Genomic DNA, 72,089 nt, shown 5'->3' with positions numbered 1-72,089 from the left:
TGTTCACAGGGATACTAGGAGCTTTGAAACTGAGGCTGAAAAGGGTTTCAGGGTCAGGCCTCTTTTTATACCTTCTATAAATAGGCATAAAGAGTCTCAGGCCAGTCATTGTTAGCTTTCAAAGTTATGTTTATATGATTTCATAATGAATTACTCTCTAAAAAGCGAGAAGTGGTACCCGCCCAGAGACCACCACCTCCTGTAGCGCAGTTCCTCCAGGGTATTACAACAGAAATTAAATTATCAGGAACAAGGGAACAGGATCAAATTGGTGACAGTGATCCCAACAAAGTATCATGCTCCTTTTGTTCCCCCCAACCAATGATATTTCCCTTTGATGGAATCACTTACTGAAAGTTCTGGTCCTCAAACACCTGATACAGACTTAAGGCACATGGGAACTCTGTATATGATGAAGCTGGCATCTCAGAAACAGTAGGGGAAAAGTACTACTTTACAAATGACAATTAAGTAGTTAGTTGGGACAAAAATATTGGGTCTATGCCTTAAACACACACTCACATAAGTTCTGCATAAACCCAATATTAAACTGTAAGAAACAAATTCACTAAAGGACTAGAGGAAAGCATTGGAAAATTATTTTTGGGTCTTTGGAGTGAAAAGTCTTTTTAAGCATAACTCAAATCAATAAGACACCAAAGGTTGATAAGTTGGACTTTGTAAAAGTTTAGAAAACTGTGTATGATAAAGTATATACAAGCATATGCCATCTACTGTGCTGAGTCACTCAGTCATGTCTCTTTGCTGCTCCATGGACGTAGCCTGTCAGGCTCCTCTGTCCAAGGGATTCTCCAGGCAAGAATACTGGAGTGGGTTGCCATTCCCTCCTCCAAGGGATCTCCCCGGCCTAGGGATTGAACCCAGGTCTCTGGCATTGTAGGTGGATTCTTTACCATCTGAGCCACCAGGGAAGCTCAAGAATACTGGAGTGGGTAGCTTAACCCTTCTTCAGGTGAACTTCTCAACCCAGGGGTTTCCTGCATTGCAGGCGGATTCTTTACCAGTTGATCTACCAGGGAAGCCTCACTTATGCCATAGACAATTTCAAAAGACAAATGACAAATTGAGAAAAAATACTTCTCAAATCATATCACAGACAGAAGGTTAATCTCCCTAACACATAAAGAAACCTCTAAAATTAATAAGAAAAAAGATAATGACTTAAAATGAGACAATTTTTTAAAAAAGAAATAATAAATAGCTCCTATTAGTCCATTTAGGAACTAAATTGTTAAACACACATACACAACTTGAGATTGTACTGAGACAGCATTTTCACCTCTCAAGTTGGCAAAACCTTCAAGATTTAATAACACCCTCTGTTGGCGAACACACAGTAGAGATAATGGCACTTTCAAAGAAATGAGAAGGCTTTCAATGTACTGATACGGAAGTTTCTCTAAGGAAAAAAGCAAAATACAGAACCATAGATGTAGTGTATTATCACTTATGGTTAAAAAGGGGGAGGGCAGAGAATGCATTTTGAGAAAAATTTTCAATTAGCAGTAATCACAGCTCGGATAAAGCTCATTGACTGTGATACTGCCACTGTGCAAAGCTTTGTTTTGAAATGTATAAATGTCTTTGCCTGTGTATGTACCCATGAGCTCTGAGAGCTCACACACACACACACACACAACAAACCTAGTAACAGGATGTGGTTGGAATTTGGGGCTGGGGAAGGAAGATCTTTCACTGTCATACCTTTTTGTGTGTTTTCTTTTTTTAAAATGCTTGTTGAGGTACTTGAATGTATTGCTTAAGAGTGATAACTAAAAAAATAACATCAAAGAACCAAGAATAAAAATAAAATGAAGTTCATATCTTTTAAGGAAGACTCAGGAATTTGAGGTTTTTCCATGTGCTGAAGTTCTAAGGAAATTAATTATATGATGAACATTTGTAGAGCCTGTATACTTTACAAAGTACTTGTTTCCTTGTTCTGTCTACATTGTACCATTGCTCCTTCAATTTTTAAGGCAAACAACAAAGTCAGTTTTGTTATCGACATTTAATAATAGGTGAGAAATTTCCTGGTGGCACAGGGGATAAGAATCCTCCTGTTAATGTGGGGGATGCATGTTTGATCCCTGGTCAAGGAAGATCTCACATGCCACAGAAGAACTAAGCCCGTGGGCCACAACTACTGAGCCCACATGCCTAAAACCTGTGTTCCACAACAAGAAAAGCCATCCCAATGAGAAACCTGCTTACCACAACTAGAGAAAGCCCCCACAGTAGCAACAAAGATCCAGCACAGCCAGGAAAAAAAATAGCACCTGAGAAAATTGAGCCTTGGCTATCCACAAATCGCCAGATCTCACGTGCATTAACACAAAGCTGGAACATAACCTGAGTTTCCTCTTGCAAGCCTGACTTCTTTGTACCATGCTATGCTGCCTTGGGGCACTTTACTTTGGCTGTTGGTCTGAGTGGCTACATTCTACATGTTCCCATTGTCCTGTGGAATGTGCAATGTTGTTAAGTCACTTCAGTTGTGTCTGACTCTTTGTGACCCTATGCATGATAGCTTGCCAGATTCCTCATCCATGGTATTCTTCAGGCAAGAATATTGGAATGGGTTGCCATTTCCTCCTCCAGGGCATCTTCCTGACCCAGGGATCGAACCTGCGTCTCTTATGTCTCCTGCTTTGGCAGGGCTCTTTACCACTAGCACCTCCTGGGATGTACAGTCATGCTTATTCTCTGGAGTGATGATACAGATGGATGCTTGTGCTGAATCTGTCTCGAATCAAGGTCCCTAGAGTCTCCCTCCTGGGTGGGAACATGTATTATGGGTATAATCATACTGTGACATGCAGAGTTCCAAAGAATAGCAAGGAGGGATAAGAAAGCCTTCCTCAGTGTTCAATGCAAAGAAATAGAGGAAAACAACAGAATGGGAAAGCCTAGAGATCTCTTCAAGAAAATTAGAGATACCAAGGGAACATTTCATGCAAAGATGGGCTCAATAAAGGACAGAAATGGTAGAGACCTAACAGAAGCAGAAGGTATTAAGAAGAGGTGGCAAGAATACACAGAAGAACTGTACAAAAAAGATCTTCATGACCCAAATAATTACAATGGTGTGATCACTCACCTGGAGCCAGACATCGGAATGTGAAGTCAAGTGGGCCTTAGAAGGCATCACTATGAACAAAGCTAGTGGAGGTGATGGAATTCCAGTTGAGCTATTTCAAGTTCTAAAAGATGATGCTATGAAAGTGCTGCACTCAGTATGCCAGCAAGTTTGGAAAACTCAGCAGTGGCCACGGGACTGGAAAAGGTCAGTTTTCATTCCAATCCCAAAGAAAGGCAATGCCAGAGAATGCTCAAACTACTGCACAATTGCACTCATCTCACATGCTAGTAAAGTAATGCTCAAAATTCTTCAAGCCAGGCTTCAGCAATAAGTGAACCATGAACTTCCAGATGTTCAAGCTGGTTTTTAGAAAAGGCAAAGGTACCAGAGATCAAATTGCCAACATCCACTGGATCATCGAAAAACCAAGAAGGTTACAGAAAAATATCTATTTCTGCTTTATTGACTATGCCAAAGCCTTTGACTGTGTGGATCACAATAAACTGTGGAAAATTCTGAAAGAGATGGGAATACTAGACCACCTGACCTGCCTCTTGAGAAATTTGTATGCAGGTCAGGAAGCAACAGTTAGAACTGGACATGGAACAACAGACTGGTTCCAAATAGGAAAAGGAGTACGTCAAGGCTGTATATTGTCATCCTGCTTATTTAACTTATGCACAGAGTATATCATGAGAAACGCTGGACTGGAAGAAGCACAAGCTGGAATCAAGATTGCCGGGAGAAATATCAGTAACCTCAGATATGCAGATGACACCACCCTTATGGCAGAAAGTGAAGAGCAACTAAAGAGCCTCTTGATGAAAGTGAAAGAGGAGAGTGAAAAAGTTGGCTTAAAGCTCAACATTCAGAAAACGAAGATCATGGCATCCGGTCCCATCACTTCATGGAAAATAGATGGAGAAACTGTGGAAACTTTATTTTTTGGGGCTCCAAAATCACTGCAGATGGTGATTGCAGCCATGAAATTAAAAGACGCTTACTCCTTGGAAGAAAAGTTATGACCATCCTAGACAGCATATTAAAAAGCAGAGACATTACTTTGTCAACAAAGGTCCGTCTAGTCAAGGCTATGGTTTTTCCAGTAGTCATGTATGGATGTAAGAGTTGGACTATAAAGAAAGCTAAACACCAAAGAATTGATGCTTTTGATCTGTGGTGTTGAAGAAGACTCTTGAGAGTCCCTTGGACTGCAAGGAGATCCAACCAGTCCATCCTAAAGGAGATCAGTCCTGGTGTTCATTGGAAGGACTGATGTTGAAGCTGAAACTCCAGTACTTTGGCCACCTGATGTGAAGAGCTGACTCATTTGAAAAGACCCTGATTCTGGGAAAGACTGAGGGCAGGAGGAGAAGGGGACGACAGAGTATGAGATGGTTGGATGGCATCACCGACTCAATGGACATGAGTTTGGGTAAACTCTGGGAGTTGGTGATGGACAGGGAGGCCTGGCGTGTTGTGGTTCATGGAGTCACAAAGAGTTGGACATGACTGAGTGGCTGAACTGAACTGAACTGAACTCATATAGTGGAAACATTCACATCCTATCATTGCTGTATTCACCAGTTTGAGAAAATAAGCTACGAGTATGTATTTTCAGATGGTGAAGACATGTCCTCTTTTCTAGACACTCTCCTGTTCCCAGCAGGTCGGAAAATTTCTTTAACCACCTTACAGTAAGGTAATTGTGTCCTTACATAAAAAGTTGAGCCAGAAGCAAGTCATTTAAGAATAATTTTGCACCAGGTTCTAGGCCAAGAGATAATAACTCCGAATGAGAACATAACCCCCAAGGGGAAATAGATATCTTGCTGGCAGAGCTCTATATGTGCTTTGTAGTTCTACGGCAATAGCAGATTTCTCTAGTTAGTGAGTTAAGACAATAGTTAAAAAAATATATTTATTTATTTATTTGGCTACACTGGGTGTTAGTTGTGGCATTCTAACTCTTAGTTGCGGCGTGTGGGACCTGATTCCTGGGCTCCCTGTGTTGCAAGCTCAGATTCTTAGCCATTGGACCACCAGGGAAGTCCCAAAACAACGTGTTTTATAAGAAAAACCCAAAGCATGAGCGATAAGTCAGTGGACTTCATTTTTTTTTTTTTTGCTTTTACAATAACCAACACATGTTTCTTAAATGTCTGGTAAACATTCCATTCTGTGGTGTGATGCTACCTGTTTTCACTCCCTTGTGAGACTCTTACCACACATTCTTATTTACTACCATAAACTTATATGTCTCAATTCATTCATCAGCAAATGTGGTGAATAACTGAGCATACATTTTTAAAATTTTCTTTCCTGGGCAATAACCAATGGGGATAAGTTAAAATTCTAATGAAATGTTTTGTAGCATTAAAAGGAATCAGAGCAAAAGTCAAGTGGACAGATAACAAAGTGCTGACACAAACATTTGCTTGGGTGGAGTCAATTCAATTAAGGGCGGGATGGGAGGTGGGAGGAAGGTTCAAGATGGAGTGGATATATGTATACTTATGGCTGATTCACATTGTTGTATGGCAGAAATCAATACAGCATTGTAAAGCAATTATCCTCCAATAAAAAATTTTTAAATAATGCAGAAAAAAGCTGAAGGGCAAAAGCCATCCTGTTATGAGTGAGAATTTGTGTCTTTGAATGACTTTTTTCCCTTTCATGCATCCAGTATTTTCTTTTAATATATATATTTTATTGAAGTATAGTTGACTTACAATGTTTCAGGTGCACAGCAAGGTGATTCAGTTATAGATATACACATATATTATTTTTCAGATTATTTTCCATTATAGATTATTATGACTATTATTAATAAAAATAATTACTAATTATTAGTCTAACAATTACTATTATTAAACTATTATTAGAGTCTTAGAGTATAGTTCCCTGTGATATTCAGTAAACCTTTGTTACTTGTTGCATATCTATGTTTTTAAAATTAGAATAGCATTCTATTCATGCTTAGTCAAACAAATGGAATCAAAATGTCATAAATTTTTTAGCCAGGCAAAAATTTATAAGTTTTCTAAAATATGTATATTATACATACTATGGACAGAAGAGCTAGGTGGGCTACAGTCCATGGGGTCACAGAGAGTCAGATACAACCTGAGTGACTAACACACACACACATGTATACAAAAGTTTTTATACTATCCTTGATAAAGGCTTGAGAAAGAACATCAGAAAAAAGGAAGAGATGGAGAAATTGGAAAACAAACTAAATGAAATGGGAGCACTGAATATGAAACAGAAAAAATGAAACAAACTAAAATAAAAGTAAATGGTCATCATATAGTCCAGTTGTTTTTAAATGTGGCTGCTCATTAGAAACATATCTGGAGCTTTCAAGAAAAAAAAAAAAAAGCAATACCTGGCCATTTGTATCTTTCAAAAAATTCCAAGATGATTCTCATATGCATTTGGATGTTAACTAAATGATAGTTTGGGTGATATAGATTTCTATTACTCTCTGCTGATCAATCATGATACAATAGTATTAAGTGAATAATAGCTACATAATCACTTAAAACATGTTTATAAGTTTTGACAATCAATAGCCAGATGAAAAACAAAAGATAATTACAACTGCAAGCCATAATGGAAACATGATTAACCTAACAATATAAATTAATTACATACAATTTGGGAGGTCAAGCAGAGTGATGTGAGTGAAAGTGCATACATGCGCATGTTTTCACCCTCCCAGCCAGTCTATGTCTTTTGGTTGGTGCATTTAATCTATTTATATTTAAGGTAATTATCGATATATTCATTGGAAGGACTGATGTTGAAGCTGAAACTCCAATACTTTGGCCACTTGATGAGAAGAGCTGACTCATTTGAAAAGACCCTGATGCTGGGAAAGATTGAGGGCAGGAGGAGAAGGGGATGACAGAGTATGAGATGGCTGGATGGCATCACCGACTCAATAGACATGAGTTTGAGTAAACTCTGGGAGTTGGTGATGGACAGGGAGGCCTGTCATGCTGCTGTTCATGGGGTTGCAAAGAGTTGGACAAGACTGAGCGACTGAACTGAACTGAATGATCCTATTACCATTTTCTTAATTGTTTGGGTTTATTTTGTGTAGGTCTTTTCCTTCTCTTGTGTTTCCTGCCTAGAGAAGTTTCTTCAGCATTTGTTGTAAAGCTGGTTTGGCGCATCCAGTATTTTTTGAGTGCCTACCAACTTTCTAGACTTTATTTTTGGCTTAGGATACTATATATATATATATATATATATATATATATATAAAAATATATAAAATCCCTGATTTCCAGGTGAGAAAAGATAGAATATACACACAATAGCCAGACTTCCGTGGTAATCCAGTGGTTAAGATTTTGCACTCCCAATGCAGGGTGCCAGGGTTCTATCCCTGGTCAGGGAACTAGATCCCACTTGCTGAAACTTAAGACCCCACATGCCTCAATGAAGATCTTGTGTGCCACAGCTAAGACCCAGCACAGACAAATAAATAAATGAATAAGTAAGAATATACTCAAAATAGCAAGTAAACTAAATTGTGTATTAAAGAGTGATGTGTTTTGGAGAAAATATGAAATAGGGGATGGTGTTAGGGAGTGCTAGGATATGAGCAGCTTCAAATAGTGTGTCTTTGGGGGAAACTTCACTGGAAAGTTGACATTTCGGGCAAACCTAAAGGAGATGAGGGAGAAAGGCAAGCTGATCCAGGAGATGAGCCTTCCAAGCCGAAGGAAGAGTAATCTGTAATCCCTGGAGAGATGTGAGGAGTGGGCACTAAGGGAATGGTGAAGGGGTCAGAGTGCTTACAGCAGAGAGAAGGATGTGAGAGTGTAAGGAGGTGAGATCAGAGAAGTGGAGGAGACATGCACTGTGGGACTTTGTAGGTCATTAAAAGTTCTTGGCATCCTGTTTAACCATGACCAGGGCATCATTTGTAACCTCATCCTTGGTAAAGCATTACTTACTTATTTATCATTGATCAAATTTGAGCTGATCTTGCAAGACCGAGAAACACGACAGGTATTATTGAACCCCTTTGAGAGATGAAGAGTCAGACTCAGAAAATACTGAATGAATTACCAGCTACTCAGAGAGTGATTTGACCTTATGTCTCCTCATTTCTGGGGCTTCCCAATTGGCTCAGTGGGTAAAGAATCTACCTGCAATGCAGGAGATGCAGGAGACGCTGGTTTCATCCCTGGGTTAAGAAGATCCCCTGGAAGAGTGCATGACAACCCACACCAGTATTCTTGCCTGAGAATCCCATGAACAGAGGAGCCTGGTGGGCTATAGTCCATAGGATTGCAGAGTCTGAAGCAACTGAGCACGCAGGCACTCCTCATTTCTGGACCATTTTTTCTTTCTGTTAGTACCTTATCTTGATTCTATCCCAGAATATCTATGCTTTTAAAATAGCAGAAAATAATGCAGAACTTCCATTCTTAGCAGCAGCAGCTCCCTGTTTTGTTCCCTGGTCCATTTCACTATCTACAGATGCAAAGGACTGAAGGTTACACACAAACTAACCACGTGGGACACAATTCATATCGACTGCAGTGTGAACGGTGCCCCCTGGAGCTGAGCCAAGCACTGACCCTGCTATTATCTAGCAGCTTTTCTCATCTTGACTTTGTCTTTTCTTTCTAGGCCTGCACTTGCCCTCTGAACTCAATGGCAGAATTCCATATACTTAATTTTGATGCTTGACATCCCCTAGTTTATGGTTTGTACTGATATTTTGGCAAGTAATTTGCCTAAATCTAAGCCAACCTTGAGACTTCATCCGGCATTTTTCTCCTCATAGGCCTGTCAGCTCTTCCTGCCTTCCTGTCCCAGCCATGCTGATGAGAAATGAGGCAGCGCCCTTCTATATCCATCTATGCAGCCTTGAGAAAATCAGTTCATCCTCTCAGTTGCTATTTATCTTTGATTCTTGTGTTTATTCCAAACTTCCCGAAGCTCTAGACTATAATTTTTGCTTTTACTTTCTGTATGCTGGCTTTGCAGGGTCTTTGACAGTCTTTTTTGCTGATCAGTAAGCCCGAGCCACTTTGATGAGTGGGATTCTTCAGAAATGGATACTGATTAAACAAACGGATCTGCTAAGCTAATGCACTTTGTTACGGGCTGAGCAAGTTTCCTCTTATGGAATCTTCTCTCATGAGAGTGGGCTGTGCTTGGGAAGAAAGCAGCTGCTTTCTTAAGGGTCTTTGTGTCCCTAGTCACTGCTTCAATTCATAGTGGGGTGACCACAGCCTTGTACTTTCCCACACTCCGTCTCCTGACTCCTGGGTTTGCGAGTGAATGTTACACTCCTTGAAGCTGCAGAACTGAGACCTCCAGCAGCAGATTGCCTCTGTGTTCCTAGCCACTGTGAGAGCTGGTTTCTGGCATTGTGTTCTGTTTCTCTGCTGAGGATGCTCTGTTCTCTCTCAATGAAACCTCTTTTTCTTCCTCTAACCCTTCACTCCTGGATCTCTTTCGATCACATTGTTCTCTTAACATAGAACAATAAGCAGCTTCCTTTGGAGGAAAAAGAGGCATCCTTTGTTTATCTTTTAGCATATGAATAGAAATATAAGGTAATCACATGCCATACCAGTATAGCACAGCACAGGTCAGGAGCAGACACCCCCTCAGTGGGGCAGGCCAGATTTTCTTTCTCTCCATACCTGCTTTCTATTTTCATGTTTCTTCCTGGCAACTATTTTCTCCCATTTTCCCAAAGAGATGTGAGTCTATGCAGTCAGACATAGGGCAAACTCATCTCCATGTGGCTTGATACAACCCCAGGAGAAAGGGGCTATATCCAGGAGTTGGAATTGTTTGACTTCACTTTTTATTTAATTAATTAATTTAGTTTTGGCTGCACTGGGCCTTTGTAGCTGCATGTGGGCTTTCTCTAGTTGTAGCGAGCAGGGGCTACTTTCTAGTTGAGTTACCTGGCTTCTCATTGCTGTGGCTCCTCTTTCTTGTGGAGCACAGACTATAGGTCTCCGGCTCAGTAGTTATGGCACCTGGGCTTAGTTATCCTGAAGCATGTTGGATCTTCCTGGACTAGGGCTCAAACCTGCATCTCATGCACTGGCAGGTGGATTCTTAACCACTGAACTAGCAGGGAAGTCCTGAATTCACTTCTTAATATTACTTCAAAGGTCCCGTTAAAGAATATCCTGGTGCTGAGGCAATGATAGCAGCATCACCTGTTGTTAAGGAAGGAGCATAGAGGGCCTCATCAGTGCTTTTGGTTCTCACTGTCCAGCTGCTCTCGCTGAGCACAGCTGCCTTCCACTAGTTACACCCATAGATCCTCTGCTGTGCTCCAGTGCTGCCCCTCCCAGGACCCTGAGAAGTCAAAGCCAGTTGATAGGAAAACTCTCTGTATTTGTTTCCTGAGGTTCCCATAACCAATTACCACACACATGCTGGCTAAACCAACAGAAATATATTCTCTCAAAGTTCTGGAAACCAGAAGTCTGAAATCCTGCAGGGCTGAACTTCTTCCAGGGGATCTAGTGGAGAATTTTCTCTGTTTCTTCTAGCTTCTGGTGACTGCAAGCTTTCCTGGGCTTGTGGCCCCATCACTCCAATATCTGCCTTGGTCTTCATATCTCTGTGTGACTGTTCTCTGTGTGTTTCTTATAGGGACATTTGCTCTTGGATTTAAAATCCACCCAGGTAAGCCCAGATAAACTAATCTTGAGATCTTTAACTTAACTGCATCTGCAAGGACCCTTTTCTCAACAAAGTCACATTATAGGTTTCAGGAATTGACATGGACATGGCTTTTGGGGAGGGGCATCCCACATGCCCATAGCATATGGGATCTTAGTTCCCAGGGATTGCACCCGTGTTCCCTGTGCTAGAAGCAAATTCTTACCCACTGGACCACCAGGGAGGTCAGTCATATATGATTTTTTTAACCTGGGCACTAAGGTGGTCTCTTGGCCTTAAATGGAAACCAGTCAAACAAGCAACCCTCCCTGTCCCAAGCACTGTTAGTTTTAGTCCAAAGATCTTTATTTCCCAGGGACCAGATAAGTCCTATGATGGAGTAAAAGATCAGTCCCTAAGACTGATATCTCACCAGTCTCCCCATTCGCCTCTCCGATGGCTCCCTAACATCATTTGCCAAAACCCTCAGGAAGCTAGGAAGGTAGAAGCTCTAGTGTTTTCCCACAGGCAGCCACCTGCCTAGATGGATGGTTTTGCCAGAATCAACACAACCAAGACAAAGCCAGGACCTCTTCTCCAGCCATAAGCAATAAGGATATATTATATAACACTGGAAATTCCAGCCATTATCTTGAAATAACTTAGACTATAATATGAAACTGAAAATGAAACTGTTAATTGTTCAATCATGTCTGACTCTTCATGACCCCATGGACTATAGCCCATCAGCTTCCTCTGTCCATGGAATTCTCCAGGTAAGAATACTGGAGTGGGTTGCCATTTCTTCTCCAGAGGATCTTCCTGACCCAGGGATCAAATGTGACTCTTCTGCATTGCAGGCAGATTCTTTACCATCTGAACCACACAAAAATACTGAATCACTATGCTGTATACCTGAAAACAATATAGTTCTGTAAATCAACTAAACTTCCATAAAAAAAGTCTTGATAACTGTTTCTCTCCAGAATTAAACCATACCAAGAGGCTTTCACAAAATTAATACTCAATAAATTTTCTTGAATGGAGAAATGAATAAACCATAACATATTGCTTCCACAATTCAGTTCAGTTCAGTTCAGTTCAGTCGCTCAGTCGTGTCCGACTCTTTGTGACCCCATGAATCACAGCACGCCAGGCCTCCCTGTCCATCACCATCTCCTGGAGTTCACTCAAACTCACGTCCATCAAGTCAGTGATGCCATCCAGCCATCTCATCCTCTGTCGTCCCCTTTTACTCCTGCCCCCAATCCCTCCCAGCAAATCTTTATAATTCCTCTTACTGAAATATAGTCTACTGAAACTACTGATTAAGTGAAACATTTGGTGAATTGAATTGAACCAAATCTGAAAATAAAAATGAAATAAACACATGAAATGAAATGAAATGAAATAAACGCATTGTGAGGGTTCATTTTGTGTGTCAACTCGGCTAGGTCATGGTACGCTTTGGCCAAACTTTATTCTAGGTGTTTGTATGAGGGTGTGCTGAGTGACATGTATGTGTAAACTGGTGGCCTTTTTTCTTTTTTTAAAAATTAATTTATTTTAGTTGGAGGCTAATTACTTTACAATATTGTAGTGGTTTTTGCCATACATTGATATGAATCAGCTATGGGTTTACATGTGTTCCCCATCCTGAAGCCCCTCCCCCTCCCTCCCCATCCCATCCCTCTTGGTCATCCCAGTGCACCAGCCCTGAGCACCCTGTCTCATGCATCGAACCTGGACTGGCAATCTGTTTCACATATGATAATATACATGTTTCAATGTTGTTCTCTCAGATCATCCCACCCTCTCCCTCTCCCACAGAGTCCAAAAGACTGTTCTATACATCTGTGTATCTTTTTCTGTCTCACATATAGGGTTATCATTACCATCTTTCTAAATTCCCTATATATGTATTAGTATACTGTATTGGCCACCTCATGAGAAGAGTTGACTCATTGGAAAAGACCCTGATGCTGGGAGGGATTGGGGGCAGGAGGAGAAGGGGACAACAGAGGATGAGATGGCTGGATGGCATCACTGACTCGATGGACATGAGTCTGAGTGAACTCTGGGAGTTGGTGATGGACAGGGAGGCCTGGTGTGCTGCGATTCATGGGGTCGCAAAGAGTCGGACATGACTGAGCGACTGAACTGAACTGAACTGAACTGATATTGTATTGATGTTTTTCTTTCTGGCTTACTTCACTCTGTATAATAAGCTCCAGTTTCATCCACCTCATTAGAACTGATTCAAATGTATCCTTTTTAATGGCTGAGTAATATTCCACTGTGTATATGTACCACAGTTTTCTTATCCATTCTTCTGCTGATGGACATCTAGGTTGCTTCCATGTCCTGTCTATTATAAACAGTGCTGTGATGAACATTGGGGTACATGGGTCTTTTTCAATTCTGGTTTCTTATGTGTGTATGCTCCGCAGTGGGATTGCTGAGTCATATGGCAGTTCTATTTCCAGTTTTTTAAAGTATCTCCACACTGTTCTCCATAGTGGCTATACTAGTTTGCATTCCCACTGAGAGGGTTCCCTTTTCTCCACACCCTCTCCAGCATTTTATATTGGTAGATTCTTGGATAGCAGCCATTCTGACTGGCATGAGATGGTATCTCATTGTGGTTTTGATTTGCATTTCTCTGATAATGAGTGATGTTGAGCATCTTTTCATGTGTTTGTTAGTCATTTTTATATCTTCTTTAGAGAAATGTCCATTTAATTCTTTGGCCCATTTCTTGATTGGGTCATTTATTTTTCTGGAATTGAGCTTCAGGAGTTGCTTATATATTTTTGAGATTAATTCTTTGTCAGTTGCTTCATTTTCTATTAGTTTCTCCCATTCTGAAGGCTGTCTTTTCACCTTGCTTATAGTATCCTTCATTGTGCAAAAGCTTTTAAGTTTAATTAGGTCCCATTTGTTTATTTTTGCTTTTATTTCCATTACTCTGGGAGGTGGGTCATAGAGGATCCTGCTGTGATTTATATCAGAGAGTGTTTTGCCTATGTTTTCCTCTAGGAATTTTAGAGTTTCTGGTCTTACATTTAGATCTTTAATCCATTTTGAGTTTATTTTTGTGTATGGTGTTAGAAAGTGGTCTAGTTTCATTCTTTTACAAGTGGTTGACCAGTTTTCCCAGCACCATCTGTTAAAGAGATTGTCTTTTCTCCATTGTATATTCTTGCCTCCTTTGTCAAAGATAAGGTGTCCATAGGTGCGTGGATTTATCTCTGGGCTTCCTATTTTGTTCCATTGATCTCTATTTCTGTCTTTGTGCCAGTACCATACTGTTTTGATGACTGTGGCTTTGTAGTAGAGCCTGAAGTCAGGCAGGTTGATTTCTCCAGTTCCATTCTTCTTTCTCAAGATTGCTTTGGCTATTCGGGGTTTTGTATTTCCATAAAAATTGTGAAATTATTTGTTCTAGTTCTCTGAAAAATACTGTTGGTAGCTTGATAGGGATTGCATTGAATCTATAGATTGCTTTGGGTAGTATACTCATTTTCACTATATTGATTCTTCCGATCCTTAAACACGGTATATTTCTCCATCTATTTGTGTCCTCTTTGATTTCTTTCATCAGTGTTTTATAGTTTTCTATATATAGGTCTTTTGTTTCTTTAGGTAGATATATTCCTAAGTGTTTTATTCTTTTCATTGCAATGGTGAATGGAATTGTTTCCTTAATTTCTCTTTCTGTTTTCTCATTGTTGGTGTATAGGAATGCAAGGGATTTCTGTGGTTTGATTTTATATCCTGCAACTTTACTACATTCATTGATTAGCTCTAGTAATTTTCTGGTAGAGTCTTTAGGGTTTTCTGTGTAGAGGATCATGTCATGTGGAAACAGTGAGAGTTTTACTTCTTCTTTTCCAATCTGGATTCTTTTTATTTCTTTTTCTGCTCTGATTGCTGTGGCCAAAACTTCCAAAACTATGTTGAATAGTAGTGGTGAGAGTGGGCACCCTTGCCTTGTTCCTGACTTTAGGGGAAATGCTTTCAATTTTTCACCATTGAGGGTAATGTTTGCTGTGGGTTTGTCATATATAGCTTTTATTATGTTGAGGTATGTTCCTTCTATTCCTGCTTTTTGGAGAGCTTTTATCATAAATGGATGTTGAATTTTGTCAAAGGCTTTTTCTGCATCTATTGAGATAATCATATGGTTTTTATCTTTCAATTTGTTAATGTGGTGTATTACATTGATTAATTTGTGACTATTAAATAATCCTTGCATTCCTGGGATAAAGCCCACTTGGTCATGATGTATGATCTTTTAACTATGTTGTTGGATTCTATTTGCAGAATTTTGTTAAGGATTTTTGCATTTATGTTCATCAGTGATATTGGCCTATAGTTTTCTTTTTCTGTGGCACCTTTTGTCTGGTTTTGGTATTAAGGTGATGGTGGCCTCACAGAATGAGTTTGGAAGTTTACCTTCTTCTGCAATTCTGGTGGCCTTTGAGTAAAGCAGATTGCTGTCCACAATGGGAGTGGTTCTCATCCAATCCACTAGAACAACATGCTGACCTCTCCTCCAGGGGGCATACTGCCAGCAGGTTGCCCAAAGATTTCATCTGCAATACTGTCTCTTCCTGATTCACCACCAGACTAGCTTTGCACTAAAACTGCAACTTTTTTCTGAGTCTCCAGCCTTCTGGCCTTCCCCAGATTTTGGACTTGTGAAACCTTCACAATGGCATGAGTTGATTCCTTAAAATGGAAAGAACTAAATAAAAAATAAAAACTAAAAGAAATAGAACCAATAGGCTACATATATATATATGTGTGTATATGTGTATATATATATATATATCAATAACCTCAGATATGCAGATGACACCACCCTTATGGCAGAAAGCAAAGAACTAAAGAGCCTCTTGATGAAAGTGAAAGAGGAGAGCGAAAAAGTTGGCTTAAAACTCAACATTCAGAAAACAAAGATCAAGCCATCCAGTCCCATCACTTCATGGCAAATAGATGGGGAAATGATGGAAACAGTGGTAAACCTTATTTTTGGGGCTCCAAAATCACTGCAGATGGTGATTGCAGCCATGAAATTAAAAGTTGCTTACTTCTTGGAAGAAAAGCTATGACCAACCTAGACAGCATATTAAAAAGCAGAGACATTACTTTGCCAACAAAGGTCCATCTAATCAAAGCTATGGTTTATCCAGTAGTCATGTATGGATGTGAGAATTGGACTATAAAGAAATCTTAGCACTAAAGAATTGATGGTTTTGAACTGTGGTGTTGGAGAAGACTGTTGAGAGTCCCTTGGACTGCAAGGAGATCAAATCAGTCCATCCTAAAGGAAATCAGTCTTGAATATTCATTGAAAGGATTGATGCTGAAGCTAAACTCCAATACTTTGGCCACCTGATGTGTAGAAGTGACTCATTGGAAAAGACCCTGATGCTGGGAAGGATTGAAGGCAGGAGGAGAAGGGGACAACAGATGTTAGATGGTTGGATGGCATCACCGACTCGATGGACATGAGTTTGAGCAAACTCTGGGACAAAGTAATGGATAGGGAGGCCTGGTGTGCTGCAGTCCATGGGGTTGCAAAGAGTCGGACATGACTCTGTGACTGAAATGAACTGATCTTGTTGGTTCTATTTCTTTGACAAGCACTAACTAAATACACTTTGCTATGCCAAAGACCAAATAGAAAACCAGTGGTGGTAACACTGCTTTCTTTTAACCTGATTAAAGTTGATATGCCTCTGCTCCCTATCGACTTAAAAGACTCAGTATTCCTAGAAGTCACATTGTAATGTGTGTTTTTTATATCCTACAATCTCAAACAACAAACTCAGCTCCTTTAAACACATATACACTTTGTTTTTATTCTTAGGTCATTGATACAAAGTTTCCTCATGGCTGTGGCTGGCATCACTATCACATTTTATAAGCAGGGGTAGGAGTGCCCACTTCAGCTTTCAGTGATTCTCAAAGCCTAGTATCCAAATAGCAACATCAGTATTACCAAGTGCTTGTAGGAAATGTATATTCTCAGAGCTTTCCTGGTGGTCCAGTGGCTAAGAGTCCATGCTCCCCATACAGGGGACCTGGGTTTGATCCTGGTCAGGGAACTAGATTTTGCATGCCACAACTAAGAGTTAACTTGCTGCAACTAAGATAGGTCTCACATATTGCAACTAAAGATTTGCATGCTACAAAGAAGACTGAAGATCCTGCATGCCACAGCCAAGACCTGGCATAGCCAAATAAATAAATATTAGAAGAAAAGAAAAAAAATGTGTATTCTCAGGCCCAACCAAGACATATTGAATCAGAAACTCTGAAGGAGTGGCCCAGTAATCTGTATTTTAACAAGCTTCCAAGTTCTGATGTGAACTAAAGTTTTAGAATCATTGCTTTCACTATAGAATGCCAAAACATTTCCCCAATTTCTGCAATTACGGAAGGTAAAGGTATTCCTCCCAATACCGATTTTGACTGACAGGGCCCTGAATAGAGTCTGTCTAGATTGGCTATTGGAAAATTTCGTAAAACCAGAAATGCAGAGAGATATAGAAAGCAGTCCCAATCTGACTTTGGTTGCACCTCAGAAATTAGCAACAGTGGTAAAAATAAGCAAACTTCTATCTCTGCTTAAACCCTATCCTCCACTTTAGATTCCGTTCCTCTTCCTTCCTGTTTCTGTACTTTCCTTTGTGCTTTTTACCCTGTCACCTAAATTTCCAACCCTCTCTCTGATTCATTGATTACCCACTCAAGACCAGCTGAAGTCTCACCTTCCTTGTGACGTCTTTTCAGCTACAGTGTTCTCTCCCTTTACCAATATCTGGTAGGATTATTGCATTTTCTGATTTAATTACTTTAATCTAGCATGGGATTATGGTGATGCTCATTTTTTTCTTCTTCTTCCAAGACCCCTCAAAAGATTGCAAACCTTTGAAGTAAAGGGTATCCAACTTTTAGGTGTACAACTTTGGTCAGCTCAGGCCGCTAAAACAACACACCCTGAAGTAGGTGACTTGTCAACAACAGAAATTTATTTCTTACAGTTCCAGGGGCTGAAAGTCTAAGATTATGGTGCTGGGACTGCTGGGTTCTGGTGAAGACTCTCTTCTGAGTTGCAGATAGCTGACTTCAGGTCATATCTTCTCGTGGTAGAAAGAGCTAGCTAGTTCTCTGGCCTTTTCTATAAGAGCACTAATCTCATTATGAGGGCTCCACCTTCATGACTTAATAATCCCCCAAAGTCCCCACTTCCTTATTCAATGATACTGGAGATTAGACTTCAACATGGGGAGGACATAAACATTCAGCCCTTACAATACCCCAAAGCACCTGGCATGATGCTAAACACACAGTAGATAAGCAACCAATGAAGGCCGAGCACCAGAAAATTGATGCTTTCAAACTGTGGTGCTGGAGAAGACTCTTGAGAGTCTCCTGGACTGCAAGGAGATCAAACCAGTCAATCCTAAAGGAAATCAACCCTGAATATTCACTGGAAGGACTGATGCTAAAGCTCTAATACTTTGGCCACCTGATGTGAAGAGCCAACTCACTTGAAAAGACCCTGATGCTGGGAAAGATTGAAGGCAGGAAGATAAGGTGGTGACAGAGGATGAGATGGTTGGACGGCATCACCGACTCAATGGACATGAGTTTGAGCAAACTCTGGGAGACAGTGAAGGCTAGGGATGCCTGGTGTACTGCAATCCATGGAGTCACAAATAATCAGACATAATTTAGCCACTGAACAACAACAACCTGTACTTGTTAAACTGATCAACAGATCACCATCAATCTTATTTGTCTCTGGCAATTGCTAACAGATTTGCCTCTTTATTTAGCTATCATGAAGAAATCTCCATTTTGTACCTTGGAGGAGTAATATTCTAGGAAAGCCAATATATACAAATAAATATCAAAAATCAAACTGGGCCTTATAGAGCTGCAAACAGTAAGGTGTAGGATTATAGAGGTGGGAGTGACAAAAAACCATCCAGACTGTATCTTTAGCATCCAGAGCACTGTCGGAACTCATGCGAAGAGTTGACTCACTGGAAAAGACCCTGATGCTGGGAGGGATTGGGGGCAGGAGGAGAAGGGGACAACAGAGGATGAGATGGCTGGATGGCATCACTGACTCGATGGACGTGAGTCTGAGTGAACTCCAGGAGTTGGTGATGGACAGGGAGGCCTGGCGTGCTGCAATTCATGGGGTCGCAAAGAGTCGGACATGACTGAGCGACTGAACTGAACTGAACTGATATAAGGTCCAGATTTCATTGTTTTTGTAATAAGTAGAACAGAACATGATATACTCAAGAAATATTTGTGAAATGAATGAATCAGCTCTCAGGTTAAACATTAGCTCTGGTAGTGTTCTCCCAGCCTCATGGCCAGAAGTATACCCTAATATGTGATACACACTCTGGTTTCTAATGTCTATGCTCTGGGCATTGAATCTGTAGCAGGAATCTGCCTTTGCAGAGGGAAAGTCAGAAGCTTCTTCCTATGCAAGTAATTGGGATTCTGTTGTGACTATATCATGTTTCCCGGAGAGAGTAAACAATATTTTCTGCATCATCTGATGGTCCCTAGGTGTCTCCTTAGAAAACTCTGCATCCTTGGCAGTCCTGAATTTGATATGGTGGAACCGGTAGATGGAGGTACAAATGCCTCTGCTAATACAACTCACATGTCTGCTAACACAGCTGCCTTCCTTTGAGCTGTGGGATTGCTGAGAAACCCCAGGTTTTGTTAAATCACCTCTTTTTGAAGGGGACGATGCCTTCTCTTACCTAAGGGTCTGTTGCTCCAAGGGAAGGAGTTAAGTTACCCTGACAGTAGACAACTTTCTGATATACCAGAAAGGGCACTAGAATGAGAACCAGGAGATATTAGTTCTGAGCTTTGTCATTATCTAACTGTATTGTTGTCATTCAGTTGCTAAGTCCTGTCTGATTCTTTTTGACCCCATGGACTATAGCACATCAGGCTTCCCTGTCCTTCATTATCTCCCAGAGCTTGCTCAAACTCATCTCTGTTGAGTCGATGATGCCATCCAACCATCTCATCCTCTCTAGCCCCTTCTACTCCTGCCTTCAATCTTTCCCAGCATCAGGGTCTTTTCCAATGAGTCAGTTCTTCTCATCAGGAGGCCTAAGAGTTGTAGTATCAGCTTCAGCATAAGTCCTTTCAATGAGTATTCAAGGTTGATTTCCTTTGGACGGTTCACATTTGTGGGCTTCAGTTTTCTCTGCAGAACAGTCATCTAGCTTATCTCTAGATCCTTCTAGCTTATGTGTTCTATTATTTCTGATTTTACTGCTCATATGCCTATTTGTTTGTTTCTAGGCATGAGAGAATATTTTGCCTCAGTGTACTGTGTCCACCTGGATAATATTTTTCCTGCTTGCTCAAGATTCTGGCTAATTTCTAATCATTTCCTGCATCCTTCTGGGATCTCTGGCAAATTTTAAGATCAGGCTGGTTTGTAAAGTGTGCAAACTAATCTTCCATTTATTCTGTTTCAACTGCTGTATTTCAAAATCGACCCTAATTACCCAGGCTATAAAGGCAAAGCTCTAAACTATAAACAAAGAAATTATCATAATTAGAGCCATTTCTTCCTGACTGGACTTACTAGAGTTCAGAGAGGTTGAAACTACTGAAGCCAAAGTTACTCAGACCTTGAGGTCTCCAAGGTCACCTGGCCCAGAATGGTTGGTATTATTAGAAACTGGTGTAGAGTTACTATTGAGAAATTTGAGTGTGATAAAATTACTTCCAGCAGTATTTGTTGGCTGACCTGAATAATCTTGAAGCCTGTTTTGTGTTGTGATGACAAGGTGGACAAAGTGTATAGGAGTATGGGATCTGACGCATTCAGGGATTTTTTTCATAAGCTTCTGGTTGAAGCTGATCTCAAGCGCTAATAAACGAATGTACACTCTGTCTTGAGAGCTTATATAGTATCTTTGGTGACTTGAGGGTTATAACATTAGGAATATAGGGTTCTCAGTTTAGGAATCCAAGCGAATGCTTCCTTAATGGGCATAATGACAGCAGGGGTGGCCATGCCAGTAGAGAGAAAGGAGGGAAGTCCTGGGGCAGCTGATGGTTTCAGGACAAGGGATGGTACATAGAGGTGTGATGCCAGGAGGATCTAAAAGGAAATACTTGGGTGTTCTTAGGTTAATATGGCTAAAGGTCTCATAGAAAAAATCTTGGAAAACTTTAATGAGAATTTTGGGTTTTTTATTCTTTGCCTTAGACCATCTTTCAGGAAATCCAAGCTTCCCATTATTAATCATATCAGTGAGTATCATCTGTTGGGGACCAGTCATCATCTAAAACCTGTGAAGTCTACTATAGTGTTATTGTTTCTTTTTGTTGTTGTTTAGTTGCTCAGTTGTGTCTGACTCTTTCCAACCCCATGGACTGTAGCCCATCAGGCTTCTTTGTCCATGGGATTTCCCAGGCAAGAATACTGGAATGGGTTGTTATTATCTTCTCCAGGGGATTTTCCTCACCCAGGGATTGGACTCATGTCTTCTGCATTGGCCAGTGGATTCTTTACCACGGAGCTACCTGGGAAGCCTGTATATCTATCTATCTATATCTATATCTATGTGTCCTGGGTTGGGAAGATATCCTGGAGAAGGGATAGGCTACCAACTCCAGTATTCTTGGGCTTCTCTGGTGGCTCAGACGGTAAAGAATTCACCTGAAATACAGACCTGGGTTCAATCCCTGGTTTGGGAAGATCCCATGGAGGAGGGCATGGCAACCCACTCCAGTATTCTTGCGTGAAGAATCCCCATGGACAGAAGAGTCTGGCAGGCTACAGTCCATGGGGTTGCAAAGAGTTGGACATGACTGAATGACAGCACACACACACACACACACACACACATATATGAAATAGATAAACTCTAAGGAGAGAAAAAGAGTTTTTGTAAATGGACTGATAAAGATGGGATTATGACTAGAGTAGCGGTTCTTTGTGTTGTTTCTTATTTGTCAAAGGCAGCACCAGGCTTTGTATTATTTTCTCTTCTACAGTTGTTACGGATTACTGTCATACAGTTGTTGCTTATTAATTGTTTCTTCAACTGAATCAAATGTAATGTAACAACTGCCTCTATAAACCCTGATGAAACAATTAGAATAATAGGATAGATGATACAATATGACATTTTGGTCAATTTCTGGCTAAAAATCACTTTGTCTGCCTCTAACATCTATATTCTCTTCTGCAGCATTCTCTTCTGCAGCATTCTCTTCTTTGGTATTTTGTTCAGTTTAGGTGACTTGCTTGTTATTGTTTACCCTCACAAACTCACTGTGAGAAGACCAGCTTCATACCCCTCAGATATATAGACCATCAAAGTCAGCAAAGCTCAGGTCCAAGTGAATCTGTGATTCCCCACCTCAGATACACATATGTGCAGCATGCTCAGTTGCTCAATCGTGTCTGACTCTTTGTGACCCCGTGGACTATAGTCCTCCAGGTTCCTCTGCCCATAGGATTTCCCAGGCAAGAATACTGGAGTGGGTTGCCATTTCCTTCTCCAGGGGATCTTCCCAACCCAGGGATCAAACCGAAGTCTCCTGCATCACAGGTGTATTCTTTTTTTTATTGTTGTTTGTTTGTTTGTTTCAATTGTTTATTAGCCAGATTACAAAAATAATCCTGGTAGATACCTTAGTTCATCCTTCTAATAAGCCTGTTGATCTGGTCTTCCCTGTTGCCAGCATCTCCACCTTCTGCAAAATGGGTGGTCTTTTTCTTCATTACACCTAGTGGAGAAGACAATTTAAAGGGCCACAGGAAGTTGTTTGCTTCTTTGAAATGTTTTCCAGTGGTATAGATCTTATGAATTAGATCCTCCATGCAGATGATTCCATATTTCCTAAGATATCAAGCAATCAATGCGTTGTCTGTCAGGGCAATTCGCTTTTTGTTGATTTTGCCATAACCACGCTTGTAGATAAACTCATTTACAGACTTCAGATTTGGGTACCCCCACGCAATGTATGGCTTCACAATTCTCAGCATGTTAATTGACGCCTTGTTGAGCTTCACAAAGGTGCCGTTGAAGATCTGCCGGAGGTGAAGGAGCTGCAGCACCTTTTGAACCTTTGGGCTCACACCGTTGATACCTCTGATCCTGATGACAAATGCCAATTTGGGTTCCGCGGGTACATAGAAGTTTCCGGCTTTTCGTGCCACCCTAGCCATTCAAGTTTCAGTTCTGTACATCTGCCTGTATTCCTTGTGGTAATGCTTAGCTTTTTCATAGATAAGCTTCGTCCTTGCCTTTCGAAGCATCTTTTGGGCAAACTTCTTTCTCAGTTGCTTGATCTTAAGCTCTGCGAAATTCTTCCGCTTTTTCTTAAAGGTTTCTGGCACAGCAGGAACCTTCTTTTTCTTCTCTTCTCCACCCTCCATGGTTCCAGCTGGGAAAGAGGACACAGGTGTATTCTTTACTGCTGAGCCACAGGGGGATAGGATGGTCTCAGTACTGACTGTGAGTCCTTGAAGCTTGGGTGTCTGCCCTGGAAGGCAATCTGGACAGAGGTGACAGCAGCTCTACGCAGACAGGAGGGAGGACAACCTGTTCATAATACAAGGAATAGAAATCAAGCCAAGAGGGCAGTAGAGGGAACAGAGTGCCTGGAGGGAAACACTTTGTCTTGCCAATGTTTTTCTACCTCTCTAGGCAAGAGGTCATCTTCAAAGACACCTCCTGTCAAGGTAACAGTGCTAATCATTCTTTACTCCTGCATGCCGTGGATACTCATACTTCATATTAATAAGACATTATCAGCCCAGGTGCCAGGCTCTGTGGTTCACCAAGGAACAAAACAGTCGCACGTGCTGAATTATTGTTAGCTTTCCAACAGTCCAAATCCTGGAGCTGCGCTATCCTGCTTTGAGTGTGGGCAGGAAAGTTTTGCTGAGTATTCTTTGTCAAGGAAGTCTGCTTAAAGTCACTGAAAACCTAACCTATATATTTTTTTCAAGTCAGGGAGGAGACCTGTACATGAAGATTGGTCAAGGAGCAAATGAATGGTTCTCTCTAACCCAAGGACATGACCGAGAAGGATCAGTATTAGCCCAGAGAATAAATGAGAAGGAAGGAAAACACTCTTTAGCAACTCTTAAGTTTGTGCTAGTCTTTCAGCTTCTCCATAGAACCCTTTAGGAATGTGCAACATACCTGTGTATGTATGTTGGGGATGTGCTGCAATTCATTCATTTAATACACATTGAGTTCTTATTCAGTAGTGTCTGGCCATGAGGAAATTATATGAGGGTGAGGATTGCCTACACTAAACAAAGGATGAGAACTAGATAACTGGTGAGAACATATTGTATAGCCCAGGGAACTCTACTTAATGCACTGTGGTGTACTAAATGGGAGGGAAGTCCAAAAGGGTGGGGATATATGTATATATATGGCCAATTCACTTTTGCTGTGCAGTACAAGAATTGATGCTTCAAATTGTGGTACTGGAGAAGACTCTTGGGAGTCCCTTGGACAGCAAGGAGATCAAACCAGTCTATCCTAAAGGAAATCAACCCTGAATATTCATTGGAAGGACTGATGCTGAAGCTCCTCCAATCCTTTGGCCACCTGATGGGAAGAGCCGACTCATTGGAAAAGAGCCTGATGCTGGGATAGATTGAGGGCAGGAGGATTAGTTGGTTGGATAGCATACTGACTCAATGGGCATGAGTTTGAGCAAGCTCTGGGAGATAGTGAAGGCATGGCATGCTGTAGTTCACAGGGTTGCAAAAAGGCAGATAGGATTTAGTGACTGAACAACAAGAAGCTAACACAACATTGTAAAGCAACTATACTCCACTAAAAATTAATTAATTAAAAAAAAGGAAGTAGGGAACTTATCCACCAAAGCAAAGATTTCTGAGATTAGATATGCACAATGATAGCAATTAGATAAGAAATTAGAGGAAGGATGTTCTAGGTCCTGGGAGTAGCATATGAAATGACCTATAGGAGAGAGAGAGCATGGATATTCAGGGGAAAGAGGTTCACAGTGACTGGAGCATCAAACATGCAGTGGAAACAGGATAGGTGATGATGGGGAGCTGGGAAGGGCAAGATCCAGTACTCTAAGCTACATCAGCCCAGCAGCTTATATCAGCTGAGTATCTGCATGAGCCCAACACTTTGTTTTATGTATATGATTTTATTTACTATTGAGAACAACCCTAGGAAGTGGTTACTATCATTTCCCCCAGTTTTAAAGATAGGAAAATTGTGGCTTAGTGAATTTATGTGACTTGTATATGATCACTGTTCTGTAGTTAATTAATGAGAGTATTAGAATTTGAGTCCAGACAATCTGTCACCAGAGCAATTTTCAAGATTAAGTGATAGGATTAAATGACATAATTTAGTTGTTATTGTTCAGTCACTCAGTCATGTCTGACTCTTTGTGACCACATGGACTGTAGTACACCAGACCTCCCTGTTCTTCACCATCTCCTGGAATTTGCTCAAACTCATGTCCATTGAATCGATGATGCCATCCAACCATCTCATCCTCTGTTGCGTCCTTCTCCTCCTACCCTCAATCTTTTCTGGCATCAGGGTCTTTTCCAATAAGTCAGCTCTTCGCATCAGATGGACAAAGGATCAGAGCTTCAGCTTCAGCATCAGTCCTTCCAATGACCATCCTTTCAATGACTTCAGCTTCAGCATCAGTCCAATCTAGTTCAGGGTTGATTTCCTTTAGGATTGACTGGCTTGATTTCCTTGCAGTCTAAGGGACTCTCAAGAGTCTTCTCCAGCATCACAATCTGAAAATATCAATTCTTCGGCACTCAGCCTTCTTTATGGTCCAACTCTTACTGATGCATGACTACTGGAAAAACCCTAGCTTTGACTATACAGAGTTTTGTTAGCTAAGTGATGCCTCTGCTTTTTAATATGTTGTCTGGGGTTCCAGAATTGTTGGTCAAAAGAGACCTTAATCAAGTCCACTGAACCATAGTGCTTTATAATTTGGCTAGAAAGGATTACTAATTAATATTAGAATTTAACTGTATAATTCATTCATTTATTTCTTTAGTAACCAGGTTATCATATATTTGACTGCTTACTATGTGCTAACACCAATGTAGGAACTAGGAATAAACCAGTAAAAAAAAAAATGCAAAAAAAAACCATGCCTCCACAGAATCTACAGCTCTAAAGGGAAGACTCAGATGGTTAATAAAAATTAACAAAATGTACTAAACAAGATTAGGCTTTTTTTTAATGAGCAGAACTCTTTAATTTTAACATAGTAAAATATATCAATCCTTTCTTATCAATTTAAGAATATTTTCCTTACCTTAATGTCTAAAGACAGTAATGTGTGTTTTCTACTAGTTGTTTTCCAACATTTTATTAAAACAAAATTTCAGATTTACAGAAATATTGTGAGAACATTACAAAGAGCCTTCATATACTCTCCACCTAGATTCAGCTAGATTCATGAATTATTAATATTTGGCCATATGTACAAATGATTATTTCTACAATTATTATTAGCTTACTGAATCATTTGGACATAAGTTTCAGATATTAATCACCTCACCCCTAAATAGTTCAGCATATATTTCCTATGTTATTCTACATAATCACTATATAATGGCAATACTCAAGAAATGTAGCACTGATACTCTTATTTTTCAATATGCATTTTATATTCTAATTTCTCCAGTTATATTAATAATGTCATATATATGACTATATATGTGTAGGTATATACATATGTGTGTGTGTATATATATATATATATATTTGGATTTAGGGTTTAATCAAGGATCACATATTGCATTTACTTGTCCTATTTCCTTGGGCTTTGGTATTCCAGCCTCTTTTTATCTTTTATGACACTGACAACTTTTTATATTTAAAATGTTTATTTTTAGTACTATTGAGTCAAAGAATTTTGCTGATCCTTTATAAAGTACATTCTGTTTCACTTCCAAAGTTGGTTGGCTATGATCAGCATCATCTAGAAAAACAATCATATTGATTACTGGATCTAGCCAGATTATTACTCCATTGGTCTAAAAAAAATTAATAACTAGTTCTTGAATAGAATCTATGTAACAATTATTGTTTTTGCTTATAGACGTTTCCAGTGATTAGGAATTAAAAAAAAAAATCCTGAGAATGAGGAACAGTGTTAGAGATACACTAGATCAACATTATAAATATATCTCTGTCATTTAAAAATTCTGAATACCAAAGAATCTTTTCAAAGGGATTCTAGAGGAGAAACAAATTGCAAACTCTGTCCATGGTTACATTCTTAGAAACATACTTTTCCCCAGCCATGATGATTATCATTTGTCATGTGCTCCAAAATCCAGTTTTTAATGCCTGTAGCCCTTGGTCTTCATAATAAAACCATCAACATGCATGTCAGTTAATGCCAGTTGGGATGACACTGACAATTTTTAATGATCCAGTTAAGTTGTTGTGCAGAATGCCTTCCAATATGGGTTTATCTGATTGCTTCTCCTTGTTTAGATTCAAGCTAGTATTTGTCCCTTGTCTTATTGACAGTCATAGATCCTTGAGTTAAGTTACCATTTCCTCTAGGACTTCTGTTAAAAACTTGAGTTCCTTTCAAGTCATTGCATTAATCTGGGCACAGCTACTACAACAATGAAATCCACAGCTTTAGAGCTGAAACAAGATAGATTTTAATTTCTCTCTCATATAAGGTCCACAGGTGAGTGGTAGCAGTCTTGATAGAGTGACTAAGCTTCATTAAGTCATTCAGGGACCCAGGGTCCTTTCGTCTTGTTCCATCATTGTCATCCTACAGTACCTGTTCTTCATGAAGTCAATGCTGCTTCGCTAGCCCCATGTCTGCATTTCAGCTGCAGGAAAACCAAAGAGAGTAAAGTGCATGCGATTTCATTTTTTAAAGGATAAGACTTAAAATTTGCTCTTATTACTTACATTTGTATTCATTGGCCAGACTCAACAGTTGGGCACAAAGGAGGCTGAAAAAAGCAATTAGTAGCTGGGAGGCCAATTTCCCAGCTAAAGCTCTAGCAGTTATATTTTAATAAAAGGAAGGAGACAATGGACACTTAAGGACCATTATTGGTTTCTACCACAGTCATTCATTAAGTTGTTATTTCCTATGGTGAAGACTCAATACACGAACAAGTGAATTCATTTCCTTACCCTAACTATCTCCTCAGGTTCTCTTTCATGATACTTATTCAGATGTTTTCTTCTCTACATAGAGGTCTTCAGAAGTCTCTTAATGAAGTTTTAAGATATAAAAAGTAATTAGTAAAAAGAAATTACTAAACATAATTTCTAAGGATGAGGGATTGTCATCTCAGAAGATTTTTGCATCATTTCTCAAAGGCAAACCTAATGATTATGTCAAAGCTAATTCAAAAGGCAGAAACAAATTGCTTTCAACCCAGAATTGAGGTGTTTAACTTTTCATTTATTACTGGGTAATCTTAGGAGGGAAAGATATTTATTGATAGGCTTCGCTAATGTATTAAAGAATATAAAAACACTGAAAGGTAGATATAGCATGATAATGCCAACAATCACCTTAGAGGTTGTCGTTCAGTTGCTCAGTCATGTCCGACTCTTTGTGACCCCATGGAATGCAGCGCATGTTGCCAAAATTTATCTCATCTTACTTTTTATTTATTTATTCTTTGGCCACCATGTGGCATATGGGATTTTAGTTCCTCGACCCATGCCCTCTACAATGAAAACAGGGTTTTAACCACTGGACCACCAAGGAAATCACTATATCCTTACTTTATATGTGATGAAAATTATAGATGCCTCCTAGCTAATTAACTGTAGACCTGGACTTGGAACCAGATTTCCTGACTGTGGTTCTGATTCTCCCTTCATATTAATATTAGACAGCCTCTCATTGATCTAGAGTCAGTTTCTCCATCCTCACATATCTGACTCATTTACTAGAGTCCAGGTAACATCTCCATCTCTTCCAAGTTACCTGAAAAAGAAGTGCATTTTAAAAAGCAAAACAAACAAAGCAATCTTGGGAAACATTTGCTGGAGTCATGCCTTAGAATCTCTTTGAAGCTTACGGAAGAACACTTGGTACCTCAGACCCAGCATATCCACCTTCCTTCATACTTAAGGATTATTTGTGCCATTTCTGCCAGATTCCATGTCAGTCCGCCTAACTCCCAGAGCCCTTTCCGATATCACACTCATGTAAAACTATGTCTGTCAACAGCTTCCAAGGCTTCATAGAAAAGCAAAAATCAAGCACGAAGTCATAACACTTTCTTTTGAATACTCTTTCCACTCTGATAGGAAAGGGCTCTACAGTATTTTATTTATTTTTCTTTCAATTTTGTATTTTTATTGTGAAAGAGTTCAGATGTAAAAATAAGAACAGGGAATAATATTACATGAATATACCCACTATAGCATTTAAATAATTCTTTTAAAATATATATATAATTGAATTAATGCATTTATTTTTGGCTGTACTGGGTCTTTGTTGCTGCTTGGGCTTTTCTCTAGTTGTGGCAAGTGAGGGTTACGCTCTAGTTGTGCTGCTCAGGCTTCTCATTACGGTGGCTTCTCTAGTTATGGAGCATGGGCTCTAGGGAATTCGTGCTTCAACAGCTGTAGCACACGGGCTCAATTGTTGCAGCTTCTGGGCTCTAGGGCACAAGCTCAATAGTTGTGGCAAATGGGCCTAGTTACTCCTCGGTATGTGGGATCCTCCTAGATCAGGGATCGAACCCGTGTCTCCTACACTGGCAGGTGGATTCTTTACCACTGAGCCACCAGAGAAGTCCAAGAATTCTTAAGATTCTGCATTATCTGCTTCAGAATTTTTTTTTCAGTATATAAAACATTATAGTTACTCTCAAGGTTTGGTTTCATTCTGTTCCTTTCTTTCTCTTCCTCCCTCCCCAGGGATAATTAATAATTGAAATTTTCTCCTTTGAAGTGTTCCGTATCGGTCACTGCAGATCTTTGAAAGGTAATTTGGGGTTCATTTCTGCCCTGGGTTAATACTGGGGGATCAAAGATAGTGTCACAGAAACAGCTTCTAGCTGGGAGATATGAAATGAGTAAAAGTAATGTATCATATTTTATGAAATGCAGGAGGAGGCAACATTATTTTGTGTAGTGCCATTTATGGGAAAAAAAGAAAAAACAAGCCTGCCAAGTAAACCTTGCCATAATGCTTTGTTCACATATTATTTTTATTTTATTAAAGTACTTATTAAAAACAGTTCTTTTGACGTAGGCATAAGTTTTACCATGTATTACTCTGTATATACATAAAAGTCAATGGTGTTCCTAGAATTTCTTCACTTTTTTCGATTCAGACACTGATGTCCAAATTTTTTCACATCACATTGGTGCCAGTTAGAGCATAGATGATGCCTCCACTTCTTAAAATGTATTCAGGGTTTTCTTCATGCCTCTGATCCTCATTCTTCTGATCTATCAAGGAGAGCTGCCTCACAGAAAGCTCCTGGCCACCAGAAATTCTGAGAAACTTTCAGATGAAAGTATGAAAAATGCACATCATGAAATTGATTTTTTTAAGTAGTAATTACTCATTGTACTCCTATCCAGAATAAGATATTTAATAGAACCCAAGACATTTTTGAGCTTCCCAGGTGGCGCTAGTGGTAAAGAACCTGCCTGCCAATGCAGGAGACAAAAGATACATGGGTTCAATCCCTGCGTGGGGAAGATCTCCTAACCCACTCCAGTATTCTTGCCTGGAGAATCACATGGCCAGAGGAGCCTGGCTGGCAACAGTCCATAAGGTCGCAAAGAGTCAGACACGACTGAAGCAGCTTAGCACAAGCACACACAAGACATTTTAACTCAGAGTGAAAGGGGAGGCGAGCTAGATTTCCTACCACTCTGCTTTAAGGAGAAACTGTGATGCTGAAGGGGCTTCCCAGGTGGCACTAGTGGTAAAGAACCCACCTACCCATGTAGGAGATGGAAGAGATGCAGGTTTGATCCCTGGTCCTGAAGATGCCCTGGAGGAGGGCATGGAAAAACCAGTTCTGCTGCTTATTAGCAAGCTGATTAAGCTCACTGTACCCCAGTAATTTCCTCATAGGGTTGTGAGAGAATTAAAGAAGTTAGTTTGTGTAAAGCACCTAAGACAATGTGAATGTTCATAATTATCCATCTTCTCAATCTTAAACTTTTCTAATTGCCTGATTCCAAGTTCTTTTTTTTTTTTTTTTTTTAACTTCTTTTCACTGTTGGGAGGATCTCCACCAGGCCCTGGCTGCTAGGTGTGAGCTTGGCTCAGGGCAGGCCCTCTTCTCTCCCCACCCCCATCCCTCCCACTTGAATAGGGCTTGGTTTTAGTCAACTTTTCCTGGCAATGTCCCAACTCTGGTCACAGTGCCTGTTTCCAGGCCCAGAGCCTATTCCTATCAGCCCTGTTCACTGCTTCAGCGTCTGGCCCATAGAAGTGTTTGTCCAGTTTCTGGACTCAGCCATGTCTTCCTGGTTTTTTCTTTTTGTATTTTACCTGTGTTAAAAGATAAATTGAGGTTTATTCAAAATGTTGAGTTCCTTTGAGCAAAAACTGAATCAAATGAAGCAACAACAAACCAGAACTGGTTAGGAGCACTCCCCTGACAGAGGTTAGAGGAAAGATTTTATAAGGAAAAGGTGGAAGCAAAGCAATGAACTTATTTGATTGGCTACAGCTCAGTGTATTATTTGGAAAAGACTAATTGCTTGTGATTGGTTGTCCTTAGGTTTTGATTTCCTAACATAGAGACATGTACAAGCTTAGATTGTAGTCTGTTGACTGAAAAAAAAAGATATACAACATAAAAGTTGCTGCTGCTGCTGTTGCTGCTAAGTTGCTTCAGTCGTGTCCGACTCTGTGCAACCCCATAGACGGCAGGCCCCAGGCTCTCCCGTCCCTGGGATTCTCCAGGCAAGAACACTGGAGTGGGTTGCCATTTCCTTCTCCAATGCATGAAAGGGAAAAGTCAAAGTGAAGTCGCTCAGTCGTGTCTGACTCTTTGTGACTCCATGGACTGCAGCCTACCAGGTTTCTCTGTCCATGGGATTTTCCAGGCAAGAGTACTGGAGTGGGGTGCCATTGCCTTCTCTGCATAAAAGTTGAGTTATGTTTTATTTGATGGACATTCTCAGGACTTCAAGCCTGGGAGACAGGACTCTCAGATTGCTTTGAGGGACTACTCCAAAGAGGTAAGGGAGGAGCCAGAATATATAGATGTTTTCGCGACCAAGGTCAGGTTCTTGAAACATCAAAAAAATTACTATTAATTAAAGAAAATCAGATATCTCTAGTCAAGGAATTTAGAACTTTACTATGTGTGTGGGGCGGGGAGGGGTGGGGAGGATGAAAAGTTGAAACTCATGGAACTCATTCCTTTGATATGCTTCTCAGCTATCTGGGCCCAGTATCCTGAGTTTTCCCATCCTGAGCCTCCTTAAGGTGCATCCTGAGCCTCCTTAAGGTGCATCCTTGGGGATGACTGCAGTGATTGACAGCTTGACTGCAGGCATCCTGTTTCCATCCTGAGTTTTCTCAGGGCTTTCCATTGAAGGCGGCTGTAATGTGGTGGCCTAATGGTTGCAGCATCCTTTGTTTACTGATATGGCAGGCAACATTTTTTCACTGACACTTAACATAGTCTGCTAAGGCATTAGAGCCACCACATTCTAATATCCACCTTGTTTAACTTAACACCACTAATTGCCATATCTTTTGATCAGAGTACATGATTAATGTGTGGATTCCTTGTATCACCTTGGCTGTAGTTCTTAATCACGTTTATGCATCTCTGTCTCTTTCACTATTGCTCATATCTTATTCATCTTGACATCTAGTCCAGCACCTGACACAATCCCTGCTGCATGGTGGAGCTCAATAAAAATGATTAGATGAATAGAATGATTTTTTTTTAATTTAAATCTTTTTCTCAGCACCATTTTAAAATGTCTTAATTTGGAACTTCAAGTGTCTGTTCTTTCCTTTCTTATGAGAATTAGTTTTGAGCTCACAAATATTTGTTTGCTTTTTTAGGCAATTAAAAAAATGATTTTATTTATTTATTTATTTTTGGCTGTGCTGGGTCTTCATAGCTGCATGGATTGTTCTCTAGTTGCTTTTCTCTAGTTTCAGAGAGCAGAGACTACTACTCTCTAATTGCAGTGGGCAGGCTTCTCATTTCAGGGCACCCAGGCTTCAGTAGCTGCAGCTCCTGGACTCCAGAGCACAGGCTCAATAGTTATGGTGCTTAGTTCTTCCTTGGCATGTGGAATCTTTCCAGACCAAGGATTGAACCCATGTCTCCTGTGTTGGCAGGTGGATTCTTTACCACTGAACCACCAGGGAAGCCCTAGGCAAGTTGTTGTTGTTGTTGTAAATAGCTTTATATTTTGGTATTGCAACTCTAGAAAAATTATAAAAGCAGTATAAAGAATTTCAGCTTCTCCTTCATTTAGATTCCCATTTACTACACTTGATAAAGAAGTTAACAGGCCCCAAATGGCATCATTTGTACTAAGCCCCATGTCAGCAAATGATTTAATACCTAGCTTAATGGCAGTTTCAACCTCCTCCAAGAATGTAATTTTAACTGGTTAGTCTGGAATTTCCAGGTCAGCACAAGTGAGGCAATCCCTCAAGACCCCTTCTGTCCCCCAAAGGAGCTTGACCTAAATCTCAATCTATCCACTCTTTGCTAGAAATTTCCATTTCTATATCCTTTTCTGTCTATAAACACCTTTTCTGCTGCTTAGCAGAACTGTTTTCTATTTGCTAGATAGGATCCTGCCTGATTCATTATTACTGAATAAAGCCAATTTGATCTTTAAATTTGCTCAGTTGAATTTTTTTTTTTTTTCCCCCTCGCAGTAGCACACGAAGCGCGGGGGTCCGGGGCCCGGCGGCAGCGTGCAGAGAGGCGGCGGCACCATGGCGCCTCGGCGGGCGGAGGGATCCGGCGGGCAGGGCTCCGGGGCTGGGGCGCCTGCGGGCCCAGGGCGCCTGCCGATCTGCGGCGCCTCAGTTGAATTTTTTTAAAAAATAGTTTTGGTGGCAGTGCTGGGATTGAAGGAGACTTTCAGCAGCTTCCCTGGCAGCTCAGATGGTAAAGAATCTGCCTGCAATGAGGGAGACATGGGTCTGATCCCTGAGTCAGGAAGATTCCCTGGAGAAGGGAACAGAAGCCCATGCCAGAGAAGTCTGGTGGGCTACAGTCCATGGGGTTGCAAAGAGTTGGACATGACTGAGTGACTAACACTTTGACTTTCCAGCAGCTTCAGTAACAAGAAACACAGACATGGCATCCCTTGAACCCTTAAGAGTTCTCGATCTTTCCTGCCATGTCCAAGGGCCATGGATAAATTCCTCTCAGTTCTGAGCTCCACCGTCTTTACATCAGGATCCTGATCTAATTGACTTGCCACCATTCCCAATTTGTTTGGAAGCTTTCCCCATTCTTCCCAGACTCTCCCCAGAGTCCACAGTGGGAAATGCTGGCTGGAGCTGGACTGGGTCCAATAACCAGACTAAGACTCTGGGCAGCCACTGCTCAAACCAGACTCCACTCACTCATAAGCCTTGCTCTGCTTCCTCTGAAACCATGTCCGACAAACTTGGTATGGCTGACCTTAAGAAATGCAACAAGTCAAACCTGAAGAAGAGAGAAGCACAAGAAAGAAAAATCCTCTGCCTGCAAAGGAAATGCTTGAACAGAAGAAGCAAGCAAGAGAGTCATAACAAGGCAGGAGCCACCAATATGAACTGTACATTCCACAAGCATTGCCTTCTTGTTTGACTTCTTATAGCTGTTTTCCTTCATTTGATGCAAAGAGGTTGGATCAAGTTTAAGTGACAACACTGCCCCTTTTCACACCAAAAAATGAAGAACTGCTGGCAATGAAAGTCAGGCCAGGCCCCTCATCTGCCTGTCTTGCTGTTGGTGAAACAAAAAGCTGAATAGGACAACAGTGAAACCTAGAGTAAAAACCAAGTTGGTGCAAGGTGTCCTGAAAGCTATAAAATGTAGGGTTGTTTTTTTTAGCCTCAGGGCATGTGGCATCCCAGTTCCTTGACTGAGGATAGGACCTAGACTTTTGGCAGTGAGAGCATGGAGTCCTAACCACTGGATGGCCAGAGAATTCCTGGTAAAATGCAAGTGTAATCACAATGCCACTGTTTTGTTCAAAGGATTTTAATTATTATAATGTACACTTTTTAAAATATGCAAATAAAAAAATTTAAAACCAGGGAAAAAAAGGCCTGGGTCTGACTTGAGCCGTTCTGTGTTCAGAAAGCTGTTGCTAATGGGCATCTCAGAAGAATGCAAAACTAATGGGCTGGCACTTTCACCATTACTATTCAACATAGTTTTGGAAGTTTTGGCCACAGCATTCAGAGCAGAAAAAGAAATAAAAGGAATCCAAATTGGAAAAGAAGAAGTAAAACTCTCACTGTTTGCACATGACATGATCCTCTACATAGAAAACCCTAAAGACTCCACCAGAAAATTACTAGAAATAATCAATGACTATAGTAAAGTTGCAGGATATAAAATCAACACACAGAAATCCCTTGCATTCCTATACACTAATAATGAGAAAACAGAAAGAGAAATTAAGGAAACAATTCCATTCACCATTGCAATGGAAAGAATAAAATACTTAGGAATATATCTACCTAAAGAAACTAAAGACCTATATATAGAAAACTATAAAACACTGGTGAAAGAAATCAAAGAGGACACTAATAGATGGAGAAATATACCATGTTCATGGATTGAAAGAATCAATATAGTGAAAATGAGTATACTACCCAAAGCAATTTATAGATTCAATGCAATCCCTATCAAGCTACCAACAGTATTCTTCACAGAGCGAGAACAAATAATTTCACAATTTGTATGGAAATACAAAAAACCTCGAATAGCCAAAGCGATCTTGAGAAAGAAGAATGGAACTGGAGGAATCAACCTACCTGACTTCAGGCTCTACTACAAAGCCACAGTTATCAAGACAGTATGGTACTGGCACAAAGACAGAAATATTGATCAATGGAACAAAATAGAAAGCCCAGAGATAAATCTACGCACATATGGACACCTTATCTTTGACAAAGGAAGCAAGAATATACAATGGATTAAAGACAATCTCTTTAACAAGTGGTGCTGGGAAATCTGGTCAACCACTTGTAAAAGAATGAAACTAGACCACTTTCTAACACCATACACAAAAATAAACTCAAAATGGATTAAAGATCTCAACGTAAGACCAGAAACTATAAAACTCCTAGAGGAGAACATAGGCAAAACACTCTCTGACATACATCACAGCAGGATCCTCCTATGACCCACCTCCCAGAATATTGGAAATAAAAGCAAAAATAAACAAATGGGACCTAATTAACCTTAAAAGCTTCTGCACATCAAAGAAAACTATTAGCAAGGTGAAAAGACAGCCTTCAGAATGGGAGAAAATAATAGCAAATGAAGCAACTGACAAACAACTAATCTCAAAAATATATAAGCAACTCCTATAGCTCAACTCCAGAAAAATAAATGACCCAATCAAAAAATGGGCCAAAGAACTAAATAGACATTTCTCCAAAGAAGACATACAGATGGCTAACAAACACATGAAAAGATGCTCAACGTCACTCGTTATCAGAGAAATGCAAATCAAAACCACTATGAGGTACCATTTCACACCAGTCAGAATGGCTGTGATCCAAAAGTCTACAAATAATAAATGCTGGAGAGGGTGTGGAGAAAAGGGAACCCTCTTACACTCTTGGTGGGAATGCAAACTAGTACAGCCACTATGGAGAACAGTGTGGAGATTCCTTAAAAAACTGGAAATAGAACTGCCTTATGATCCAGCAATCCCACTGCTGGGCATACACACTGAGGAAACCAGAAGGGAAAGAGACACGTGTACCCCAATGTTCATCGCAGCACTGTTTATAATAGCCAGGACATGGAAGCAACCTAGATGTCCATCAGCAGATGAATGGATAAGAAAGCTGTGGTACATATACACAATGGAATATTACTCAGCCATTAAAAAGAATACATTTGAATCAGTTCTAATGAGGTGGATGAAACTGGAGCCTATTATACAGAGTGAAGTAAGCCAGAAGGAAAAACACCAATACAGTATACTAACGCATATATATGGAATTTAGAAAGATGGTAACAATAATCCGGTGTACGAGACAGCAAAAGAGACACTGATGTATAGAACAGTCTTATGGACTCTGTGGGAGAGGGAGAGGGTGGGAAGATTTGGGAGAATGACATTGAAACATGTAAAATATCATGTAAGAAACGAGTTGCCAGTCCAGGTTCGATGCACGATACTGGATGCTTGGGGCTGGTGCACTGGGACGACCCAGAGGGATGGTATGGGGAGGGAGGAGGGAGAAGGGTTCAGGATGGGGAACACATGTATACCTGTGGCAGATTCATTTTGATATTTGGCAAAACTAATACAATTATGTAAAGTTTAAAAATAAAATAAAATTAAAAAAATAATAAAATAAAATAAAATAAAATAAAAATAAATTAAAAAAACAAAACTAATGGGCTGGGAAAAAGCATTTAAGAGCTGTTGGAGCACTTGCCACCTACGTCAAAGCTCTCATGTTGAGATAAATTGGTCATGGAATAGGTTAGATTGTGTAGACAAGCCCTGGAGATAGCATTTCAAGTGACTCTGAGAGAACCGCTCCAAGGAGGCAGAGGGAGGAGTCAGGTTATATAGAAGTTTGCAACAAGGGGCAAGCAGTATGAACAACAAAAAATTATTGTTAATTAAGGAAAACCAGATATCTCAAGTTAAGGAATTAGAGCTTTTCTATGTATGGGAAGATGCAAGAGTCCGGGTTCGCTGAAATCATTTGTATCACATGTATCTCAGCTACCTGGGGCCAGTATCCTGAGTTTCTCAGTGCTCACCTTAGGGAGCAGTTGCAGCCTAATGGCTGCCCAATGGCAGATATCGTTCTCCTTCCTGGGTCCCCTCAGGGCTCAGAAATTGGAGGGCTGGAATTGCTACTGACCGTGTCATCCTTGTTTACTAATAAGGCAGGAAATACTTCATTTCTCAATTGACACAGGTCACCCACAAACCTCAAAAGAACTTCTGTGCATTGAGGTGCACTTTAAAACACTGTGTGAGGAACTTCCCTGGCCGCCCAGTGGTTAAGAATCTGTCTTCCAATGCAGGGGATGTAGGTCAGGGAACTAAGACCTCACATGCCACTGAGCAAGTAAGACTTGACACAATGAAAAATAAAAAATATTAAAAAAAAATAAAATAAAATAATGTGTGATTCCAATCCAGCAGTAAATCCCTTTTAGGTATTAGTTTGTCTTAAATTTTACAGAGTTAAATTTGCTACATTTAGGTACACCAACTTATTTTAAGTCTAAGAATTATAGTTCTGGAAGCCATAGATTTCAACAAAAATGGCAAAATCTTACTAAAAACCACCTGGAATTGCAATGGCCACAAATGGAAATATTCCAATTTAGATAAAATTGTTTATTTAAGAAGTGAAGTTGAAAACAAGTTTTTTCAAGTCAAACAGAATGGGAAACCTATTTTACTTGGTATGTGTGCTTAGGCTCTCAGTCGTGTTCAACTCTTTGCAACCCCATGGACTGTAGCCCACCAGGCTCCTCTGTCCATGAAATTCTCCAGGCAAGAATACTGGAGTGGGTAGCCATTTCCTTCTCCAGGGGATCTTCCCAAACCTGCTACTGAACCTGGGTCTCCTGCATTGAAGGAGTAGTTTTTACTGTCTGAGCCCATTAGTATGCAGAAGCTTCCAGACAGCCTCAAGACAGAAGAACGATGTGGCAGACTTTAGGCCCATCTGAAAACTCTTTCCTGTGGCATTCTGGGTTCCATACAATAAACGAGGTCCTTCATCCTGCTCATTCATACGATAATGAATTCAACCCGATCCAGATGCACTATCTATGAATGGATTATCTCCTGAGATTAGTGTATTGATAAAAAGATAGAAAATAGGATGGGAGGCCATGAATCTTACTGAACTTGTGACCATAACTGAGCATTTTGAAAGGACTTTGGAAAAAGATTGTAAACAGGAAATCACCAAACTATCAGCCTACAGCTACAACAGCGCCAAGGCCAGAGACCTATTTAACATCTGGATTTCTCCAATTGCAAACTCCTTGCGGTTCATCATCAAAACATGGGCCCAAGAATTGATGTCTCAGTTGTCATCAGCTGGGACACTGGAAAAGAGATTGTCCTCGAAGGCCTTATGCAAATTCTACAGAGTCAACTTAGATGCCCTCATGGGTGTGTGCGTGCTAATTTGCTTCAGTTGTGCTGACTCTTTGCAGCCCTCTTGCCTGGAAAATCCCATGGATGGAGGAGCCTGGTGGGCTGCAATCCATGGGGTCGCAAAGAGTCGGACCTGACTGAGCGACTTCACTTTCACTTTTCACTTTCATGCATTGGAGAAGGAAATGGCAACCCACTCCAGTGTGCTTGCCTGGAGAATCCCAGGGACAGGGGAACATGGTGGGCTGCCGACTATGGGGTTGCACAGAGTCGGACATGACTGAAGCGACTCAGCAGTAGCAGCAGCAGGACTGTAGCCCGCCAGGCTCCTTTGTCCATGGGATTCTGTAGGCAAGAATACTGGAGTGGGTTACTGTGCCCTTCTGCAGGGGATCTTCTCAACCCAAGGATCAAGCCCACATCTCTTACATCTCCTGCATTGGCAGGAGGGTTCTTTACCACTAGCACCACCTGGGAAACTCAAATGCCCTCATATCTACTTCCAAAGGAGGGTCCCTACGTGGGCCCCTCCAAGAACTGGCAGGACTGAGAAGTTCTCTAGAAAACTGCCCCTTCAGTTCAGTTCAGTTCAGTTCAGTTCAGTCTCTCAGTCGTGTCCGACTCTTTGCGACCCCATGAATTGCAGCATACCAGGCCTCCCTGTCCATCACCAACTCCCGGAGTTCACTCAAACTCACGCCTCTAGTAATTCCCTTAAATAGCCAAGAGGAGGCTAAAACTAAAATTAATGGAAAATTCTGCTAAATTCTGGTAATAGATACCAGAGCCATACTTTCTACTTTAAATCTCACCCTCATAGAACAACAAACCCCCCAGGAGTGAAAATTAGATAGTTGGGGTATCTATTAAAATTCAGAGAAGGTTTCTATATCAAACAAATGGTGACCTTTTACTGAAAAGCATTTCTTTCACTGTGTGACACAGCCCAATCTTTTATGCAGAGCTCTCCTTTCTGAACTAAAAGGGCTGGGAATTTCTAGGCAGTTCAGTGGCTCACCCTGGCAGTAAAGAATCTGCCTGCAGTGCAGGAGATCTGAGTTCAATCCCTGGGTGGGAAAATTCCCTGGAGAAGGGAATGGCTACCCACTCCAGTATACAGAAGAGCCTGGCAGGCTACAGCCCAAGAGGTCACAAAGAGTTAGACACAATTGAGTGACTAACATTTTCTCTTTCTAGTGGTTAGGACTCCACATTCTCACTCTGTGGGCCTGGTTTTGATTCCTGGTTGGGGAACAAAGATCTCACATGCTACTGAGTGTGGCCAAAAAAAAAAATTAAAATAAAATAAAAGGGCTAATATATTTTGACATCCAATGGAGACCTCATTTTAGAATTTCCTGGTCAATCTGAACCTGGTCTTTTATGTTCTTTACAATTTGTCTTTGATACAAAAGAACAAGAACTCTAAAAAAGATTCTTTGATTTAATGGAGGTACCTAAAAATCTCTGGGCTACTTCTCATAGTGACTTTGGGAGAATAAAAAATACAGTGTCTATAAAAACTCAAATAGCTAAGCCTCTTCCTAAATTACCTCAGTATCCACTTAAGTCTGAGGCTATACAAGTGTGTGTGCGCTCAGACCTCATGGATTATAGCTCACCAGGCTCCTCTATCTGTGGAATTTTCCAGGCAAGAGTACTGGAATGGGTTACCATTCCAATGGGTTAGGGGATCTTCCTGACCCAAGGGTTGAACCCACATCTCTTGCATCTCCTGCACTGGCAGGAAGATTCTTTACCACTGTACCACCTGAGAAGCCCTGGACAAGGCCACACACCAATAGTAGAAGACTAAATTACCCAAGATTGATCATTTCCTGTACCAGTCCATATATTGTAACATGCTGATTTTGCTGGTCTGAAAACCTAATGCATGGGATGGACATTTGTCAAGAACTTGAGAGCTATTAACAAGACAGTTCTCTCCCTGTTTCCTACTTGTTCCAAGTAGGATCAAGAGAAACATCCTTTTCTCACGAGTCCTACCAGACTTAGGATTGTTCCATGCTGCCGACCTTTGTTCAGTCTTACTCAGCATCCCTGTAGACACCAACAGCCAATACTTACTTGTCTTCTCTTGGAACAATCAGCAATATATCTGGACAATCAAGCCTCAAGAGTTCATTGTGGCCCTTTCTAACTTTCCCAAGTGTTCCACCAAGATTTTAAGTACCCTCTAGTTCCCTGAGAAATTGACCCTTTCACAAAATGTAGTAGACGAGCCTCATGGTGTGTCTGTTACCAGAGACATCCATAAAGATTCTACTTATTTGCCACTACAGTTAGCTGAAAAGGGACATAAAGCCTAAAAAACAATTCCAATTATCTGTGCATGCGTGCATTCTCAGTTGCTTCAGTTGTGTCTGACTCTTTGCCACCCTATGGACTGTATCCTGACAGGCTCCAAAGGATCCTCCAGGCAAGAATACTGGAGTGGGTTGCCATGCCCTCCTCCAGAGGATCTTTCTGACCCAGGGATCGAATCCACATCTCCTGTGTCTCCTGCACTGAGGCAGATTCTTTACTGCTGAACCACTGAGGAAGTACCTACAATGATCTCTAGAAACTGTTTATTATCTAAGTCATAATCTAAGCATTGAAGGAATCCAGTTATTTCCAAAATGCACTGAGCAAATCTAAGAATTTCCTAGGTCCACAACTAAGTGATAACTTTGTGGATTTCTGGGCCTGGATGTTATTATAGACTATGGGTTCCTAGATTTTTTTTTTTTTTTTCTATTACCTTTTATATTTTATGAACTTCCTAAAATTTTATTCCCTGAATCCCTTCCTTGGGAAGGTTAAACATGAGCAGGCCTCTATAAAGTTAAAACAGGTACTGCAAGAAATACCTGCCTTAGGGCTACCTAACTATTCTAACCCTTTCATTTGTGCATTCGAGGAAGAACCAAGCCCTGGGAATGCCTATGTAGCACTTGGCAATAAACGTAAGCCTTTTGGTTATGATAACTTGCAATTGATTCAGTTCCTTTGCCTATCCCAACTGTCTTAAGGGATAAACTGCAGTTACAGAGTTAGTAGAAACTTCAGCAAACTAAATCCTAGGAAATGACATTTATTTACAAGCTCCACACCCTATCCAAAGCCTCCTTAATTCTGAATTGACTCAACACTTCTCCACAGACTAAGCTCCTATGAGATCCTTCTGCTTTCATCACCTAATCTTCATCTTAAACACTGCAATGCTCTTAATCCTGCCTGACAAAGGTGAGCCCCAGGGCTTCAAGGTGATAGTGTCCCATTCAGTGACACTGCATCCTGATTTATGAGATGCCCCTTTGAGTAACCCTGAGCTGATCTTCGATGGGTCATATTGTAAAAATTACAAAGGATATTTCTAAGCTAGTTATGCTGTTACTGTCCAATATGAACTACTTGAGAGGGAAAGCATCTCATAAGCTAAATAAGTCCAGTAAGGAGAGCTCCGGAGAAGGCAATGGCACCCCACTCCAGTACTCTTGCCTGGAAAATCCCACGGACAGAGGACCCTGGTGGGCTGCAGTCCATGGGGTTGCTAAGAGTCAGACATGACTGAGCGATTTCACTTTCCCTTCTCACTTTCATGCATTGGAGAAGGAAATGGCAACCCACTCCAGTGTTCTTGCCTGGAGAATCCCAGGGACAGGGGAGCCTTGTGGGCTGCCGTCTATGGGGTTGCAAAGAGTCGGACATGACTGAAGCGACTTAGCAGCAGCAGCAAGCGGAGCTCGATGCCCTTCCCAGGGAATGCCAGTTGTTAGAGGGACAAACTGTTAATATTTATACTAACAGCCAGTGTGCCTTTGCAGTCATCCACCGCAACTTCCCAGGTGGCGCAGTAGTAAAGAATCTGCCTGCCAATACAGGGGATGTAAGAGACGTGGGTTCGATCCCTGGGCAGCAAGGATCCTCTGGAGTAGGAAGTGGCAACCCAATCCAATACTCCTGGAAAATTCCATGGACAGAGGAGCCTGGCAGGCTCCACGGGGTTGAAAAGAGCTGGACATGACTGAGCACACGTGCATGTACACATGCACATGGACACAAAGGTGTTTTCTTGTTTATTCTGATGCCAACCATCTGTGTGTACATTATCGCATACACCTAGGAGTTCTGAACTGTAGGGATTATGTTCTTATTGAAAACAAAACAGGATGTGCGTTTCTGTGATGTCATGAATACATTTCTACTTTATTTTGAAACATTTTCCAACCTATTAATAATTACTATAAAACAGTATATAACGTTACAAATGTTAAAGGACTGCTTAGCATTAGAAGCGCACTATATCTCCAAATTCTAAAGCAGCAACAGATGTGGTTGCTTGTATAAAGCCTAGTGGTACTTTTTATGCTTATATAAAGCCTAATGATACTTTTTAGACTAATTTCCATGGTGCCCTGTTGACATTAGCACTGCCTGCTGTATAATAAACAATCTTAGACATTGTATAAGCTGTTGATACAAGTGTTAGTTTCTAATCACTTTTTATGTTTTAAATTTTTGAAATTCTAGTGTACCTGCCATAATATAAAATAAACACTGTACTCTATTTAAAAAAATGAACAACAAGCAAATGACCTTACCACCATTCTTTTGCCTTCTGAAATTGCTGTTATTAAAACTGAGGCTCACAATAAAAAGACTGCACCTGACTTATCCAGGAAGATGCCTGATAAACAAGGGCAGCAGCAGAAGCTTGAAAGTTGTGGCACATGTGAATGAAATCCACTATCTTTTGGCAAAAAAATGACCCCTGGTTCCCAGACTTTTGCCATCCTGATGTCCTTGCAACATGGCAGCCATCTGCTCCTGAACCAGAGGAATTAAAATGGGAAAACAATGGTTGTAAACTCAATGAACAGTCTGGATATTGGGAAGCCCAAGACGGCTGCTTGGTTCTTCCCAGATTCCTGGCAAACCTCATTTTATATTTTTTTGCATTTCTTTATCCACTATGTTGCTAAGTCGTGTCTAACTCTTTTGCGACCCTATGGACTGTAGCCTGCCAGGCTCCTCCGTCCATGGATCATTCAAAATAACTCAAATCATGAATAGCATCATGGGGAAACTTCTATAAAGTTACAAAAGCAGTTAGCCACCAGTGTTTGACCTGACACATCCACTATCCTGAAGAGACTATTTTTGTTCCTAGAGGCCTGAGACCTTGTGCCTATGAATGCTTTGAACACCTGCAGCTGGACTTCATTCATTTGTTACTTAATATGTTTTATCAATATGTACTTGTTACTGTATTTATATTTTCTGAATGGGCTGAAGACTTCCTCTGCTGCAAAGCTGGTGCCCTCACAGTGGCAGAGAAACTTGTAGAAAATATTTCCCCCTTGGGGTATACCTTCCACAGTCTTCAGTGACTGAAGCATCTACTCCCTGGGAAAATCACACAAGCCTGAACAAAAATGTTGGAAACTTCTTGGAATTATCACTGTCCCTGTCACCCTCAATCATCAGGCAAGGATGAAAGGACTAACAAGATTCTCAAACTGGGAATCTCTAATTTGCTGAAACCACTGGACTCCTTTGGCCTAATGTATTGCTTTTGATTTTTGTTTGTATGTTTTTAAATTTTTTTGGCTGCACTGAGTGCCATGTGGAATCTTAGTTCCCTGACCTGTGTTCTCAAACCTGTGTCCTCTGCAAGGGAAAGTGAAAGTGAAAGTGAAGTCGCTCAGTCGTGTCTGACTCTGCGACCCCATGGACCGTAACCCATCAGGCTCTTCTGTCCATGGGATTTTCCAGGCAAGAGTACTGGAGTGGGTTGCCATTTCCTTCTCCAGGGGATCTTCTCGACCCAGCGATCGAACCCGGGTCTCCTGCATTGCAGGGAGATGCTTTACCGTCTGAGCCACCAGGGAAGCCTGCAATGGAAGTGCAGAGTCTTAACCACTGGACTACCAGCGAATTATCTTTGGTTTTGCTGACTACTTGCAGTATGCTCCTTGAGAAATGTGAACTCTACAGGAGCAGTCATTGGTATACACTTTTCTGCTGATCCCTTGTAATCTCAGACTAGTATGATGAGCTGCATGCATGCATGCTAAGTCGCTTGAGTCATGTCCGACTCTTTGCAACCCTATGGACTGTAGCCCACCAGGCTCCTCTGTCCATGGGATTCTCCAGGCAAGACTACTGGAGTGGGTTGCCATGCCCTCCTCCAGGGATCTTCCCAACCCAGGGATGGAACCCACATCTCTTCTGTCTCCTGCTTTGGCAGGTGGTTTCTTTACCACTAGTGCCACCTGGGAAGCCCCAAGAAGAGAAGATGTTTGGTCAAAAAGTTTGCCCTGCAACTAAGTATCTCAGGTGAAATAGTTATGTCTTGTAATAGCTCTGTTCCTGACACAACTCCCTTTCTAATGTAAATTTCCTTTATAAATTTAGATTTCCATTGAAAAGGGATAATTTCAAATCTATTTCCAGAACTTCTTTTGTGTCTGCAATTTCTCAAAATAATCCGCTTATGCCAAAAGGCTTATTTGGGGGTGGCATATTCTGCTATTTTTTACTTACATGATGAAAGGGTAAGGGAGCTCTTTCTGGCCTCTTTTAGAACAGCACTGATCTCATGACCTAATCACCTCCCAAAGGCCCTGCTTTCTAATACCATAACACCGGGAGCTAGGATTTCAATATATGAATTTGAGAGGGACACACTCCTCTGTACCATAGCATCATGTTGCACCAAGGTTTCCCAGGTGGCTTGGTGGCAAAGAATCCACCTGCCAATGCAGGAGACACAAGAGACACAGGGTCTGATCCCTGGGTCGGGAAGATCCCCTGGAGAAGGAAATGGCAGCCCTCACCAGTATTCTTGCCTGGGAAGTCCCACGGGCAGAGGAGCCTAGTGGGCTACTGTCCATTGGGTCACAAAGAGTCAGACACGACTAAAGGACTTAGCACACACACACACATCATGTTGCATCAGTTTCCTTCAACCTGGAACAGTTCTCAGTCCTGCTGTTGTAGTCCTTGAGAGTATTAAAAAGTGCAGGCTTTTCCTTCTGTAAGCTGACCCTCAATTTGGGTCCATCCAACATTTCCCATGACCAGACTTGGGCCATGCATCCTTGGCTGGAATCCCACCGAGTGGTAGCTGCTCCCGTCTCAGTTCTTCTCAGACTTCTTATTACTGGCATCAACACTTTTATTTTTCCAATTTTCTGTTTCGTTGAACCCAGGATGAACTAAAATATTCAAATAATTTCACAAACTCTGTTGAACATAGTACTAAAACATAACTTGTTTTAACTGGTCTGGAGACCAGACCAGTAAGCAATAGCTTAAAAATTGTGCATGTTGATGTATATATAAAAGTCTGAATATGTAGCCCTGCAAGCTTCTCTGTCCATGGGATTTCCCAAGCAAGGATACTGGAGTGGGTTGCCGTTTCATTCTCCAGGAGGTCTTCCTGACCCAGGGATCAAACCTGCATCTCCGGCATTGGCAGGTGGATTCTTTACCACTAAGCTGCCAGGGAAGCCCCCAAAATATTCTAAGTCCACAAACACCTGTGAACATAGTACTAAAACATAAGTTGTTTTAACTGGTCTGGAGCCCAGATCAGTAAGCAACAACTTAAAAATTTTGTATATTGATGTAAGTGTAAAAATATGAATATGATAGATAACAGGCAAAACTAAAAAATTAGGAAAATATTTACATGTGATGCTAACCATGATTTTAAAAAGCAAAGAAATTATAAATATAAAATTCTATAAAGTTATGTCAGAGAGAGGATTCAGCATAAATACACAGGTAAAGTCAGTGTTATTGGTAATACATAGATCTTACTTTGGGTGATAGATTCTATTTATACTTCATAACATACATCTATGATTCATATTGAGACAGTCAATTCCTAAGCAGGTTGATAAGAGGTCTGGGACTCCCAAGGAGGAGATAAGGGGTCTGGAATTCTCAAGGAGGAGGAAAAGACAAAAATTTTTTTCTACATTCCTTAGTCTTAGTAAGGATTATATAACAACAATGTATCCTTCTTGAGGACATGTTTCTCCTTGAGAACCTTCTGACTAATCCTGTTATCTTAGAATGTATATTATGGGAGTGGGTCTGGTAAGATCTTTACAACCTTGAGACATTCTTTTGATTTACTGTAATAACCAATTAAAAAGTATATAACTCCCTTGCTTAGACTAGCGAGTGGCACACTCTCTGGCCCCCTTCTGATGTCTATGTCAGAAGCTTTCTCTGTACCTTTTTCACTTTAATGAAACTGTTACACAAAAGCTATTAAGTGATCAAGTCTGGTCCCTGGTCCCAAAGCTAAATCTTCTTTGGAGATCATAAATCTGACATCGTTCACTGTAAGCTATCACTATGTATGTTATATATCTGAAAGTAGTGTTAATCTCTCAGTCGTGTCTGACTCTTTGTGACCCCACAGACTATAGCCCACCAGGCTTCTCTGATCATGAATTCCCTGGGCAAGAATATTGGAGTGTGCTGCCATTCCCTTCTCCAGGAGATCTTCCCAATCCAGGGATCAAATCTGAGTATCCTGCATTGCAGGCAGATTCTTTACCATCTGAGCCACCAGGGAAGCCAAATTATATATATGTGTGTGTGTGTGTGTGTGTATACATATGTGTGTGTTTATGTGTGAATATATGTATATGTGTATATATATATGTTGTTGTTATTGTTCAGTTGCTCAGTTGTGTCTGACTCTTCACCACCCCATGGACTGCAGCATGCCAGGCTTCCCTGTCCCTCACCATCTTGTAGAGCTTGCTCAAAGTCACGTCCATTGAGTCAGTGATACCATCCAACCATCTCACCCTCTGTCATCCCCTTCTCCTCCTGCCTTCAATCTTTCCCAGCATCAGGGTCTTTTCTAATGAGTTGGCTCTTCTCATCAGGTGGCCAAAGTATTGGAGCTTCAGCTTCAGCATCAGTCTTTCCAATGAATATTCAGGACTGATTTCCTTTAGGATTGACTGGTTTGATCTCCTTGCTGTCCAAGGGACTCTCAAGAGTCTTCTCCAGCACCACAGTTCAAAAGCAACAATTTTTCGGCATTCACCCTTCTTTATAGTCCAACTCTCACATCCATACATGACTACTGGAAAAACCATAGGTTTGACTAGATGGACCTTTGTTGGCTAAGTAATGTCTCTGTTTTTTAATATGCTGTCCAGGTTTGTCATAGCTTTTCATCCAAGTAGCAAGCATCTTTTAATTTCACAGCTGCAGTCACCATCTGCAGTGATTTTGGAGCCCAAGACAGCAAAGTCTGTCACTGTTTCCATTGTTTCCTCATCTATTTGCCATGAAGTGATGAGACCAGATGCCATGATCTTAGTTTTCTGAATGTTGAGTTTTAAGCCAGTTTTTTCACTCTCCTCTTTCACCTTCATCAAGAGCTCTTATATGTATGTGTGTATATAAATACACACACACAGTTATCCTTGTACAACATGGGTTTAAACTGTGAAGGTTCACTTATAGGGGGATTTTTTTTTTCAATAATAATTACTACAGTGCTGTGTGATCCATGGTTGGTGGAGTATGCATATGTGAAGGACCTGTGGATACGGAGGATCAACTGTAAATTATATGTGGATTTTTGGCTATGAGGAGGGTTGACACTCCTAATTCCCATGTTGTTCAAGGATCAACTGTATAAGTTGTAGTTGGTATTAGTGTTCACCAAAATTAGCCCTTCCCTGTAACAGAATTATGAATCCCAGCCCTGGATGGAGTCATCTGTTATTATAACATAAGCTAGTGCATCCTGACTGGTATGGTACGTATCAGCCATCACATAATCAAAATTTTTGAGTACTCAAAGGAATTGGGGAATAATGCTCAAAACATACAGGTTGTAAAAACTTTTATCTTATGAGAGATAAGGACCATCTGTAGTATCTACAATTAAATCAATACAAACAATCAACAAGACAGAAACAGCCTTGGAAAGGGTGCAGTCTTAAGCCATAGATTTTTAGTACATGCCATCTTTTTGAATTACCTAAGGGACTTCCCTGGTGGTCCAGAGGTTAAGAATCCTCCTGTCAATGCAAGGGACATGGATTCGATCCCTAGCCCAGGAAGATTCCATATTCTGCTGGGCAAGTAAGCCCCATGTGCCACCACTACTGAGCCCATGCTCTAGGGCCTGTGAGCTGCTATTACTGAAGCCTGTGTCCTAGAGCCTGTACTCTGCAACAAGGGAAACCAGGGCAATGAGAAGCCTGCGCAAAACAAAGAAGACCCAGTGGAGTGAAAAATGAATAAATAAGTTTTAAATGAAAAAATTTAAAAATATATAGACATCACGTATCTCCTAATATGATGTATTGAGAAAAGCACATCACTTCTGTAGTTTTCTTGCCAAATGTACCTGAAAGTGAAAGTGTTAGTTGCTCAGTCCTGTCTGACTCTTTGCAGTCCTATGGACTGTAGCCTTCCAGGCTCCTCTGTCCATGAAATTCTCTAGGCAAGAATACTGGAATGGGTAGCCATTCCCTTCTCCAGGGGATCTTCCCAATCTTTGACCCAGGGGTCAAAGCTGGGTCTCCCACATTGCAGGCAGATACTTTTCCACCTGAGCCACCAGGGATCAAGCCTAAATTCAGTCAAATAAGGAGAACACATTAGACAAATCCAAATAGAAGTTGTTCTATAAACTAACTGGCCAGTATGCTGAAAGTACCAGAGTCATAAAAGACAAGCAAAGACAAAGGAATTGTCATAAAAGAGGTGGTACAGACGTGGCAATTAGATATAATGTGGAATCCTGGGTTGATTCCCAGACCAGGAAAAGAATATTTGTGGGAAAACTAGTGAAATGCAAAGTCTTGTAGCTTAGCTAATAGCATCATATCAATGTTAATTTCCGGGTTTTGATAAAAGTACTACAGTTAGAGAAGATGTTAACATTTAGGGAAAACTGGTGAAGAGTTTTGGAAACTTTCTGTACTGTTTTTGCAACTTTTCTGTAAGTCTAAAATGATACTAAATAAAAAGCTAAGAGAGAATAAAGAGCACTCTGGGTGATTAAGCTGAGGCTCAAGGGTAGAATGAGGAGTGCGCTGTTGTCAGAGGCAGGATAGAGGATTTTGCATACCTGACGTGGTATTTTGTTTACATTGTGCTTTTGGATTTAGGAGAAGCCATATTTATACAATGTATACAATTCTAGTCAGGGTTTGAAAAGGTCCAAGTGGCCAAAGCAGTTATTTCAATGGCCTTATTAAACTGTTGCAGCTTAAACTACAGCTATGTTTTTCAAAATGTCACAAGGAACATTCAAAGATATTCACAACAATTATGTCTTGGTCAGAAAATGATGAGTGGCTTCTATTTTTTTCTTTATGTGCTCAGTTACTCAGTCATGGCCAACTCTTTGCAACCCCGTGGACAGTAGCCTGCCAGGCTCCTCCGCTCATGAAATTTTCCAGGCAAGAATACTGGTGTTAGTTGCTACTTCCTTCTCTGCTTTTTTAGAAAATATCTTTAAGTAATTTTCAAATGATTTACAGTTATTATATTTTGCATATATAATCAAACCCAAATTATTCTTAAAAACTTCAACAGAAATGTTTGTATGCTATATGATCACATGATTATACATTTTTGTAAATTTTCAAAAGTACGATATTTATTCCATCTGATTAGGACCACTTTCTTTTATACTCTGACTTCTCTGTCATAGTAGTATTGGAGAGATCACATATTATTAAGATCTTGCTGAGTGGAAGCTGAGTTAGCAATACACTTAATTTTAGCTTAACGGAGTACACATTACATGGTTCATTCCATTATAGTCTAGCTATTGCTGCCTATTATGGCATAATCATGGCTTCCAGGAAAACCCCTACCACTCACAGTGCCAACCATCCAGCATTTGCTCTTCACTAAAAATGAAGATTAAAGATTGTACTGAGGTGAACATATCTATGATCTAACTTAAGAGGTTGTAGGTAAAGGCAGAAAAAGCTTAAAATGTATGGATCCAGGAGCTAGCCTATGGAAAGGTGCTCCAACTCTTAAAGTTTACACATGAAACAGAATTGTTAGAGGATTACTCAAATTTGACAAAAGCTTTAAAAACACAAATCAGTAAAAATCATGAAGCTGAATGAAAATTTTATAATACTCAGTAGTGAAGAGCAGTTTACTCTTACCAGAGGAAAGAATGTATAATCTTTTGTTAACCTAAATACACAATGTAAGAATTGGGAGTCAAATTTTATTTGGGGTAAAATGAGGACCATAATCTGGGAGACAGCACCTCGGATAGCTCTGAGAAACTGCTCCAAAGAGGTAAGGAGGAAGCATATATGTGATTTTGGTGAACAGGGAGTACATATAATCAAGTTCATATTTTTTGCACAAGTTTTCTGCTAGTCACAAGGAGCAGTCATCATCATGGAGGATTTTAGTGCTTTTCTAGATATGAAGAGATACAAGATTTGGGCTCATAAAATTGGCTTCTAAAAATATCTAACTACCTGAAGACCTGTTCTGCCAGTTTCTCCCAGAGCACAGAGTGCCTCATTTCTGATCTCCACCCTGAACTCCTTTCAGGGGGTGTTGAAAGTCAGCAGTTGCAGCAGCATGTGATTTAATCCTTGCAGAAGTAGATGGCAACTGACAATGGCAAGTGCTAATGTGTAGTTGACACTTTTTCTGTTTTCTTTCCTGTATTATAAAATCACTGTGGTATGAATAGGCAATCAGAGTATGTAGCCATGAATACTTAAAAAGGTAGAAAAAAAGATATTATAGAATGGATCAGGCAGTTAGTTGATTAAATTGTATTATTTCTTTGGATTTTGTAATTTTTAAAAAATATTTATTTGGTTGCATCAGGTCTTTGCTGCAACATGTGGAATCTTCTTCGTGTTGCAAGGGCTTCTCCCTGGTTGTAGCCCACAGGCTCCAGAGCACGTGAGCTCTGTAGTTTTAACTTGAGCTTAGTTGCCACAGGGCATGCGGGATCTTAGTTCCCTAACTGGGAATCAAACCTGAGTCCCTTGCTTTAAAGGCAGGTTCTTAACCACTGGACCACTAGGGAAGTATCTGGATTTTGTAATACTCTAAAAATCTGCAGTTTATTATGATTTTTTTCATTCTGTTTATATCTATTTTCATCACTTATTCTATATTTGGTGTTTATATTATTTTTAAAAATGAGCCCCTTCCTCAATCTTATAAGCTCAGGCACCCCCATACTGGATCTGTGGGAATGTGCAGGCTCTCAAATATATTTTCTGATTGCCTCTGAAGCTGCTTCCTTACTCAAAGTGTTAAATAAAAGGCTGATACTTTAATATTTCATAGATTAACAGGGATTTAGCACTAGAGTTAATAATTCTGAGGCACTCCTGGAATCAAAGTATCAATTTGTGTGCTTCCTGGGCATGGATTTTTTCCCTGAAAATCAAAGACTGTTTGTGGCCACTCAAATAAAACCACATTTTAATTTATTTATGTAAAAATTTAGAAATCCTAGTTCCCTTTATTCCTAGTTGAACACATGCTTGAAACTCATTTTCATTATTCTATATATAAATACAGTGATTTTAACAATCGCTTTAAAGAAGCTTTTGATGACCATTTAATCAATTTGTGTTGAACAAAATACCCTAAATAAGCAGCCCTATTTACAACTTAATTACAGTTTTACAAACAATGTAATATATTGATTTCTTTTAAAGCACTTGGAATGCCTAACTTAGAAAGCAAAATCTCTTTTATCTAGCTTCTTTCCTAAATCTAAATAATTTAAAAAAATATAGTGAATTCCAAATTCCTTTAAACATTGAAATATTGTTTAAAAACTGGTTCTAGACTTCCTTTCACCCAAAAACTCAAACCCAAAATAAATTAATTACACATTTTAAATTGTGTAAAATTTAAATTGTGTAGAATCACAAAGCTAACCTGTCAGACACACAAATATGATAAATCCTCCCAATATATAAATTATTTCTAAATTTAGCCCCAAATTATTACTGAATATTTGATTTTTTAAAAAATCTCTGTATACTCAATTCTAAGTCTTCCCAGAAGTTTTTCTATTTCAGGTAAATTAGAGTTGACGTCATCAGAACCTGAGATATTTACCAACCATAAACTTTCAGTCAAGATAAGAAGCCCTAGTATGATAGACTGTCTTCACAGATGTGGCCTCCTTAAATGAACCATGCCTCTTGGAATCCACAGCCTTGTGTAGCCCCTCCTCTCAGAATCTGTTCCTTGGTGGTAAGCAATAGAGTATGATGGAAATGAAGTGTTGTTCCTCTCCTCTATGAACATTCACTCTGCAGGAAGCCAGCTGCGATGTAAAAAGTTTGATGACCCTGAGTTCACCATGCCACAGGAAAACCCAAACAAGTCACACTCATATGCTGTATGTGGATAGAGAGATGTCTGGCCAGCTCCAGCTGTCCAGTCCATGTCCATTAATAACATTCCAGCTGGAGCCCCAGATACTGTGCTTCTGAATCAAAGCATCCATGTGGAAACCATCTGAATTCCTGACCTACACAATTGTGAAATATAAAAATAACAAGCTTTTTTTTTAAAGCCAGTAAATCTTAGGATAGTTTATTATGCTGGAATAATAACTGAACACCTTCAAGGTGACTGGGCCACTGAGGACACACTGAACTCCTTTTTATGTTTTTTATAACGTGGGATTCCAGATTCATCTTTTTCAATTAGGATTCCATTATTCTAGTTTATCCTATCTCCTAAATTTTCAAATTTAATTTGGATCAATTAGTGACCAGCCTGAAAGTTTATAGCAACTTCCTTCATATCTTGGTTGGATCTTGCTTTTTATTTATTGTCTTTTTCTTAGTCCAGACTACAATTTTCAAAGAAATTGAATGGCATCTCTTTGGATTCTTCATCTCGTTCTTTGTCAAGCTCCAAAGCAACAGTACAAAAGTCAGGCAGAGGAAGACAAATATCATACAATATTACTTAAGTAAGAATCTTAGAAAATGGTACAAACGAACCAGTTCACAAAACAAAAATAGAGTCGTAGATGTAGAAAATGAACTTATGATTACCAAGGAGGAAAGGAAGGGAGAGGAATAAACTGGGAGGTTGGGACTGACACATACACATTTCTATATATAACATATATGGTGGCTCATATGGTAAAGAATCCTCCTGCAATGTGGAAGACCTGGATTTGGTCCCTGGGTTGGGAAGATCCCCTAGAGGAGGGCATGGCAACCCACTCTAGTATTCTTGCCTGGAGAATCCCTATGGACAGAGGAGCCTGACTGGCTACAGTCCAGAGGGTTGAAAAGAGTCAGACACGACTGAGTGACTAAGCACAGCACATATATAAATAGATAACTAATAAGGACCTAGTGTATAGCACAGGGAACTCTATTCAGTACTCTGTAATGACTTATATGGGAATCAGTTCAGTTCAGTTCAGTCACTCAGTTGTGTCTTTGTGACCCCATGTGGGAATAGAATAAGAAAAAAAATACTGTTGTTATATGTATATGTATAGCTGATTCACTTTGTTCTATAGCAGAAACACACAACATTGTATATCAACTATACTCCAATGAAAATTAATTAAAAAAAAAAAAGGTCAGGCTCATGCCTCTGACTGTTTATAGAATATCCTAAGTGAGGAGTTCAGGGCAGATATGACCTTCCTGAGATAAATAGCACTTAAACTCCTACCCATTGAGGGCAGGAGAACAGGCAGCTAGAGGGCCGCTTTGCTCAAAGGACACTAAAACCAAAAGTACTTAAAGACTTCAAGCTTGTTGAGTTTTGAAACCTACAGAAGGCCTGGCGTGCTGTGATTCATGGGGTTGCAAAGAGTCGGACATGACTGAGCGACTAAACTGAACTGAACTGAATATATTATTGGCTTCCAAATATACTGAGAAAGTGACAATATCAAAATGCAAAAATATTTAATAAAATGTTCACAAATACATGTTAACTACATCAGATGCTAAATTTAGTTATTGTTCAGTCACTGAGTTGTGTCTGACTCTTTGCAGCTCCTTGTGGGTTTCCCTAGTGGCTCAGAGGTTAAAGCATCTGCCTGCGATGCAGAAGACCTGGGTTCCATCCTTGGGTTAGGAAGATCCCCTGGAGAAGGAAATGGCAACCCACTCCAGTATTCTTGTCTGGAGAATCCTATGGACGGAGGAGCCTCGTGGGCTACAGTCCAAGGGGCCGCAAAGAGTCGGACATGACTGAGCAACCACTCACTCACTCACTTTGCAACCCCATGGACTTCAGCACACCAGTTTATCTGTCCTTCACCATCTCCCAGAGTTTGCTCAGACTCATGTCCATTGAATCAGTGATGCCATCCAAACATCTCATCCTCTGTCATCCCCTATTCTTTCTGCTCTCAGTCTTGCCCAGCCTCAGGGTCTTTTCCAATGAGTCTGCTCTTCGAATCAGGTGGCCAAAGTATTGGAGCTTTGGCTTCAGCATCAGTTCAGTTCAGTTCAGTTCATTTCAGTCGCTCAGTCGTGTCCAACTCTTTGTGATCCCATGGACTGAAGCATGCCAGGCTTCCCTGTCCATCACCAACTCCCAGAGTTTACTCAAACTCATGTCCATTGAGTAAGTGATAGCATTCAACCATCTCATCCTCTGTCATCCCCTCCTCCTACTGCCTTCAATCTTTCCCAGCACCAGGGTCTCTTCCAATGTCACTTCTTACCATCAGGTGACCAAAGTATTTGAGTTTTAGCTTCAGCATCAGTCCTTCCAATGAATATTCAGGACTGATTTCCTTTAGGATTGACTGGTTGGATCTTCTTGCAGTCCAAGGGACTCTCAAGAGTCTTCTCCAACACCACAGTTCAAAAGCATCAATTCTTCGGTGCTCAGCTTCCTTTATAGTCCAACTCTCACGTCCATACATGACTACTGGAAAAACCATAGCTTTGACTAGACGGACCTTTGTTGGCAAAGTAATGTCTCTGCTTTTTAATATGCTGTCTAGGTTGGTCATAACTTTCCTTCCAAAGAGCAAGTGTCTTGTAATTTCATGGCTGCAGTCACCATCTGCAGTGATTTTGGAGCCCCCCAAAATAAGGTCTCTCACTGTTTCCCCTCTATTTCCCATGAAGTGATGGGACCAGATGCCATGATCTTAGTTTTTTGAATGTTGAGCTTTAAGCCAACTTTTTCACTCTCCTCTTTCACTTTCATCAAGAGGCTCTTTAGTTCTTCACTTTCTGCCATAAGGGTGGTGTCATCTGCATATCTGAGGTTACTGATATTTCTCCTGGCAATCTTGATTCCAGCTTGTGCTTCATCCAACCTAGCATTTCTCATGATGTACTCTGCATGTAAGTTAAATAAACAGAGTGACAATATACAGTCATAATGTACTCCTTTACCTATTTGGAACCAATCTGTTGTTCCATATCCAGTTCTAACTGTTGCTTCCTGATCTGCATACAGATTTCTCAGGAGGCAGGTCAGGTGGCCTGGTATTCCCATCTCTTTTAGAATTTTCTGCAGTTTGTTGTGATCCACACAGATAAATGCTTGGGCATAGTTAATAAAGCAGATGTTTTTCTGGAACTCTTGCTTTTTCAATGATCCAATGGATGTTGGCAATTTGATCTCTACTTTTCCTAAAACCAGCTTGAACATCTGTAATTTCATGGTTCACATACTGTTGAAGCCTGGCTTGGAGAATTTTGAGCATTACTTTGCTAGCATGTGAGATGAGTACAATTATGTGGTAGTTTGAGCATTCTTTGGTATTGCCTTTCTTTGTGATTGGAATGAAGACTTACCTTTTCCAGTCCTGTGGCCACTGCTGAGTTTTCCAAACTTGCTGGCATACTGAGTGCAGCACTTTCATAGCATCATCTTTTAGAACTTGAAATAGCTGAACTGGAATTCCATCACCTCCACTAGCTTTGTTTGTAGTGATGCTTCCTAAGGCCCACTTGACTTCGCACTCCAGGATGCCTGGCTCTAGGTGAGGGTTCATACTATCATGAGTATCTGGGTTGTGAAGATCTGTTTTTTACAGTTCTTTTGTGTATTCTTGTCACCTCTTCTTAATATCTTCTGCTTCTGTTAGGTCTCTACCATTTCTGTCCTTTATTGTGCCCATCTTTGCATGAAATGTTCCCTTGGTATCTCTAATTTTCTTGAAGAGATCTCTAGTCTTTCCCATTCTATTGCTTTCTTCTAGTTCTTTGCATTGATCACTGAGGAAGGCTTTCTTATCTCTCCTTGCTATTCTTTGGAACTCTGCATTCAAACGAGTATCTTTCCTTTTCTCCTTTGCCTTTTGCTTCTCTTCTTTTTACAGCTATTTTTAAGGCCCCATCAGACAACCATTTTGCCATTTTGCATTTCTTTTTCTTGGGGATTTCCTCTAATACTGACTGATTTAATCTCCTAAAATTTTATTCTGATTAAACAAAACTTTTTTATTTCAGATTTTTTTCCACTTTATTAGAATTCCTGAGAATGCATGATGAATGCCAAAACAAGAGCCCATCATAAATTACACACAAAAAATCAAAAGTAATGTATAAATATGTTTTAAATAAAATATTGTATTTAATGTGATTAAGGGAAAACTGGTATTTTCATGATTCACAAATAGGAGTATGAGTTTCTCTCCCAGATCATAATACCGTCTTGGAGAAGTGGTCAGTTCCCTTGAAAAACAATTTAAGTCAGTTTTACACATACAGTCACTATCCTTCCAACCTTCTCAACTCCTCTTGGCTGTATGCTACCGTTTCACTATATCCCTTAGAGAAATAGACCCTAAATGATGCTGATCCTATACAATTAAACTGTTACTGCCAATTTTAGAAGTAGGTCCCAGACAAATGAAATGATTTGCCTAACTGATCCACAGCTAGTAAATAGAAGAAAGGCCAGAGCTGGGACTCATGTCTCCTGAATTCTGTGCTCTTTTTTCCCCCTGTTTTCCCCATCAAAGCTCCTTTAACATTCATTTTATTTACATGTTGAAAATCATTGTTGGTGTCAGGAAAGATACACCATGCAATTGTCCCATTCTGCTGGGACATGATTCTACACCAGTTGACCAAGGAGTTAGGACTGTGCTTTGGGGGAAAAAAATGAAGATGTATAGGGCTACACAGAAAAGAGTGAAAAGAAGAGTTTGAGTTAAGAAGCACAAATAACAGCAAAAACCAAAACCTAAACTATTTCTTAATGTTGTCTTTATACATCTTATAAATAGATGTGGTTCAGGGCAGAGGTTGGAGTGGAGGAGTCACAGTAGTTTTCTGTGATTGGATCCTGGGGGTGTGAGACAGGAAGGACAGAATATTAGAGACAGTCTTGATTGTCCTTGGAAAACTTTAATTTTTTTTTCCCCTCTCTTCCAATCAAATCCAGTTCCAAGAAAACAATCTGCTCTTGGTCACTTACACAATCCATGTCAGAAAATGACCTCAAAGGGCATTACATTTCAGCTGTCTTATTTTGGCTGCAAGAAATAGAACTGAATTTTGGCTCACTTTTGTTAATCCTGTAGGACTTCATGTTGGATCTCTCTGTTTACTCACAGCCCTCTGTTTTCATGTTGAAATTTGACCTTCATGTTCCTTTCCTTTAAAGGCTTTATTGTAAAAACATGTGTATTTTAAGGTACATCAGAACCTATTTGTTGCTAGACAGATTTTTTTTTTTTTTGATGTGAACCATCTTTAAAGTCTTTACTGAATTCATTACATGTCGCTTTTGTTTTTTTATATTTTGGGTTTTTGGCCATAAGGCACAGGAGGTCTTAGTTCCCTGACTAAGGATGGAAACTGCAGTCACTGCATTGGATGGCAAGGTCTTAACCACTGAACTGGCGCGGAAGTCCCATGCTAGACAGATTATAATTTATGTAGTTGAGAAATATCTATGCCCCCAGCAACTGAGAAACATTTATTTTCCCTAAGGCACTTTTACCTCTTAAATCACACCATTTAGTCATATAATCCTGGCCTATTTCACGAACAGAAGGGAGTGTCCTGACCTTACTAACCCCTCAAAGAGGCTACAGCAGCCCCTCAACCATGGAAAGTCTTTTCTGGAGCTCTAAGCAAGGGAAAAAAATACCATGTGATCTATATGCTTGGAAGCATATGGAAAATCAAGCCAAGAAGCAGAGGAAGAAGAAACAACCCTTCAGAGAATTTAAAGGTAAACAAGTCTTCTCCTTTTGACTATTTTGACGTGGAAAAGTTAAATAATCCCAAATAGTAAGAAGTTAATTTATTTTGCTATCATGTTACTTCCCTGATGGTTCTACCAATTCTCTCTTTACTCCTTGCTTCCTGTTGAGAGTTTCTTTTAGCTTCTCCACCCACTGGGTAAAGGTCCTGGAGTTATCTCACGAACATTCCTGCAGCAGAGTCCCCCTAGTCCACTGGAAGAGAATCCAGGGTGGCTTCCTAAGCTCAGCAGTGTGACTCTCTGTCTTAAATGCGCCTTCCATCTGGAGGCCACTGTAACTGGATTGTAAGAACTGAGTCCTCCCCATTGGGAGGGCAGGACTACCAGTTCCTGTTGCCCCACAGTAACCTCTAAGTCTCCTCAGCCTTGCTGTCCTGGAATAACCTCATCCAGCTCTCTGCATCAGACAGAAATCAGAGCTATCAGTAAATTGTCATTTGTCTTGTGCTTGGTGAAGATGATATGCAAATAGGATAATGAAGGGACCTTTAAGCAATTTCCATAGAAGAGCATGGCCCAGTGACCTAGTTTCAGAGCCCAGACACAGAGCCTGGACCTCTGTAAAGATTCTGTAGTTCATCATTCTAGTTCCTTCTGCCCTATTTCCTTCTTGCTTCAGGCTTAGCTGAGATGAAACATAGCTCTTTGCTATTATTTTCTTCACACAATTGAAAACAACTACTTTAGACTTCACTTCCTCAGATGAAATAATGCCAAATACATAAATATTTCCTCCATGTTCCATTTTTCATCCTCAATGTAAACATCTCATTTGGGGACTTGTTTCTTGAAGGGCAAATATTCAAGTTAGGTAATGTTATTTTTTTTTATTGAAGTACAGTTGATTTAACTTATATGCAGAGTACATCATGTGAAATGCCAGGCTGGATGAAGCACAAGCTGGAATCAAGAATGCCGGGAGAGAAAAATCAATAACCTCAGATATACAGATGAAACCACTCTTATGCAGAAAGCAAAGAGGAACTAAAGAGGCTCTTGATTAAAATGAAAGAGGAGAGTAAAAATCTGACTTGAAACTCAAAAACATTCAAAAAATGAAGATCATGACATCCAGTTCAAACACTTCACGGCAAATAAATGGGCAAACAGGTAATAGTGACAGACTTTATTTTCTTGGGCTCCAAAATCACTGCAGATGGTGACTGCAGCCATGAAATTACAAGACACTTACTTATTGGAAGAAAAGCTATGATAAACCTAAACAGCATATTAAAAAGCAGAGACATTACTTTGCCAACAAAGGCCCATCTAGTCAAAGCTATGGTTTTTCCAGCAATCATATATGGACCTGAGAGTTGGACTATAAAGAAAGCTGAGCATCGAAGAATTGATGCTTTTGAACTGTGGTGTTGGAGAAGACTCTTGAGAGTCCCTTGGACTGCAAGGAGATCCAACCAGTCAATCCTAAAGGAAATCAGTCCTGAATATTCATTGGAAGGACTGATGCTGAAGCTGAAACACCAGTACTTTGGCCACCTGATGCAAACAGCCAACTCATTGGAAAAGACTGATGCTGGGAAAAATGGAAGGCAGGAGGAGAAGGGGACGACAGAGTATGAAATGGTTGGATGGCATCACTTACTCAATGGACATGAGTTTGAGTAAGCTCCAGGAATTGGTGATGGACAGGGAAGCCTGGCATGCTGCAGTTCACGGGGTCACAAAGAGTCAGACACGACTGAGTGACTGAACTGAATTGAAAGAGCCCAAGTGCCACAACTAAGACCCAGTGAAGCCAATTTTTTAAAAAAAAAGTCTTATTGACACATTTACTGGTTGCACATAAAATTCACTGATTAATTTAGTGATAAAATATATTTTTATGATCATTTTAAATCTACAATGCTAATCAAGACTGTGGTATGTCATTCCATTTGTTCATTCTCTTTTGTGTCCAAAATAATAATTTAGTGATATTGATAAATAATGTCTATAATAATAAGGTCTATTTTTATTCCTTGTTAAAGTGGTTCCTAAATACTTGATTATTTTTGTTGCTGTTGTAAATAGATTGGTTTATTTCATTTTATTTCAATTTGTTGTTTGTAAATATGAAGACTGTAGACATTTTCTATATTAATCTTACCCCCAGCCAGAATACTGAATTTTGTATCATGTATAACAAAATTTAAATTTTTAATGTTAGGGTTTTCAGATACATAATCTTTTCATCTTCATGTTATCATAATTTTCTCTTCGTTTCTAGCATTTATATAGCCTTGTTTTTTTAACAAGGTTCTAAAATTTATTTATATAGAGTTCAGCAAAGTAGCCTCATGATTATTTATGATAATTTAAATTTCCTCTAGATCTGTGGTTATTTCTCCAAAATCCTTTCTTGTCTTCTGAATTTATGAGTTTTCATTTTTATATTAAGTTAGCTAATTACATACTCAATCTTTTAATAACCAAGCATTTGGATTTATTTATTCTATTTTTTCTTGTTTCCTACTCACTTTCTGGTCTTCTCTCTATGGTTTCCTTGTTTCTGTACCTTTAGATTTATTTTGTTATTATTTTTCTCATCTCTGAGTAAATATTTCATTTATTTTCATTTCTTATTTTTTAAGATAGGTACAAACATTGTTTTAGCTGAATTGGATTAGAAAATGTTTTTTTTCTTTTCACCTCTTTATTGTAGATGTTGTTTCTCTTTCTTTTCTAGTTTTAGTCTTATTTTACTATGATCATGGCTATCTGCACCATGTCTACTTTTTGGAATTCATCAAGATTTAATTAACAGCACAGCATTTATGGGCAATTATTTTTACAGTGTTCCATGGGTACTTGAAAAGAAGATACTTTTCCTATATCAAGGAGAAAATTGTAGAGATAACAAACAGTAATAATCGCCTCATTTCATTGTTATTTGGGCCTTTATTCTATTATCTAATTGTTTTTTTATTGTGAAGATGATTGCTGTACAGCGTTGTGTTGACTTCTGCCATACAATAGCATGAATCAGCCACAGGTAGACTTATGTACCCTCCCTCTTGAACCTCCTTTCCAACCCCCACACCATCCCACCCCTCTATGCTGTTACAGAGCACCAAGCTGAGCAACTGGTGCTCAACCAGTTATACAGCAACTTCTCACCAGCTATCTATCTTACATGTGAAAGTGAAAGTCACTCAGTCGTGTCCGACTCTTTGCTACCCCAAGGGCTATATAGTCCATGGAATTCTCCAGGCCAGAACACTGGAGTGGGTAGCCTTTCCCTCCTCTAGGGGATCTTCCAAACCCAGGGGTTGAACCCAGGTCTCCTGCATTGCAGGCAGATTCTTTACCAGCTGAGCCACAAGAGAAGCCCCTATTTTACATATGGTAGTGTATATGTTTCAATGCTAACTGTCTCAATTCATCCCACCCTTCCTCCCCCTCCTCCTGCTGTGTCCACAAGTCTGTTCTCTGTGTCTGCATCTCTATTCCTGACCTGCAAATAGGTTCATCTGTACCATTTTTCTAAATTCCATTTATATGTGTTAGTATATGATATTTATTTTTCTCTTTCTGACTTACTTCACTCTGTATAATAGGCTCTAGGTTAATCCATCTCACTAGAACTGACTCAAATTCATTTCTTTTTATGGCTGGGTAATATTCCATTGTATATATGGACCACAACTTCTTTATCCATTCATCTGTTGATGGACATCTGGGTTGCTTCCATGTCCTGGCTATTGTAAATAGTGTTTCAATGAACATTGAGGTGCATATGTCTTTTTGAATTATGACTTTCTTAGCTACTACCTAATTTTTGACCACTTGAATATTCACAGGTTGAAACAGTGATTTAAAGTTTTGATTATGTGTACTTTTTATTTCATATGAAGTTTTCTATGTGAATATTAATGCTGTATGGTTTGATATACTAGAAACTGTTAGATTTTTATTTTAGGTTGTGCATTTTATTATTAAATAGTATCTTCATCTCACTTTATGCTTTTTGGCTCTGAAAATAACTTAGTCTGCCATTAAGCTTATGACTCCTGATTTTGCTTTTAATTGCATGGTATGTCTTTGCTAACTCTTTTATTCTCAGCATTTTTTAGTTCTTTTGTTTTAAATATTCATTGAGCATACTGTGTAAGGTTGTATTTTACTTTGTGATCATAGGTAAGTCATTTCCTTTTTTAAAACTTACAATATTATATTAGTTTCAGGTGTACAACATAGTGATTCAATGATTGTGTGGATATACTCTAAAGTTAGTATAAAATATTTACTATATTCCATGTGCTGTATATTACATCTTTGTATCTGATCTATTTTATACCTCGTTGTTTGTACTCCTTAATCCCCTTGCTCTATTTTGCCTCCTCCCCTAGTCCTCTCTCCACCGGTAATCACTAGTCTGTTCTCTGTATTTTGAGACTGTTTCTGTTTTGTTATATTCACTCATTTGTTTTATATTTTTATATTCCACATGTAAGTGAAACATATCTGGAGACTGTTAGCTTGGTGGAATAAGCCAGACAAAGACAAATATTGAGTCATTTGCTTTTAATAGGGGAGTTTATATCAAGTATTTTCCTTTTCTGAAGTTATAATGCAACATGAAAGACAGACTTCTAGGCAGTTAAATAAATGTTTCTGTAAAGACATTCAAACTTTTACAATGTAGAAGCCGTGACACATCAGTTCTAAACTTTTTACTCGAGTATTGAAGAACAATTTTGATGTATTTGATTATGAGGATTCTGAGACATATTCCTGTTCAGTTTTCTCATGTTTAGAACAAAGCTAAATGTTTAACTGCTGCTGCTACTGCTGCTGCTGCTAAGTCGCTTCAGTCGTGTCTGACTCTGTGCGACCCCAGAGACGGCAGCCCACCAGGCTCCCCCGTCCCTGGGATTCTCTAGGCAAGAACACTGGAGTGGGTTGCCATTTCCTTCTCCAATGCATGAAAGTGAAAAGTGAAAGAGAAGTCGCTCAGTCGTGTCCGACTCCCAGTGACCCCATGGACTGCAGCCTACCAGGCTCCTCTGTCCATGGGATTTGCCAGGCAAGAGTACTGGAGAAGTATCCCTTAAATTAAATGAGAGTTGAAAATATCTGACATAGACATATATTGTTAGCATATACATATTTATATTGATAGATATATTTTATTTAATTTTTGATCTATTTTAAATTCCCCAATTTTTAAAAAATGCAGTGTATAACATGAGTTTGGCTTAAAACTTAAACAGAACAGAGGACTTATAATGAGCAGGGGCAATTCTCTGCCCCAGAGGCAACCACTTTAAATCACTTTTACATTTACATCTTTAATTTTTCAGATTTCTAAAAACACTTTTACTCACCTATTTCTTTGTTTTTTTAATTTTAGGCATTATCAATTTATAATGTGGCAGATGGAGGTTTTGCTCATTTACACACACATCATCAGCCTCCCTCCGTACTCCCATTATCATCATTCCACCGTATTTAGTTGTTGATTACCTTTGTTACTCATTAAAGTACTTAAGTCTTTTGAATTAGCTGTTTCTTTCTGCCAATCACAGTAAAATTTAGTGACTCACAATAGCAATGAATGTTTATTATCTCATTTCTGTAGGTCAGGAACTTGGGGGTAAATTAACTGTGTGGTCCTGGCTCATGAGATTGTAGTCAAGTCATCAGCTGGAGCTGCAGTCATCCAAAGACTTGACCAGGGTTGAAGAATTTGCTTCCAAAATGGCTTACCCACATGGATGGTGAGTTGATACTGACGGTTGACAGGAGGTCTTTGTTCTTTGCCATCTGCACTTCTCCACAGGGCTGTTGGGCTGTTTAAGTGTCTTTTCTAGAAGATATTGGCTTCCCCCAGAGCAAGCAATCCAAGCAACAGCCACAAGAAAACTTCTGTGTGCTGTATAACCTAGCCACAAAAGCCACATACTATGACTTCTGTAATGTCCTCTTGGTTATACATGTCAACCTTGTTTCATGGGGGAGGGGACTGCACAAGGTCATAGGTAACAGAAATAGGGTCATCTTGGAAGCTGCCTACCCAGTCTTACCTCTGGCCTCCCATAATTGACATCTCCCCCTGGCCCACTTACCCAAAAATACACTTACTCCTTCTCCAGAAGTCATATGACTTGACCCTTTGTGGCATCTACTGGAAGTCTAGGATCTTGCCCTCTAAATCAGTGTAAGTGTAGGTGTGATTACTTGTGTATAGGTCTTAAAGTACAGGTCCTATTAACCTAAATACCTGTAAACTAAAGAGACAAATTATTTGTCCCACATATTCAACATGTAACAGTGGGACAGACACAGAATAAACCACTAAGTGCATGCCAGCTCAGTCGCTTCAGTTGTGTCTGACTCTTTTGACCCTGTGGACTATAGCCCACCAGGCTCCTCTGTCCATGGGATTTCCTAGGCAAGAATACTGGAGTGGGTTGCCATGCCCTCCTCCAGGGGATCTTCCCAACCCAGGGATCAAACCTGGTTCTTCTGAGTCTCCAGCATTGCTGGCAGATTCTTTACTGCTGAGCCACCGGGAAAGCCAAAACCACTAAGGCAGTTTCATTTTAAAAGAGGGTAAAAATGGTCATTGATGCATATCAATTCTGAAATTCAGTTGGAACTGTCTTGATTGGGAAGTTTCTTGACTCAGTTTTGTTCCTTTCCTGTAGCTCTCTAAGGCTCTGCCTTTTGGGCTACTGTTGCCATCCTCTGAGTTATCCTGTTTTTTCTATGAAAAGTTGCCTGTGTTTGCAGCTGAATCAGAGAAGGCAATGGCAACCCACTCCAGTACTCTTGCCTGAAAACTCCCATGGACGGAGGAGTCTGGTAGGCTGCAGTTCATTGGGTCACGAAGAGTCATACATGACTGAGCAACTTCACTTTCACTTTTCACTTTCATGCATTGGAGAAGGAAATGGCAACCCACTCCAGCATTCTTGCCTGGAGAATCCTAGGGATGGAGGAGCTTGGTAGGCTGCCGTCTATGGGATCACACAGAGTTGGACACGACTGAAGTGACTTAGCAGCAGCATCAGCAGCTGCGTGGTCTCCTTGTTTGCTTCTTGCCTGTAAGTTTGTGGGTTCAGTGCTTCTTTCTTTTCTTTTCTGTTGTTATTCAGTTGATAAGTCATGTCTGACTCATCACGACCCTGTGAACAGTAGCCTGCCAGGCTCCTCTATCCAGGTGATTTTCCAGGCAAGAATCCTGGAGTAGGTAGCCATTCCCTTCTCCAGGGGATCTTCCTGACCCAAGAATTGAACTTGGGTCTCCTGCATTGCAGGCAGATTCTTCACCATCTGAGACACCAGGAGATCAGAAAATGCCAACCCAAAAGATGCCACTGTAGCATAATGATTATTTCAAGCTGAAGGCAGTTGAGAAAAAGAGCACAGGACGAACTCTCTACCTTCCTACAATGTACCTGAACGCAGGATAACAAATTCCTCTCGTGACAGTGTCCCCCTTCCCCTTTAGGTACCAAGGAGGGAACAGCAATCTTATCAACAGAGATGAGGGGGCACTGAGAGTCTACTAACTTGTCATTATATACGATCAGCTTCCCATATATTTGCCCTCCTACAATTTGCCATCCCTAGAAGCTTACATTTCTTTGTCTTCATATTGTCATTTCTCTTTAAATGTATCCTTCTTTGTCCAAATGATACAAAAGCCTCCACTTTTAGCTATATCTTTAGAATTTTTCTCTTCTTTTTGTGAAGACTGCCCCATTCTGCCCCATGCCACATAAAACTTTTATCATCAAATAAATGCATATACTTTTTGATGTTAATCTTTCTGTTTTCAGTTTATTTCACAGGTCCAGCTGGAGAACCTAAGAGAGTGAGAAGAATTTTCTTCCCCCCGAGTCTGAAGTCATAAAGAAAAAAAGATGAAGAAATATGAATGATGTGATAAAGTTTGCACTAATGGAGCTTAATTGGATGTGGATGAGATAATTGGATAAAGAACAAACCAGGGAAACAATCAACTTTCTGGCTGAATGAATGACTGGCCTTTGATGCCATTCACCGAAGTGTCAAACACAGGAGGAAGAGCTGCAAAACATTTTAAGAGAAGACAATGTGGTTTTTCCATTAGACAGGGTTCTTGGCCTTCCCCAGTCAATAGAACTTGACTAGAGGCCAGACAGGAAATACAGGCAAGGCTTTACTGGGGCCTCTGATGCAGCAGGGGGAATGAGAACAAACGACAGGTGTCCTTGCTGGCTCCCTGAGTTGGGGGCAAGCTGGTTTCTTATACAGGGTGAGGATACAATGTGTCCAAGGGGTGTCCGAGGGGTGGCGTAGGTGTTTTCCCCACCCCTTTGGTGTTGTTGAGTGCAGAGGGCATGCACAGTATCCTGCTTTTGCTCCTGATACCCTGTTTTTCCTCCAGGTTATTCACAAGTGGCAGTATGGTCTTTTTAAAATCTCTATCTTTTTAAAAAAAATTATTTATTTATTTATTTGGCTCCCTTAGACCTTAGTTGCATCATGCAGGACCTTCTATACGTCATGCCAGATATTTCACTGCAGCGCTTGAACTCCCTAGCTGTGGTGCATGGGTTTAATTGCTCTATGACACACGGGATCTTAGTTCCCCAACTAGGGGTTGAATTCTCAGCCCCTGCATTGCAAGGTGTGTTCTTAAGGGCTGGACCACCAGGGAAGTCCCCTGATCTCTTTGTATCTTGTTGTCCATGATTTGCCCCAACTTTGCATGCACACAGTTATTTTTAGTCCTTTATAATTTCTTTGTATTTTGTTGCTCAAGGAGAGGTTTGTCCAGGTGCAAGCAAGGCAGCACTGCCTTGGGTCCCAGTCTCAGCTTTTTTGGTGTGTCATGTTCAATTCCGTATACCTGTATGACATCCAATAGACATCCAGTTGTATGTGTTTGCATGTACACACACACACACACACACACACACACACACACACACACCCTTACAGCTCAAGAAAGCTCACTGGACTGAAGATAAAGATTTCAGATGAATTTAGCTTTTATTAGCAGCAAGTCTGATACCTACCCAAGAAGATTCCTTCTAATATCTGAATTTGAATTTAAATTCTAGTCTATTTCTGCCCCCCTCCCCAACCGGAGATGCTAGTACTAGTGTCTAACTAGTTGCTCAAGCCAAAAAAAAAAAATCAAACCTGAGAGTCATTCTTAATTCGTTTTTGTCCTTTATTTCCCACCACACATGCACTGCATCGGCAAGTCCTATTAACTCTACCTTTTCACTTTTCTCCATAGTCACTACTATCATCACTACCACTGTTAAGACATTATCAGCTCATGCCTGATCAATTGCAATGGTTTACAAATTTCCTATTTTGACTCTATTCTCCATGGATTTTATTTATTTATTTATTTTATTCTATATACAATCCGTTATCCAACATCATCTTTTTTAAAAAAATATTTTTAATTGGAGAGTAATTGTTTTACAAAATTGTGTTGGTTTCTGCCATACAACATGAGTCAGCCATAATGATACATATGTTCCCTCCCTGTTGAACCTCCCTCCAACACCCGCATTCCATTCCACCCCTCTAAGTTGTCACAGAGCACCAGGTTGAGCTCCCTGTGTTATGTAGCAACTTCCGATGAGCAATCTACTTTGCATATGGTAATGCATACGTTTCAGTGCTACTCTCCCAACTTGTCCCATCCTTTCCTTCCCTCCATGTGACCACAGGTCTGTTCTCCATGTCTGCATCTCTTTTCCTGCCCTGCAGTTAGGTTCATCAGTACCATTTTTCTAGATTCCACATATATGTGTTAATGTACGATATATGTTTTCCTATGACTTACTTCACTCTGTATAACAGGTTCTAGATTCATCCATCTCACTAGAACTGACTCAAATTTGTTCCTCTTATGACTGAGCAATATTCCATTGTATATATGTACCACAACTTCTTTATCCATTCATCTGTCAATGGACATCTAGGCTGCTTCCATATCCTGGTTATTGTAAATAGTGCTGCAGCAAAATTATCTTAAAAAGGTAAATCAAATTATGTTATTCCTATTTAAATGCCTCTAGGGCTTCCCTTTGTACTTTGAAGAAAATTAATGTTTGTACCATGTGCAACGAGGCCTTCAGGATCATTTCTATTTACTTCTCTTGACCGACCTCCTCTATCAGTGCTGGACTGTGCTCTAACTCCAGTCCACTCCCCAGCTACAGATCTCTGGGAAACACCAAGCTTGTTCCTACCTAGTCTAGGGCCCTTCCCCCTGCTCCATCCATGACATGCCCTTTCTTGCTATTTTAGATCTTAGTTTAATGTCACCTCCTCACAGAAACCTTCCTTGACCCTAAACTGAAATAGCACCATGTCTGTAATTTCATCCTAGTCCTCAGCACTCCCTGCTATCTATCTATCCATCTACCTACCTATCTATCTATCGCCAAAGACAGAATACTCCAGACAGTGAAGGAGACTGTTTTAGTCAGGCTATTACAACAGAAAGAGCAGTCATTAATGAGGATTGTCTCAAATGAAAAGAAAGAGATCTGGAGTTTTATAGCGATAGGAAAAGGAGGAAGCCAACGGCAATTCTTACAGAGTTATGAAGGAGGGGAATATGTGAGAACTGAGCAGTGGGCTGTTTCTCACAACACAGAAGGTGATTCCAATACTGCTGCTTAGATAAAGTTCAACGTTCTCTTCCTCTGTCTCTTAAATGAGAAATTTATACATATTTGAAATAAAGCTTTTAATAGTTTCAATTTGATCAGATGCCCAACAGGTCACTTGCCCAAGACATTACTTTTTATGACTTAAAATCAATTTTTAAAAACTTTTCACGAGCTCATCTGAACCCCCACCCCGCCCCCACACCCCTGGGCAGGGTGACTGTGGCTGAGGGTGGCACTCAGGAACTCAGTCTCACCTGAACCCCACCCCCACACCCCTGGGCAGGGTGACTATTGCTGAGGGTGGCACTCAGGAACTCAGTCTTCCCTGTATGAACTAGGAGCTGCCTCCTGGGAATGTGGGATGAAGGCTGATCAAGGAAACTCTCTGTGTCCATTCTACTTCCAGGAAAACCAAAGTTTAGGAAGGAGGGAACTTCAGCTGGGGGTAAAAGTACCTGTAAAAGATGTGGCAAAACTCTCATAATGTCCCCCCCACCCCCAGCCCCCTTTGCTGCTGGTCCCAGTGGCCACCTGCAAAGCTTCCCACCAACCACAAAATGAAGACTGCCTTAAAGTCAATTTTGAATTTAATTATATTTTATCTACATATTACAGGTCTTTAGATTAATATGCTGAACTGAAAGTATTCAATTATAGATTCAGAGATTAATCTAACTTTGAATTTGGGAGGAAACAGTGGAGATGTTAAGTTTAAAAGACAAACCTTCAAAGGGTTCAAATATGATAGAAAGTTAGATTTCCCAACCAATACTCTATATAACTACATAAAATCACAGAATATTAAAGCTGATGGAGACCTCGGCCAGTCCAAACCCTATTTTCACAAATGAGGAAACTGAGGACCAGGCTCAGACTCCTGATTTCTAGTCCATATTTCTTTTCAAGTGGAGTTATCTCTCCACTTATTCAAACATGGAAACAAAAGTCAATAAAATTATTTTATTATTTTTCAAAGAAAAATCATAAACATTTTCTGTACTGGATTGAATAGAGTGGCACTAGTGGTAAAGAATCTGTCAATACAGATTGATGCAAGAGACATGAGTTCAGTCCCTGAGTGAGGAAGATCTCCTGGAGTAGGAAAAGGCAACCCACTGCAATATTCTTGCCTGGAAAATCCCATGGACAGAGGAGTCTGGCAGACTACAGTCCGTGGGGCTGCAGAGAGTCAAACGTGACTGAGCGACTAAGCAGCAGCAGAATACACGTTCTTCTGGAACCTCAACAAGAAACCTTATCTGAAGTAAGAATTTTTGCCACTGTAGCTTAGTAATGGATCTTGAGATGAGATTTTTTTTTCCACTTGGAGTTGCCCTAAATCCATTGACAAGTATTCTTATAAGAGAAAGGTACAAAAGACACAGAGAGGAAGGCAATGTGAAGAGGGAGGCAGAGATTGGAGTAATGTGCCTACAATGCAAGGGACACCAAGGATTGCTGGCTAACACTGGAAGCTAAAAGAAAGGCATGAAAGTTTCCCTCAGAACCTCCAGAAGAAACCAAACCCATAGTCATTTTGATTTCAGATTTCTAGGCTCCAGAACTATGAGAACAAGTTCTTTTCGTTTTAGGCTGCCTGGTGGTTTTTCTTGGTATTGTTAGGGGAACCAGCCACTGACTGAAACCACCTGCCTGACCAGACACAACAGTAACCACTTGCATGAGCTATCTTATAACAGGAGGTCCTAGTAAGGAATGTGAAACTAACAAACTAACCCCAACCGGAAGAATTCAGGGAAGGTTAAAAGGAGAGAGGAGACACCATGTGTCCTACCAACCACCCAGAATCATTCTCGCTGAAATCCATCTGGTTTGAGCATTGCATGCACCACCAGGAAGGAGCCTGAGTCAAAGACATTAGCCAGAGATAACCCTGGAAACGAATTCCATCACCATAAAACCTGAGGCAATGAGCCGCATGGCAGAGCAGTTCTCCTGGATTTCCTTACGCTGCTGCTCTCCACTGGGTACCCTTTCTCAATAAAATCTCTTGCTTTGTTAGCACGTGTGTCTCCTCGTACTATT

The 72,089-nt window shown here is 40.3% G+C and overlaps 1 long non-coding RNA gene and 3 pseudogenes across 1 annotated transcript; 2 read left to right on the top strand and 2 right to left on the bottom strand.

Moving 5' to 3' along the window:
- Positions 1 to 1,417: 1,417 nt before the first annotated feature.
- On the bottom strand, positions 1,418 to 1,581 carry LOC147367293 (U4 spliceosomal RNA; annotated as a pseudogene).
- A 20,863-nt stretch (positions 1,582 to 22,444) lies between these two features.
- On the bottom strand, positions 22,445 to 23,244 carry LOC147367292 (large ribosomal subunit protein uL30 pseudogene; annotated as a pseudogene).
- Positions 23,245 to 34,448: 11,204 nt separating this feature from the next.
- LOC147367291 (thymosin beta-4-like) lies at positions 34,449 to 34,585 on the top strand (annotated as a pseudogene).
- A 24,655-nt stretch (positions 34,586 to 59,240) lies between these two features.
- Positions 59,241 to 67,375, top strand: LOC147367290 (uncharacterized). The gene is made up of 3 exons (XR_015169181.1): positions 59,241 to 59,376; positions 64,991 to 65,129; positions 67,197 to 67,375. It is a non-coding gene; the product is annotated as an uncharacterized LOC147367290 (long non-coding RNA).
- The last annotated feature ends 4,714 nt before the right edge of the window (positions 67,376 to 72,089 follow it).

Source organism: Bos grunniens, chromosome 8 (genome assembly GCF_055505025.1).
Source record: "Bos grunniens cultivar Pamir isolate PY7600 chromosome 8, Bosgru_T2T1.0, whole genome shotgun sequence".
Lineage (NCBI taxonomy): Eukaryota > Metazoa > Chordata > Mammalia > Artiodactyla > Bovidae > Bos > Bos grunniens.
Note: the sequence above shows the minus strand (reverse complement) of the source record. Positions and strands in the feature narration are given on the sequence as shown.